The sequence below is a fragment of the Amborella trichopoda genome, chromosome 4 (genome assembly GCF_054954075.1).
Source record: "Amborella trichopoda isolate Santa Cruz 75 chromosome 4, AtrichopodaSantaCruz75HAP2 v2.0, whole genome shotgun sequence".
Classification (NCBI taxonomy): Eukaryota; Viridiplantae; Streptophyta; class Magnoliopsida; order Amborellales; family Amborellaceae; genus Amborella; species Amborella trichopoda.
Genome location: NC_142339.1, coordinates 14103079 through 14175167, shown reverse-complemented (window position 1 = coordinate 14175167; position 72089 = coordinate 14103079). Strand labels below are relative to the sequence as shown.

General features: G+C 33.3%; 3 protein-coding genes across 3 annotated transcripts; all 3 read right to left on the bottom strand.

Annotated features, from left to right (window-relative positions):
• Positions 1-19272: 19272 nt before the first annotated feature.
• On the bottom strand, positions 19273-19647 carry LOC148782318 (uncharacterized). Its single transcript, XM_088864613.1, has one exon. It carries the CDS (start codon positions 19645-19647, stop codon positions 19273-19275), a length of 375 nt encoding a protein of 124 aa, XP_088720739.1.
• Positions 19648-41813: 22166 nt separating this feature from the next.
• Positions 41814-42680, bottom strand: LOC110007975 (serine/threonine-protein kinase MPS1). The gene is made up of 2 exons (XM_020672582.2): positions 42474-42680; positions 41814-42302 (listed from the first exon to the last, which is right to left on the bottom strand). The coding sequence occupies exons 1-2, from the start codon at positions 42660-42662 to the stop codon at positions 41814-41816; spliced, it is 678 nt and encodes a 225-aa protein (XP_020528241.1). The 5' UTR covers positions 42663-42680.
• A 25996-nt stretch (positions 42681-68676) lies between these two features.
• LOC148782317 (nucleolar GTP-binding protein 1-like) lies at positions 68677-69225 on the bottom strand. Its single transcript, XM_088864612.1, has one exon. It carries the CDS (start codon positions 69223-69225, stop codon positions 68677-68679), a length of 549 nt encoding a protein of 182 aa, XP_088720738.1.
• Between the last annotated feature and the right edge of the window lie 2864 nt (positions 69226-72089).

The window sequence follows — 72089 nt, the reverse complement described above, 5'->3', positions numbered from 1 at the left end:
TCATTGCACGGTCACAATTGTCTGGTAGTGTTTTAAGTTTTACTTCTTTTTAAAAAGAAAGGATATAAACTTTGAAGCGTGTGTTCATAAAAAATAAATGAATCTACGAAAAATATCAAAAACATATGAAATAAGTTGACCAAAATACCCTTGAAAGGTTTTCAGGGTATTTTTGTCAATTTTATTTTTACGATGTTTTTTTTTATATTTTAATTTGATGAGTCTCACTCATATGTATGCAAGTTTCAAATTTCAGGTCATTCCAATTTGTAGAAAAAAAATGAAAAATGAAATACTACCGGACAATCCTAATCGTGCAATGAACTTTGGACGGTTATGAGGATAGGCAAAATCATTGTTTAATTTTTCCAATAGGAATTTAAAAGATATTAAAAAAAATATTTGAAATGTACATACACCATAGATATATAGGGAAATTTATTAAAATAATATTTCAAAAAATATAATGTATATATCATATATGTGTGTATATGCATATATATAAAAAGACCATGTATTTTTTTTACATGAAGGTCACAATCATTCCTATTCATTAGATGTCAAATTGGATGGCTGACTACAAAAATACCATTTATCTTTTGTACATGGAGGTTACAACTATTCCTACTTATTAGATGGCAAATTGGATGGCTTGGAGGTGAGTTAAGATATTTTTTCTTTGGAACTTTATATTTATTCAATGATACTCTTACAACCACCCATTTTAATATTTAAGGGACAAGAATGATTGTGACCTCCATATACAAAAGATAAATAGTCTAACAATCCGACATTTTAAATATGTGTGTGTATGCGCATATGTTTGGGCAAGTTGACCTCGATTCGTTACAGTTGAAGGTAGACACACTTCAACAAATATTGCAAGCTTGGGAGCAAAAATCTAAGAATTTTGCTGCACTTATTCAAGAGTAAAAGAATATTTTTCCATTTAAATTCATGAAGTTTTCTTGAAACCCTAAACATCAAAATGGAAACAATTTAAAATTATTATTATTTTTTTTTTTTTTTAAACTTAAACCATGATGGAAATGATCTCATTCTTGAAATGATAACCAATATACTCCCAAGAAAGATACTTGGAAACAGATCCACAGATCCAATGGACAGTAAATTATTGCTGCCAACCAAGTTTGGATAAGCATGATATATTATTCCTCTTAGTGTCTCGCAACTATGCATAGCATTAAAAATTCAGGTTTCTCCTATAAATATGGCAAAGCAATCCTGCTAAAGCAAAATACTGCAGCTTGAAGAGAAGAAGGAAAGGAAATAGAGAATTCAAATGTCCTTGCCATTCTCGTGAGCATCCTGCCCGTAACTGCGACCATTGCTCAAGCGAGGGTTAACCTAACCTACCCCAAATGCTTTCAGCTTTCGAGGTTAATGGTATCCAAGTTGGGGATGAAGGTGAATTTCTATGTTATTTTTTATCTATCAAAAAATAATAATTATTAATAAAATTATATATATACATATATATATAGAGAGAGATATATGGAAAAGTCTTCCTAACGTCTATAGGTGAAAATGAATAGTGATTTCGCCTACCCTCATCATTGTCCAGGTTTCATCGCTTGGTCACGATTGTCTGGTAGTGTTTTATTTTTTATTTTTTTTCTATAAATCAAAATGACTTGAGAATTGGACGATATGTACATCCTACTGAGGCGCATATAATAAAAATATAAAAAAATTTATCCGTGAAATATAAAATATTTGTTTTATATTTTTCGAAGATTTCTCTATTTTTTATGAATACATGTTCCAAATTTCAAGTCATTTTAATTTGTAGAAAAGAAAATGAAAAATGAAGCACTACTAAACATTCGTGACCGCACGATGAACTTTGGACGGTGATGGGGGCAGGCGAAATCACTGTTCATTTTCGCCTATAGGAATTGCGTAGTGTTTTCCTATATATATATATATATATATATATATATATATATATATATATATATATATATATATATATATATATATATATATATATGTGTGTGTGTGTGTGTGTGTGAGAGAGAGAGAGAGAGAGAGAGAGAGAGAGAGAGAGAAAGAAAGAGTGTATGTGCATACGCTCGTGTAGTAGTTATCAGGCTTAGACAGAATCTACAGTCATGAGGGTCATCGCTATGGAGTCCATGGTTGATTGAGTTTAAACCACTATTTGATTCTCTCACTGACATGTCTGTCCCATAGTTATCGGGAGCGGGAGCATCATTTCGACGGCTGCCAAAAGCTCCAGCAATGGCTACCCAAAACTCCGGAACTTGTTCACTCAAAGCTCCAAAGCTCGGTAAACAAGTTCCGGTGAGGGTAAAAGTAGCGGATCGAGATCTCGTATGAACAATGAGTGTGTTCCCATTATATCAGGTTCTAGATCCTTATTTAAGGAGTACGCGTCCCATGTCAAATGGGATCATGTTCCCATATTCATTAGGATCGCGCTCCCATCAAAAACAGGATCGCACCGCCATCTAAGAATGCACGTGTTCCTATTTAGAAAACACCAAGCTCCATTCAAGGAATGATCTCATTTCGTGCATGATTAGTCTGCGCTCCCATCGCAGCACTACACTTTTATGAAAGTTTTGCTTAACAAATAATTATTTTATTTTAAAAGTTAATTTTATTTTAAAAAGTTCTTTTAGGAATCTCTGAGAACATAGGGATCAAGTTCCAGGAACATAGGAATTGTGCTCCTAAAAAAAATTCTGGGAGCGATGTTCTATTTTATTAAGGAGCGAGATCTACAATTTTAATGAACATATTCCGTGCGATAGTGGGATCGAAGTCCTTTGTCCATGGATGGAGAATCCTATAAATAGGAGCCTAAAAATTTTAAAACGAGTTCCAGTCTAGCTCCCGATCATAAAAGGCCGTAGCTTTGTTCCGGAGCGGGAGCACCACCCTTGTTCAGCACTCCCGGTAACTAAGGGTCTCCATCACCATCGAATGAATGGTTGGACAATGATAACATTCCCATCCATGGATTATTCATGGTCACAAGCATTGAATTGCGCTTGCAAAATATATCGTGTGGAGGAGGGAGATGAATTTGAGCTATTTTTCTGTTGCAGATTTGCTAGGAGGTGATCTCTGCTGTAAGGACGCTACTTTTACAGTTATTCCTGGTATGTTTTGTGATTAAAAATATAAAAAATACTATCAATCGAGTAAATCTATAAACACATAAAAATCTTTAAAATAGGGGATACATTATTTTTAAAATTTGAATATTTTTTTTTATTTCATAGCCGCACATCTCAAAGTCAAGATGATCAATGATCAATGGAGGGCTCACCAACGTCCTAACAGTTACTTCTTGAGGTACACCTGACTTCAATAGCATAATGTTGTAACCATATATAAGATATTTTCATTTAAATTTAGGGAATCTGTACTTATCATTGATAAAAAAAGGTAAATTTGATAAATAAAAGCGATCAGAATTCCAGCTAGATTTTCGGCTATTTTGGTATTTCTATCTTCCAAGTTATTTTTTTTCCCCTGATTTTTTTCTACAACTATGTGGTTGTGTGAAATATAGATGCCGTATATTTGAACTTAGTAAAGTAGAAATTTATCAAAATGCCTACGAGAGATGAAATTAAAATCATGTGGTTTTTTACTTGTATAAACATAAATCAAAAGATATAGATACTAAAGTATTCAACTTTCACAGATAATTTTCATATAACTGAGAGAGAGAGAGGTGTCATATGGTTGGATCCATAGTTAGCAAGTTGGGAAATAGTAAAATAGAAGACCTAAACATCATAATACATCAGTTTTATTTTATATATACGGAGGAAAAAACAGGTAAAAAAAAGGGATCACAAAAAAATAAAGTAAGTTATAGAATTGTGAATATTTCATATTTGGTTTGATATAATTAAAAAATTGTATCTCTAACAAGCGCTGTAATTTCGTCAATCTTATTATCTCTTTAACATAACAAATCCCCGACAACTCTCGATCTGGCCAATAAAGAGAGAAGAAAATCTCTCTCTCTCAATCAAAAGGGGAGACACCTCTTTCTCTCTCTCAAGAACGTGGAGTTATCTCCCTCTCTCTTCAAACGCTAATTTATGTTTATCTTGTCCTAAATCAAATCATAAAGAAAAGAACCTTCTCACTCTTTTATCTCATCAACTAAACCAAATCTACATATAACAAGAGAAGAAAGAGGAAACCCCTCCCTCTCTTTTGTCAAGATATAGACGCGGGTGCTCCCCCACCTCACCCCTCCCTCTCTTTTGTCAAGATATAGACGCAGGTGCTCCCCCGCCTCACCCCTCCCTCTCTGTTGGCAAGATATAGACGCAGGTGCTCCCCCACCTCTTATTACTTTCTTCCTTTTTTAAGTTTAAGACAATCCTTTCTTTGGTTCTTCTATCGTATCAATCCCATCTCTCCTTGTTTTTTTTTTTTCCTTTTTTTACAACGCATTAGAAACCTCTCTCATTATTTCAACTTTATTTAATTCTCTCTCTCCTATTTCAAAATCAACTTCCTCTCCCTTCTCTCTTCTCAACTTTATTCACTTCTCAACTTTATTCAGTTTCTCTCCACAGTTTCAGCTTTAACTGTATAAACTTTATTCCTACTTGCCTCTCATTTCTCTTTGTTTCTCTATTTCATTTCCATCTCTAGTCTCCCTTAGGACCGTGGTTACTTTGCTCCATCGAATAAAGATCAACTCGAGAAGATTCTCTTAATCGTAAATTATTATCAACAAATTTGAAATCTGAGTTTTCTTGAATCGCACCATTTAAAAATTAAATATTCTCAAAATCATACCATCTAAAATTGGATTGTCTTTATTCAATCTTGAGATATTTGTTTTTTTTTTAAGTACATAGAGGGTGTAATTATGAAACTTTTTTTTTTTTGTTAAAGATAATCTATAGTTTAAAAGGTTATACTTCCAAAATTTAGGGCTAGATGAGGTTTTACCCAAAGGAGTAAATTAAGTATTTATGTACAAAAAAGGTATTTGCTAAATAAAAGTGTATTTTGGAGAAAAAATTGAAAAAAAACTTTGGTTGGGGGGTAACTAGTATAGCATGTTTAATCTTAGGGGTTATTTGTAATTTTCCCAAATTGATCTTTGACCAGAGTAGAACTCAACTATTGTCCTGAAAGAGCGGAGTATACGTCCTCAAGATTATGTAGGAAAGAGTTAAAGGCGGAGGAATGTCCGAGGCTGCCATCCTCTTTATCCTAACAAACTCTTCGTGCGTGTACGAATCCCATAAAAAATGCCTCGCTCGTGCCTCTTATTTCAAACTTTCTCTCTCTCTCTCTTTCTTAACTCTTCCTCTCTCTCTCTCTCTCTCTCAAATCTTCCTCCCTCTTTCTTGGTTCTCTGCTCTCTCTTTCCCTCTCAACTCTCGTCCTTTACTTTTCCTTTCAGCTCCACCCTTATTTTCCTTTTTCTGCCTCTCTTCTTTTCCAATAAAATGGGGCAAAACCTTGGAAACTCTAATCTGCCATGGAAATGGGTAACAGAAAAACACCCTCGAACGGTGAAGACTCGACCTAATACAAAGCGGGCTGAAAAGTTGGTTGAACCACATCATAAAATCCCCGGATCAACTGTTAAAACGGCAGGAGGAGCTGTAGAGCGCTAAAGCTTGCAATGGTCTCAAAGGCTCAGAAGTTCCAATAAAGATAGAAAGATGAAAACCTATGGACTTTTACCCAAAATTGAGATTCATCTTTCCAAAAAAGAGATTGAGGATGACCTTTTGGCTATGGGAGCAAAGCTGCCTCTCAGGCCCAAGCAGAGACCTGCAGCTGCCAAGAAATACATAAAGGTCAATTTTTTTGCATTTCTCTCTGAAACAGGTTAGTCTTTTTGGCATCTTTTGTAAAGCATTCTTTTGTTGGTTTGCAGGATATCTGTATTGGCAACGATTTGCGTCTCTCCTGCCAGATATTTGGTTAAAGAAGCAAACAGTGTCCAAAAAGACAAGGATGATGATGATTAAACTTTTCTTTTTTTTTCATCTCCTGTAAAGCATTCTTTTGTTGGTTTTGCACGATATCTGTATTGGCAACGATTTGCGTCATATTTCTCGTGCCAGATATTTGGTTAAAGAAGCAAACAGTGCCCAAGAAGACAAGGGTGATGATGATTAAACTTTTCTTTTTTTTCATCTTCTTTCTAAGATTCTTTATTTGTTTAATTTATTTTTTTTGTTCTGTTCTTACAATTTTGTGCAAAGTATTGATTTTATTCTTTGACAATTTACGGTCCTCATTTTTTGTTTTTTTGGTTATTGATTGTTACAATGTACCTTCTTCCTCTTGTCAGTAAATATTTGTTTGGATTATTAATGTGAAATCTGAGATTTTTGTTTGAATTTGAGAATACTTCTTTATTTAATGTATAGAACAATAAAAATTATGGATTCAAATAGAAATGAATTTAGGAATCTTTGGATTACTGAAATACAAAAATACAACGAAAATATGTTTTTTTTTTTCTTTTTTTCTTTTGGAGGCAACTAATGAACATATTTTCAAATCAATCTCCAGATTGAAAGTTCCCCTTCTCTCTGTCGACCTTCTGTCTCAAAAAGGAAATACTTGATAAGGGTACTCCAAACTCAAAAGAAATTAGGATTTGTAAATCGGATTTAGTATTCATCAAGATTTTTCAAAAGCTCCAAACTTTTCTGAAGTTCTGAAAGATTCCTTGATCCGGGGAAGCATATTGCATTGGCTCTATCCGCAGTTCCTTTAATAATTTTCGTTGCTCTGAATTGAATATGACTCCCTCTCTGTGTCTCTCACATGTCCTTAAGCTGAGTCAAGAGCATTACATTATTCATGGTAGCCTTCATCCTTGTTAGGGGTTTAAGATTTTCCATAATGCAAATTTGATTCGTTGCGGCTTTATTTCCAAAAAGCCCAGGTGAAGATATATTTCCGCAAGCCTGGTTAAAGTTTCAATAGGGTCGAGTCAATTTTAGTAGCGAAATTTACGTTCTGATATAATTGAATGGTCTTTGAATAGGTCGTTATTACTTGAAAGGATAGATCATTAATTTTATTTGCTATCAAGTTTCTCCTAGTCTGAACCGCTTGGTAACCCCGATACTATTCATTTTTTTCTATGGGACCGATTGTAAGTTAACTAAGTGATCTGGTGTTAGAATCATCGGACAACATTATGTTATGGCATTTTTTATGAAAATCAAGCGGTTTGATTGCTCTCACATCATACCTCATTCTATTGAATTTTGTAATTAACTAAGCGGCCCGATATTAAAACTATCGGACTGCATTCTGCTTTGACATTTATCATGAAAATTAAGCACTCTGATGGTTCTAACATCGGACTCCATTCTATTGAGTTTTCTAAGTTAACTACATGGCCGAATGTTAGAACCATCAGACTTTATTCTGTTTGATATTTTTGATGAAAATTAAGTGGTCTGATGGATCTAACATCGAACCACATTCTGTTATATTTTGTAGGTTAACCAAGCTGTCAGATGTTAGAACCATCCGACCGCAATCTGTTGAATTTTTTATGAAAATCAAGCGGTCCGATGTTTTAAAAATCGAATCGAGAGAAAACTTGGTAAAAAGAAAAAAAATTCAGGGATTTGTCCTTCAGGATAATAACGACCTATTTTTAGGTCACTCCGTTATATTGATATAAAAACCCGATCCAAACGTTAATTTCCCAGGTCACTAATAGTTTAAGCGGATTTTGCATGTGAAACCTTATCGTACAACATAATCTCATGCAAGAAAAAGCCAGTGCTTAGTGACTATCAGGTGAAATATAAACACGTGTCTAGTTGGTGTGGAAATATTCCCTAGGGAAAATTTTCATGGCACATGTTTGGTAGGGAAAGAAAAGCATATGAAACCCCCTATGGTAAAATATTTTAATAAAAAATAGTCCACTTTGCAAGAAAACAAAACCGTATTTCTTGAGTTTTATATTCACACGTGAATCTATTATTTATATATATATATATATATATAAATATATATATATATATATAAATATATATATATATATATATAAATATATATATATATATATATAAATTGGATATTCTAAACTTCACAACCTTTGTAATTACAAAGGTTCAAGATAGTGAGAATTGTGAGGATTTATTAATTTTGTTATTTATTTTTTAAAAGAAATTACTTTTGTGGTGTAAATTTGTAAATATTACTACAAGACAAAAAGTTTTTTTGTCATCTTCAAAAGAGGTAAAATTGAAATTTTAACTAAAGGACAAGGGCACTCTACAAATAAAGTTCAGGATACTAACTTCCAAAATGCCATCATGCTTTTTTGAAAATTTCAAATTTCCTCTTACTTAATAGTATAGATACCTATTTAAATAATTTTTAATGGAAAAATAATGATTGTTTTGATAAATACACCCATCACAATCCCTTCTAACTTGAACATTCATATTTTGCGGGGTTGTTAACTCTATATATATATATATATATATATATATATATATATATATATATATATATATGAAAAAGTTCTTGTATACCCATGTTTGTACTGCTACAGTAAACGCTCAATCTAGGCCGATTTGACGGTCATGATTATTTGCAAGTATTTGAATTTTAATTTTTTTTATACAAATCAGAATGATTTAAAATGCGAAGCATGTGTACATCTTAGTGAGACGCATCTAATAAAAATATAAAAACAATAATTCGTAAATTTTTTTTTACCAAAATACCCTTGAAACATTTTGGAGGTATTTTGGTCCATTTATTTCATGTCAAATATTATTTTTATATTTTTCGAAGATTCATCTATATTTTATGAACACATTTTTTAAATTTCGAATCATTTTGATTTGTATAAAAAAATGAAAAATGAAACACTACTGGACATCTGTGATGGTCTCATCAGCCCATATTCAATCAGAGGAGTTCGGCGTTTATGTAGCAGTATACAAATCGGTGTACCGTAGCATCTTCCATATATATATATATATATATATATATATATATATATATATATATATATATATATATATATATATAGCATCCCTCATCACCGTCCAAATTTATTGCACGATCACGAATATTCAGTAGTATTTTTTTTTTCTTTTTTTTTTTTTACAAATCGGAATGATCTGAAATTTGAAGCGTGTGTACATCTTAATGAGGCTCAAGTAATAAAAATAGAAAAATAATAGTTCGTAATACAAAATTGAACAAAATGTATTTTGGTCAATACTTTTTATGTAAAATATTTTTTTTATATTTTTCTTAGATTCGCCTATTTTGATGAAGACACGTTCCAAATTTCAGGTAATTCCGATTTGTAGGAAAAAATAAAAAAAGAAACACAACCGGACAATCGCCACCCTGCGATGAACTTTAGACGGTGATGAAGGTAGGCGAAATCACTGTTCATTTTTTCCTATAGGCGTTTTGTAGTATCTTCCATATATATAAATATATATATATATATATATCATATTAGGGTGCTCACACTATAAAATAATTTATCATTGTACTCAACAAAATTGGACACTTATATACTATTGCTTTGTACATGGTGCCTTTTTTGGTTAGGGTATTAAATGCTACTACTGCAAATTTTGGAGATAAAATATCTTATTATTGAGATAAAATATCTTAAAATTTGAGAGAGAGAGAGAGAAACTATATCGAATTTTAGAGAGAGTACGTAGAAACGTTTTAGAGAGAGAAACAAGCTCAAATTTGTTTTAAAGCAAAAACATATTACATTTTAAGCTTTAAAGAGAAAGTACTAGAAATTTCTTGGAGAGAGAAACTATCTCAAATTTTTAGATAGTAACTATAGCAAATTTTAAATTTTAGTGCGAGAAACTATCTTAAATTTTTCCAGAAAGTGAAACTATCACGAATTTTATGTTTTATAAAGAGAGTACCTGAAAATTCTTAAAAAGAGAAACTATCTAATATTTTGAGTTTTATAGAGAAAAAGTACTTGAAAATTTTTAGATCGAGAAACTATCTGAAATTTAATTCTTAGAGAGAAAAACTATAGAAAATTTTAAGTATTAGAGAGACAAAGCACCAAAATGTTTTAGAGAAAAACTATTTCAAAATTTTTTATAGAGAGAAACTTTATCAAAATTTGTAAAGAGATAAACACTCTCAAATTTTAAGTTTTAGACGGAAAAATTATTCAAATATTTTAGAGAGAGAAACTATATCAAATTTTTTAAAGTGAAACTAATTCAAAAGTTTTAGAAAGAGAAACTATCTTAAAATTTTAGATAGAAAAACTCTTATCATATTTTATAGAGAGAAACTATCTCAAATTTTAAGCCTTATAATTTGCAACTACCTAAAAATTGTTAGAGAGAGAACATATCTCAAAAACTTGTATGTCAAACTCTTTACAGAGAGAAGCTATATCAAAATTTAAGTGTTAGAGAGAGAGTATTTGAAAATTCTTAGAGAGATAAACAATCTCAAAATTTTCAGAGGGAGAAACTATCTAAAAACTTAAATGTTAGATAGTGCAAGTATATTAAAATTTTCGAGAGATAAACTATGTCAAATTTTATGGAGAGAAACTAAGACATTTTTTTTAAGAGAGTAACTATACCAAACCTTTTGGAGAGAAAAACTATATCAAAATTTTAAATTTAAAAGAGAGTTATCTTAAAATTTTGGAGAGAAACTATTTCATATTAGGAAGAGAAACTACTTGAAAATTTTTAAATAGAAATTATTTCAAAAAATTTAGAGAGAGGAACTATCTCAAAAATTTTAGAGAGAGAAACTATCTCAAATTTAATGAAAAAATGATATTATAATGAATAATGCTATCAAAAGCATTTAGCGAAAAAAGTAAAAAATGTAAAAAAAAAAAAAAGAAAAAAAAAAAGAAAAAAAAAAAGAAGAAAGAAAAACTGAAAATATTATGCATCTTTTTTTTTTTTGAGGAAAAAAACATTTAAAGAGAGAAATTATATAAAATTTAAAGTTTTAGAGAGAGAGAGAGCTTATAAAAATTTTAGAGATTAGAAACTATATGAAATTTTTGATAGAGAAACAATCAAAAAAAAATTAGAGAGAGAAAGTATCTCAAATTTTAAGTTTTAGAGAGATAAAATATCATAAAATTTAGAGAGAGAAACTATATTAAAATTTAGATACAGAAAGTACTTGAAATATTTAGAGAGAGAAACTATTTAAAAAAATTAGATAGAGAAACTATCTCAAATTTTAAGTTTTAGAGAGAGTATACTAAAATTTTAGAGAGAGGAACTATTTGAAAATTTTAGAGAGATAAACTATCTCAAAATTTATGTTTTAGAGGGAAAATATCGTAAAACTTTAGAGAGAAACTATATCAAATTTAGAAAGAAAAAGTACCTAAATTTTTTAGAGAGATAATTATTTGAAAAGTTTTAGATAGAAAAACTATCTCAAACTTTAAGTTTTAGAGAGAAAAAGTATATTAAAATTTTAGAGAGAAACTACTTGAAAATTTTCGAGAGAGAAAGCATCTTAAAATTTTAGAGAAAGTAACTATATCAAATTTTAGAGTGAGAAAGTACCTAAAATGTTTTAGAGAGAGAAACTAGATACGATCCAAACTGGGTATTAACATTTCCATGAAATCTCAACTTCAGAAAATCTCAATTTTAGGATCGACTTTTCACATGATTGAAAATTCTAAGTTTCCAAACGAACCCTAAATTGAATGGTGGAGAGCCCTCCAATTAAACATGAAAGGAATAGACCTACAATGTACTCCTACGAGGGCATGCTATGCACACCCTTTCTAAAGTGCCAAAATGTTTTGTGATGTCATAAATCATTGTGTACATTTTATTTTGCCTGGATGTTTGGGACAGTTTTTAGTATGTAATTGAGAGGATACTTGTTGCCAGTGGTTTAAAAAATTGATCAGTGCCTCGGATTGGGTACGCATAAAGCCCATCCGAATTTGGATCGGGAATCAGCCAAATCAGTCAGATTAAACCTTAAAACAAATTCAAAAAAATTATAAAAATTCTATAAATGTTGTTTTTTAGGAATCCAATAAGAAATGGGGGTACTACATTATTAGCTTTTATTTTTTTCATGAATATGTGAATATTGAGAGGTCAATTCCTTGTATGAACTTATGTTAACCATTAAATTTGCATCACATAAAAGAATAATCATAGAATTATTATGGATAAAGTATATAATCATACACGGACTACAATAAAGAATTGATTAAATCGATGAAAAACGGACCACTAAAATTTCGAATTGGAGGAAAACCCTAATTCTCTAAAAAAAAAAACAAAATTATTACAACCTAACTCATTATACTCCAAAATTATTACAACCTAACTAACTATAATCCAAAATTATTACAACCTAATTGAATATAATGTTATATATTGAAACTGTTGGTTTACATTTTATAATTATTTTATTATATAAATAATAACAAATCTAAAATATCTTACAATATCATCTAATTTAAAATGTATTATTGACAATTGTAAGAAAAATAATAATTATATGATTTATAATACAAATAAATTAATAAATAAAATAAAATATTTGGTCATCAATGTAGAAATTATCAGAATGCATAGCAATTTTCAAAATAATACTTTAATTTTTCACAAAATTTAAATTTTTAGGTTTCTAGGATAAATTTAGTGGAAAAGATTGTTAGTAGAGAGAGAGAGAGAGGTTTCAAATGGGCTCATTGTGTGAACCCTATAATTGAATTAATATTCCTAAATTTATGTTAAAGATCACCATGTTATAAAAATTAAAAATAATAATTTGACAATATATTCCTAGGTTGTATTAAGAAATACTTGTTGTATTAAGAAATACCTTTCATTTTTTTTGACAAAAAATACTTGTTGTATTTTTTTTTTTTTACAAGAAAAATATGATACTTGTTGTATTACCTTTCATTTTATTTTTTGAAAAGAAAAATAAGAAGATGTTGTATTACCATTTTTTTTGCTTGTTGCATTACTTTTTTTTTTTTTTTGATAAGAAAAATAAGAAATTGATGCTGCCAAGGTACCTTTTATTTTTTTCTACTTTTTATTTTATTTTTTGACAAGAAATACTTGTTATATTACCTTTTATTTTATTTTTTGTGACAAGAAAAATAAGAAGATTTTTTATTACCTTTTTTGTTTTTTTTTTTACACGAAATACTTGCTGTATTACTTTTTTTTTTTTTTGTTCTTCTTTTTTTTTATGACATTATTTTCTTCCTTTTATTGTTTTTTGAAGACAAAAATAAAACTCTTTTTTTCCCTTTACTTTTTTTTAGGATATTATTTTCTTCCTTTTATTTTTTTTTTAAGATAAACATAAAATGCTGGATAACGGCATAAGTGATAACCTACTGCACAACATCACCGATTGTTGATTTACTTTCTATAATAATGGTATATATTGAATTAATGTCTCAACGTTATATCACTTTCTATAATAATGATATATATTGAATTAATGTCTCAACGTTATATCACCATGTTCGAATCCCACATCGAAAATGTAAAAGAAGTTTGAGGAAATAAATACCTTCTCAATACCTTAATCATTCGCATATTCAGAAAAGGGGGCAGCATAACCTAACACGAGATTAACGTGTCATACTTCGTTCTATGACGTGGATTTACTGTTCAGGACTGGCGATGGGGTCACCGATTCCCGTGTCTCAAGTTTTAAATCAATGATTTAAACTAAAAGCACTTTCTACAATGGAAACCTCCATGATGGCTCCACAATCAATTTCCAACACCAAAAATAAAATTTGAAACTAAAAAAAAGGAAAAAAGTTTATATAAGGATGCAGCCTTATAATGTAGAACTACGGATGCACCTCAAAATCCATCGGAAAAGGTAGTTTTAATATTGAAAAGCCCTTTCATTGATCATCTTGACATCGAGATGTGTGACTATGAAAAATAAAAAGATTTTAAGTCACAGAAATAGTGCATTTTACAACATATTATCTACACCGTCCATTTCAAGATTTCCATAGGTTTATAGATCTTCTTGATTTTAACCATTTTTTAAATTGAAACTTTTATTATTAGATATAAAAATAGATTTTGAGATAATCCTAAGAACATTTACATCAAAATTATATACCATGATAAAATTTGAAGGTGCATCTTACCTCTACAGCTACGAATGCATCCCTATGCCAACTGCACCAAAAAAAAAATGGTATAGATCTTGCTGATCCTTAAATACTTACTTTCAGGCAAAGTAGACAGTTTAGACAATTTGTTACAATATACACTATTTTTAAATCGTGAAGTTCTAATTTCTTTTTACAACCCTAATGTTCAAGCCGAGATGATCATGGTAAAGGTTTTCCAATGCCTCAATTACAATTTTCAATGAGTTATGAGGCGATGCTTTACTTATTTTGATTTGGCTGTAGCTCTATCAAAACATTTTCCTTTTGAGTCAGCAAGCAACACCGTACATGATATTTCTATGTCACAAATATAGTTAATAATTGACTCCCAAACAACACATTAAATAATTTCCATTTCTCTGAAATGATTGACAGGGCTACATCCTAGTTAGCGGTTTAAGATTTCCCACAATGCGATTTGATTCGCTGTGGCATTAGTTCCAAAGGTATCCAGGTGAAGGTCTACCTCCATAGTCCTGGTTAAAGTTCAAACAGGGTCTTGTCAGTGTTAGTAATAGTTTAACATGGATTTTGCATGTAAAATCTTCTGGTACAATGTAATCCCGTGCAAAAACAAAACTTGTGCTTAGTGACTATCATGTTTTGTGTCATGTGTTGTGGTGATATATGAAAGATAAGAAATATACTCCAAATTGACTTTGCCTTCTGTGAGATCAAGGTTAAGAAAAATGGTGATATGGATCAGAATCGGTTGATCCGAATCGGGAACTAGTCAGGTTGTCTCAGTTCCCGAAAAATTTTGGATAGGTTCCTTCTATAAACCGACCGGTTTTGGAAAATTCTTTGACATTACCATAACCAACTGGTTCTATTAGAAAACCAGTCAGAACCAGCAGCCCATTTATTTTAATTCTTTTTTCAAAAATTTTAAATTTTTTATTTGGTATATTGTGTCAAAAGCGATAGTTCTTTGTGTGACTTGCTATATTTTCATTAATGGAGTAAACCTGAATATATACAACGTATACAACCGAGAAGAATGGGAGAAGTTACAACCAAGAAGAGAGAGAGAAGTTACAATCAAGAAGGGAGGGAGAAGTTAGTGAAGGAAGTTAAAGAGAAAAGAGGGAGAAGTTACAACCGAGAAGAGAGGGAGAAGTTAGTGAAGGAAGTTAAGAGAAGATATAAGGTTGATGTGGCATAAGGTTGATGTGGCATGGTAACTATAATACTCCACCTCAAGTTGGTATGTGAGGGTCAAAAACACCCAAATTGTGTTGTAGATAATCAAATTTGTCTTTGCCTAGGGCCTTGGTGAAAATGTCAGCTTGCCGATTATTCATTCGGATATACTTTGTTGAAATGATTCCTGCCTGCAATTTTTCTCGAAAAACATGGCAATCTAGTTCAATGTGCTTGGTATGTTCGTGGAAGACTGGATTGGAAGCTATGTGTGGAGCAGCTCGATTATCGCAACACAAGTGCATAGATTGAGAATGAATGAAGCCGAGGTCATGGAGAAGATGTTTAAGCCAGACCAGTTCACATATGGTGGTGGCCATAGCCATGTATTCAGCCTCGGCAAAGGAACGAGATACCGTAGATTGCTTTTTTGTACGTCAGGAAATGGGGATATTGCCAAGGAAGGTACAATAAACAGTTACAGACCGACGGGTGGTAGGGCAGCTAGTCCAATCTGAATCTGAATTCCCTGATAGTTGAAGGTTGTTAGACGATGGCAGAAGGATACCTTTTCCCGGGCTAGACTTGAGATAGCGAAGAAATCGAAGTGCAGCATCCATGTGTGGTTGACGTGGTTTTTGCATGAATTGATGGAGGACATTCACCGAGAATGTTATTTCAGGTATAGTGATTGTCAAGTATATGAGGTGCCCAACGAGTCGTCTGTAAGGGCTGGGATCAGATAAAAGAGTTTCATAATCAATGTGGAGTTTGAGGTTTAGTGCCAAGAAGTCCGGCTTCTTCAAGAATGTCTAGAGTATAATTTCTTTGGGACAGAAAAATGCCTTTGTTGGATCTAGGTACTTTGATGCCCGGGAAGTATTTCAAGATACCAAGATCCTTGATTTTGAAGCTGTTGGGTAAAACTCTTTTATGATCTCAATAGTGGAGTTGTCGTTGCCAATGAGTATAATGTCATCGACATATACTATAATAATGATGATCTTGTGCTGATTTTTTAGAGTGAACATATGTTGTAGACTATTGAAAACTAGCTTGGAGCAGTGTAGTGGAGAACTTGAAGAACTAGTTACGGGAAGCTTATTTGAGGCCCTATAGGGATTTTTAAAATTTGCAAACAAGGTGTTCTCCATGCTCCCCCTTTCGAGGAAATCCTGGTGGAAGTTGCATGTAGACCTCTTCTACCAGGTCTCCATGTAAGAAGGCATTGTTCACATCTATATGAAAGAGGGGCCAGCTTTGTACTGCATCAATGGAGAGAAGACAACGAATAATAACTAACTTGGCTACACGACCAAATGTTTCGCGATAATCAATTCCCTCAGTTTGTGTGTATCATTTGGCAACTAGGCGAGCCTTATATCTCTCGATGCTGCCATCAACATGATACTTGATTTTATCTGCCCACTTGCACCCAATGGCATGCTCACCGGGTGGTAGAGGGGTAACATCCCAAGTTTGATTGGCTTCTAGTGCTATTATTTATGTAGTCCTAGCATCCCTCCAACAAGCATGTTTAGAAGTAGAGGTGAAAGAACTAGGTTCTTGGTTAGAAGAGAGGGTACCAAGAAAAGCTCTATGGATGGGAGAAATTTTTTAATAGGAAATGTAATTGGTAAGGGGATGAATTTTACCTGAGTGAAGACCTGCAAAAGTAGAGTGAGTGGTCTCTAGTGAAGAGGTGACTTGGGCACACTTGTAGTCAGCGAGCCATCCAGGAGGACGAAAATTGCGAGAGGAGCGGAGTGGTGGTTGTGTAGATGATGAGCTGTGATTGGCAAATAAGTGTGATGAGGTGTTGAGTGGTGGAGCGGGCAAAGGAAAACTCAACACAACTTGTTCGGGGTATGGGTGGGGTGGATTGATCCTCGGTGAGTGGTGGATTGAGGGAAATGGCACGAGGAGAGGGTGAAGTTGGCTCATGGTGGATATCATGAATGATAAGTAGAGGAATGGGTGGGCTAGGATATTTAGATTGTATGATAGAAGATGCAGAGAGAAATGGAAACTGGGATTCATGGAATGTGACACCTCGATGGACAAAGAAGGTCTTGTCTTCCATGTCATAGAGTTTATACCTTTTGTCCATATGGGTAACCAACAAGCACACATTTTCTAGCACGAGATGCAAATTTATCGGTGGTCTTGGTATGAGCAAAGCATAAACAACCAAAACCACATAACTGGTTGTAGGTGGGTTTGGAATGGAATAAGGTTTCATGGGGGGATTTTCCATGGAGAATGGGAGAAGGCAAACGATTAATGAGGTAAGAGGCTGTTAAAACACAGTCACCTCAAAAGCGAGGGGTAAACCATCTTGGAACCGTAAAGCACAGGTTTTCTCAAGCAAATGGCGGTGTTTGCATTCAACCACTCCATTCTGTTGGGTTGTGTTGACACAACAACGTTGGTGAATGATGCCTTTGACATTGAGGTATGCTTGCATTTGAGAGGAAATAAACTCAGACCCATTATCTGAGCGGATGGTTTTGACGGTGGGGGTGAATTGATTTCAACCATGGCGCAAAAATGTTTGAGATAGGAAAATATCTCGCTTTTAAACTTCATTAAAAAGTTCCAAGTACATCTTTGTAATCTACAATAGTTAAAAAATATCGTGCACCAGTGTGTGTTGGTGTAGAATAGGGTCCCAATATGTCGTAATGAATCAATTGAAAAGGAAATGAACTGTCATTAGAACTAAGTGGAAAACAATTTCGAGTTTTCTTGGCTACAGGGCAAATGTCACTAGGAGTACATTTGTTTGCTGAAATCGAAAGAGAAAGTTTAGACGTTAACTTCTGCAGTCGTTGGTTGGAAGGGTGTCCCAATTGGTTGTGCCAGAGCTAGAAAGATGTCGCATGATTGCAGGAGTTTGTTATTACTAGATCCTTGTAGAAATAGAGCCCATCGCGTTCTTCACCCAGCCTAATCACCCTCTTCGTATTGAGGTCCTGAAAAACACAAACTTTAAGAAAAAATATGGTAGCATAATTGTGAGTTTGGGTCAGTTTACTGATAGAAAGTAAATTCAAATTGAAGGAGGGTATGCACAGCACATCATGTAGTTGAAGAGAGGGAGAGAGGGAACAATGTCCTTTGTAGGAGACAATAACAATATCTCCATTGGGTAAATGAACGGATTGGGTGAATGTACCGGTTGTGTGCCGGAGGAAGGATTCATGGAGGAGGTCATGTGGTCCGATAATCAATGATCCATGAGGATGACTGAGAATTTAAACTGGCACAATTGAAAGCTATACCTGCCAAATTTGCTGAAGACAAGTTCTTGTCAATGTTCAACAAGGACATCAACAGTGAGTGTTGCTCAAGGGACAGGTGCACAACAATGGATTTTTTGCCGACAGCAAGATTCTCTTTGTTGGAGTGCACGTTGGAGTTGGATGCAACAACATTTGAATGGCCAATTTGGGAGCCATTGAGTTTGCGGTACTCAGCCTTGGTGTGGCAAAAAAAACCACAGTGGTTGCAACGAGGTTGCTCACATCCACGAGTACCGTGCAGCTTGCGGCATTGGTCCTGCACATGACCAAAAATGCCATAGTGATCACAACATTGGGAAGCATGCCCTTTCAATTGGTTAGAGTTTTGCCTGTCGGTTCGTCCTCTGCCACGACCATAAGGGTCATTGGAGGAGGCTGCCATGGCAGACGTGGATTTAGGGACCTTTGTCTCTCATCTTGCAATATAAGAGCGTAAGTTTTGCTAATGACATGCAGAGGATCCGTGGTGAGAATGTTGTTTGTGGTCATTAGAGAAAGAATCATTCAGTCCCATCAAGAACTGAATGACTCTTTCATTTTGTTTCAGTTGGGATATCTCTTTGGCAGCACCACAAGAGCATTTTGGGAGAGAAAAAAGCGAGTCTAACTCATCTAACCCTTGAGGGTAGTGTAATATGACAAGACAAATAGATGGTCCTCTACAAGATTAGAAATATCTCGTGAAATGCGATAAATTTGGGCTACTTTGCCTTGAGAGAAACGTTTCTGAAGATCTTCCCACACTTCTTGTGTTGTCTCAAAGTATATGATGTTGTTGGTAAGATCCTTGCAGACTCCATTCCAAAGCCAGAAAAGTACTACACTGTTGCAGTGTTTCCATGATGAGAAATTAGCATCATCATCAGCCGGTTTGGTGATGGTCCCATTGATGAAACCAAGTTTGTACTTGGCATCAAGCAATGTGCTCATAGCACGCTTCCAAAATGGATAGTTGTCATCATTGAGGAGTTGAGAGATAAGGACCATACCCGGATTATCCTAGTGGTGGAGGAAAACGGGAGAAGAGTAGTCTGATACTTCTCCAGATGATTTGATGAAATCGTTTGCCATTAGAGCAGAAAAAGAAATGACTGAGATGGATGAAAAAAAAAGATGAAAATGTTCAATTTCTCTTTGATACCATGTCAAAAGCGATAGTTCTTTGTGTTCTTTGTGTGACTTGCTATATTTTCATTAATGGAGTAAATCATAATATACACAGTGCATACAACCGAGAAGAGAGGGAGAAGTTACAACCGAGAAGAGAGGGAGAAGTTAGTGAAGGAAGTTAAAAAGAGAGAAGTTACAACCAAGAAAAGAGGGAGAAGTTACAACCAAGAAGAGAGGGAGAAATTAGTGAAGGAAGTTAAGAGAATATATAAAATTGACGTGGCATGATAACTGTAATATATTCACTCGTCAGGATATGTGATCCACCAGAAAAGACCCATTTTATGGATGGGTGGCAAAAACGAGTTCTTAAACGTTGTGTGAGATAGAGCAAGTACAAGGAGGTTATCATGTGAATAAACGCACTACAAAATAATATGTACATAGGTACAAAATACTATGTACACAGGATATTATGTATCTAGACATGTAGTGAGACCCATTTTAAATAATATGTCGTATGATCAAACTCCGCAACATAGGTTTAAAAGAAAAAATGTGACAGTCAAAACTAGGATCTAAAAGAAATCAAATAAGACGTTTTGGAAATTATATTAAAAATGTGCAAATCAAAATTAATATGGATACCTGGAAATTCATTTCCAGAAATGTTTTTATGTGGAGATGGCACATTACTAGGTTTGGACTTGATCTTTGGGACATAAAGTATTTCCGCCAACAATTATGGTAACGCACGTTACGGAGACACTTACTTTATAAGATATAATTAATTCTACCACAACACCTCCATGAATCAGAGAGATAAAGTACTATAAAATTTTTAAGAAAAAAAATATATCTAATTTTAGGGAGAGAACTACTTAAAAATTTTTAGAGAAAGAACCTATCTCAAAATTTTGATTGAGAGGAAGTATTTTAAAATTTAAGTTTTAGTGAGAGAAAATATCCTGAAAATTTAAAGAGAGAAACTATACCAAATTTTAGACGGAGAACTATATAACAATTTTTAGAGAGAGAAACCATCTCAAAATTTTTGGAGAGAGAAACCACTTTAAAGTTTAAGGTTTAGATATAAAGTACATTATATTTTTAGAGAGATAAACTATCACAAATTTTAATCTTTAGTGAGAGAAACTATCTTAAAACTTTTTGAGGGAGAAACTATCTCAAATTTTAAGTTTTACAATGAAAAAATACCTAAAAATTCATAGAGAGAAATTGTCTCAAATTTTAAGTTTTATATAGAGAAAGTACTTAAAAGTTTTTAGATAGATAAACTATCTCAAAAACTTTAGAAAGAAATTATCTCAAATTTTTAAATCTTAGAGAGAAACTATACTAAATTTTTTGTTTCAAAGATAGAAAGTACTTAAAATTCTTTAGAGAGAAAAACTATCTTCAGAGTGAAAAACTACCTCAAAAATTTTAGAGAGAGAAACTATCTCAAAATTTAAGTCTTAGAGAGAGAAAATGAACTAAATTAAAAGTTTTAGAGAGAGAAAGCACCTGAAACTTTTTAGACAGAAAAAATATAGAAAAGTTTTTAAAGAGAGAAACTATCTTAGATTTTAAGTTTTAGATTGGGAAACTCTCTCAAAATTTTTAGAGAAAGAAACCATATCAAATTTTACGCTTTGGAGAGAGAGAGTACTCAAAAAATTTTAGAAAGAGAAACTATCTGAATTTTGTTTAGAGAAAAACTATCCCAAATTTTAAATTTTGGATAAAGAAAGTACCAGAAAATATTTAGAGAGAGAAACTATCTCAAATTTTTCAAAGAGATAAATTATCTCAAATTTTAAGTCTTAGAGAGAGATTACCTCAAAAAGTTTAGAGAGAAAAACTATCTCAAAATTTTTAAAGAGATAAACTATCTCAAATTTTAAGTTTTAGAAATCTAAAAAGGTTTAAAGAAAGAAACTACTTCAGAAAAATTTATAAAATTTTGAGTTTTAGAGAGAGAAAGTAACTTTAAATTTTAGATAGAAGAACTCTATCAAATATTATATAGAGAAACTATCTCAAATTTTGAGTCTTTGCGAGCACGTGCCTTAAAATTTTTAGAGAGAGAAAATATCTCAAAAAAGTTTTTAAAATTTTTAGGGAAACTAAATTTTTAGAGAGTACTTGAAAATTTTTAGAGACAAAAATTATCAAAAAGTTTTAGAGGGAGAACTATCTTACATTTTGAATTTTAGAGAGAGAAAGCGTATTAAACTTTTAGAGAGAAAAGCTTGTGTAGGAAAAATACGACAGTTCAAATGGGAAACACCCGGTTATATCAGAACTGGCAACTACCCATTTTCGGTTCAAATGGGAACCACCCGGTTATATCAGAACTGGCTACTACCCATTTTCGGTTTCAACTGGTTTTGGTGAACTAGCTGAGGAATTTTTAATAAAATCCCAAAAAAAATGGAATTTCTTTGTAATGCATTGTTATTTTTTTTTTCATTTTGGTAAACATTGGAAATTGTTTTGGCCATTTTTACTTATTTTTATATTTTCCCATTTTTAAAAATTTTTCAAAAAACCTCTCTTGCACAAATCAATTCTTTAAATCATTTTTATTAATTTTCAACTTTATTTTGATATGTTTTGTTTAAGAAAAAAGTTTATATAAGGATGGAACCTTATAATGTAGAACTACGGAATTGGTTACTACCCAGTTTCAGTTTCAGTTGCTTTTGGTGAACTAGCTGGGAATATTTTTAAAAAATTACATAAAACCCCAAAAAAAATGAAATTTCTTGGTAATGCATTTTTAATTTTTTTTTTCATTTTGGCAAACATTGGCAATTGTTTTGGCCATTATTACTTATTTTTATATTTTCCTATTGTAAAAAATTTTCAAAAAAACTATTGTGCACAAATCAATTCTTTAAATCATTTTATTAATTTTCAACTTTATTTTGACATGCATTGTTTAAGGAAAAACTTTATATAAGGATGCAACCTTATAATGTAGAACAACGGATGCACCTCAAAATCCATCAGAAAAGGTAGTTTTAATGTTGAAACCCCCTTTGATTGATCATCTCGACATCGAGATGTATGACCAGGAAAAATAAAAAGATTTTAGGTCTCAGAAATAGTGCATTTTACAACATATTATCTACACCGTTCATTTTCAAGATTTTCGTATATTTGTATATCTACTTGTTTTAAACTATTTTTGAAATTTAAAAACTTATAATTAGATATAAAAATAGATTTTGAGATAATCCTAAGAACATTTTACATTAAAATTATATACGATGATAAAATTTGAAGGTACACCTTACCTCTACAGCTACGGATGCTTCTGTATGCTTAAATATGTTATATATGACAATACATAACATATTTATATATTGTTATATATATATATATATATATATATATATATATATATATATATATATATATATATATATATATATATATATATATATATATATATATATATATATATATATATATATATATATATATATATATATATATACATATGTTGAGAGTTCCACTCTTTTCAAAAATTCATAGAATCCATAGATAAGTGATTTCTGTATCCATGGGATCACAGAATATAATGGTATCATCAGCATATTGTAAATATGATACTATAAGACCATTATTACCAATATTAACACCTGATATGATCATTTGCCCTGTCAATCTATTAAGCATGACAATAAAGCTCTCAGCTACCAAAGTATATAAAAAAGGTGAAAGAGGGTCCCCTTGTCTCAATCCTCTTGATGCTTTGAAAAAACCAGTTGCTTTTGCCATTAACAAAAACTAAAAAATGGGTAGAAAACAGGCAACTGTCAATCCACAATCTCCATCTTGAACGAAAACTCATTTTAGCCATGATACTTTGTAGGACCCCCCAATCAACCTTGTCATGTGCCTTCCCAAAGTCTAGCTTGCAAATAAGGCCTGGTTTGTCATCCTTGATATCCGCAATGACATATTTCTTTGGGATTAAAGCAATAAAAGTAGAATTCATTGCAATATTAATTTTACCCATCCAATAAAATTCTTCAAATAATGGAAGAATATCGTCTTTCAAAATATCCCAAAAAAATTGAAAAAACGCCACTGGGTATCCATCTGGGCCAGAAGCTTTATCTCTGCCTAGGCCAAAAACTACATCTCTTATTTCTTGCACTTCAAATTTTCTCTCCGACCATTGAGCTTGTTCTAACGGCAACCTATTGAAAGGTAGATCTTGAATAGAGTGTTGAACTTGCGCTATCAGCTTCGTAAGACTTCTTGAAATAATCAACCAGGGTCCTTTTAATCTCTGATATGTTGTCAAAGTCTACTCCTTCAATACGGAGGCCTTGAATTGAGTTACCCATTTTTCTTGCATAAGCAATAGCATGGAATAATATTGCGTTTTTATCGCCCTCCTTGAGCCATTTTACAAAATAGGATCTTGTAAATTATGATTGGACCAGGTATAGTTAGCCCCAATAGAAGAAAGATCAATCAATTCATGGCGTTGTAAAAAACCTTCAAATAATCTCATACAGGAAGACATAGAAGGAGGAGATGAAGAATTACTTGGCCATTTAATAATATTAAAGTCACCACAAACCAACCAAGGCACATTTAAATTTAACTGAATATTTGTTAGTTCCTCAAAAAAAACAGATCTATCAGCAGCTCTGTTAGGCCGTATCTGCGAACACTGCTCAAGCAAGGGTTAACCTACCCCAAATGCTTTGAGCTTGGGGTTAATGGTGTCCAAGTTGGGGACGAAGGGGAATTTTTATGTTATTGTTTATATATATGCAGTAAGAATCAGGCTTAGAGTGAATCTACTCATGAGGGTCATCGCTACGGAATCCATGGTTGACTCAGTTTAAACCACTATTTGACATATCTCTCCCATAGTTACCGGGAGAGGGAGCGTCGGATCGACGGTTGCCCAAAGCTCCGGAGCTCGGTGAACGAGTTCCGGGGATGGTCAAGTAGCGGATTGAGATCCCGTATGAACTTGGAGGGTGTTCTCAATACATCGGGTTCGGGTACGTTTTCCATGTCAAATGGGATCGTGTTCCCATGTTCATTAGGATCGTGATCCCATCTAAAACAAGATTGCATGGGTATGCGTTCTATGTCAAATGGGATCGTGTTCTCGTATTCATTAGGATCACGCTCCCATCTAAAACAAGATCGCGCCCCATATTTGACCGTGTTCATATTTGGAAAAGATCGAGCTCCATTCAAGGAAGCATTGCGTTCAGCGCATGATTAGTCAAATTTTGACTTAAAATATAATTATTTTATTTTAAAAGCTAATTTTATTTAAAAAATTTCTTTTAGGAAGCTCCAAGTACATAGGGATGGAGTTCCGAGAACAAAGGAATTGCGCCCCTACAATAAATTATGGAAGCACGGTTCTAATTTATTCAGGAACGAGATCTACAATTTTAATGAACGTGTTCTACACGACAGTGGGATCGAGATCCTTTGCGCATGGAATGGAGATTCCTATAAAAAGGAGCCATGTGACAGTGGGATCGAGATCCTTTGTGCATGGGATGGAGAATCCTATAAATACGAGCCAGCTCCTGAAACATTTAAAACGAGTTCCAATCGAGGTCTCGGTCAAAAAAGGCTGGAGCTAATTCCAGAGCGGGAGCGCCACCCTAGTTCAATGCTCCCGGTAACTAAGGGTCTCCATCACCATCTAATCAATGGGTGGACAATGATAACACTCCCATCCATGGATTGTCCATGTTCACAAGCATCGAATTACGCTTGCAAGAAATATTGTCTAAAGGAGGGAGATGAATTTCAGCTATTTTCCTGTTTCAGACTTGCTAGGAGGTGATCTCTGCTGCAAGGATGCTACTTATGCAGTTGTTCCAGATAAGCTTTGTGTTTTAAAATATAAAGAATAAAAATACAAAAAAGACTACAGATTGAGTAAATCTATAAACATATACAAATATTCAAAATAAATCGTCTAAATAATTTGTTACAAGATACACCATTTTTAGAACTTGAAATTCATTTTTTTATTTCGTGTCTGCACATCTCAAAGTCGAGATGATCAATTGAGGACCTCTCCAACGTTGTAACAATCACTTGTTGAGGTACACTTTCAGCAGCATAATGCTGTGACCTTAGATATTTTCATTTAAAATTAGGGAATCTATACTTACCATTGATAAAAAAAAAAGGTTAATTGGATAATTAAAAATGATCAAAATGCCAGCAATATTTCCGGGTATTTTGGTATTTCTTTCGTCCAAGTTACTTTTGTTTTCCTCATTTTTTCTACAACCATGTGATTGTGTGAAATATAGATGCCGTAGATTGATCTTAGTCAATGCATAAATTTATCAAAATACCTATGAGAGACGAACTCAAAATATGTGGGTTTTTACTGTATTCAACTCTCACAGATAATTTTCATATAATTGAGAGAGAGAGAGAGAGAGCGAGAGAGAGAGATGTGTCTTATGGTTGGATCCATAGTTAGGAAGTTGGGGAATAATAAAATAAGGTAAGTTATGGAATTGTGAATTTTTCAGATTTGGTTTATAAAACAAAACAAACCATAGATTTATTGAGAGCATAAAATGAAACAACAACACTACTAAATACAAGAATGAATTAGCAAATAACAAGAAATGTGAACCAGGTATAACATTATTTTTCAAAGAAAAAAATACGGCCTACAATATAGGATTGTGGTTAATTAAGAGAAAACACGAAGATCCAAATATTTAAAGGGATTGTATACACTGAGACCATTTACTTTTGGTACAAGGAGGTACCAACATATAGTTTAGAACTTCCGTATACAACATAGAGTTTAATTCTTACCAAGGTCCCAAGTCGATATTTAAAACTAAATAAATAAATTTCTGCAAAAGTAAGAGGTCTACAATGTGACCAATGTTAAATACATGGCCCAAAAAAAAGATGGAGAAGGCAATCCTAACTGGGAGTAAATGTAAGACCTGTATTTACGAGACTACACTTATTTAGTAGAGGCATCAAAATTAAGTTGCAAGAAATAAAATTTTCAGAAAAAAAAAAGAACATTATTTTTTTAAAAAATAAAGGATCTCGATCCCATTGTCGCACGGAAAGTGTTTCTTAAAATTGTAGATCTTGTTCCTGAATAAATTAGAACCCCGCTCCCATAAGTTATTTTAGGAGTGCAATCCCTATGTTTCTGAAACTCCATCCCTACGTTCTGACAGCTTCCTAAACAAAAATTTTTAAATAAATTAACTTTTAAAATAAAATAATTATATTTTAAGCCAAATTTTTATAAAAGTGGAGTTTTGCAATGGTAGCGTGGACTAATCATGTACGGAACGCGATCCTTCCTTGAATGGAGCTTGATCCTTCCGAAATAGGAACACGATCATTCTTAGATGGGGGCGCGATCATGTTTTCAATGGTAGCGCGATCTAATGAATATGGAACACGATCCCATTTGATATGAAACACATACCTATGAAATAAGGATCTTGAACCCGATGTATTGAGAAAGCTTTGGGCAGTCGTCAATCCGACGCTCCTGCTATCGATAACTATGGGAGAGACATGACAGTGATAAACGAAAATCAAATAGTTGTTTAAACTCAATCAACCATGGATTCCATTACGATGACCCTCACGACTGTAGCTTAGATTCTCTCTAAGCTTGATGATTAATGCATATATATATTTTTTATAGATAAAAAATAACACAAAAATTTACCGGCATCCCCAACTTGGATAACATTGACACCGAATGCTGAAAGCATTTGGGGTAGGTTAGGTTAAGCCTTGCTTGAGCAATGGTCGCAGTTACGAGCAGGATGCGACGAGAATGGCAAGGACCTTTGAATTCTCCATTTCCTTTCCTGCTCTTTAGCAGGATTGCCTTGCCATATTTATAGGAGAAACCTGAATTTTTAACGCTATGCATAGTTTTCATGCTTATCCAAACTTGGTTGGCAACAATAATTTACTGTCCATTTGATCTGTGGATATGTTTCCAAGTATCTTTCTTGGGATCAAGAATGAGATCACTTCCATCATGGTTTAAGTTAAAAAATAAATAAAAAAATATAAAAATTTAAATTGTTTCTAAGTTAATATTTAGGGTTTCAAGAAAACTTCATGAATTTAAATGGAAAAATATTCTTTTACTCTTGCCAGATATTTGGTTAAAAAATTTAAATTTAAATTGGGAATGATTTGCCTCATATTCCTCTTGCCAGATATTTGGTTAAAGAAGCAAACTGTGTCGAAGAAGATAAGGATGATGATGATCAACAGAGTTTTTGTTTTTTTTTTGCTATCTTCTTTCTAAGTTTATTTGTTTAATTAATTTGTTTGTTCTGTTCTTACAATTTCGAGTAAAGTAAGTATTGATTTTATTCTTTGACGATTTACAGTCTTCCTTTTCTTTTCTTAGTTAGTGATCCTTACAGTGTATATTCTTCCTCTTGTCAGTAACTATTTGTTTGGATTATTAATATGAAATCAGATATTTTTGTTTGAATTTCACAATATTTTTAATTTAATGTATGAAAAAATAAAATTTTGGATTCAAATAGAAGTGAATTTAGGAATCTTTGAATTAATTAATTTTTGTTCCTAAACAAAAATACAATGAAAATATGTTTTTTTTTTTTTTTTGGTAGGGGGGACCAAGTCCCCTTCTCTGTCTACCCATCTCCCTCGATAATTTGCAGTTCTTAGCTTTTATGATTAAAATTTACGTTTCCAATTTTTAATATGCATTTCTTAGCTTTTACAATTATTAATAATTTGCAGTTCTTAGGTTTTACCATCAAAATCCTCATTTTATAGCTTTTACAATTAGTTAATTGCAGTTCTTAGTTTTTACAATTAACATTTGCATCTCTTAGCATTTGTAATTAAAAAAGTAGAGCTTTTACAATTAAAAAAGTGCAGCGGTGGTCCACCTAGGCCGTAGTGGCTCCATCTTGCGGCCTGCAAGGTTGGATTTAAGACTTTTTATAAAGGTGTTTGCTCCTACATTTCTTCGATGTAGGATCTCTCGAACATGCCATTGCGTTAGGTGAATAGAATAATCTTAGGCTGTTAGTTCATTGGAATTAAAAAGAAAAAAATAATATTAGCTCATAAGATACTAGAAAGCAAAAACTAATACTAATACTAGTATATTGAATATTTTAAAAGAAAAAAAAAAGGTAGTTTCAAAAGAAAAAAATAACACTAGCTCATACCACTTCAGAATCTATTTTCAAGTTATTTTATCAATTTTTCCATATTACAAGTATGAATTTATTTATTATTTTTCTAATTTTCTTAAAACATGATTTCAAATTTATGTTTTTAAATTCTATATTTTGACCATACTAATTAATACACAATAGATTTATTTATTTTTTAATGTCATACCCTTGTTTTCTCTCTATTAAATCAAAAGATCCAAAACTCTTATACACTTTCTCTTTTTCACTATAAATTTGAGTTAGAAAGATCCATTCTATTGCAATGAGTTGCATTTTAAAATTCATTTTGACTGTAAAATAAATATAATGGATGACAAATACTAAACATGTTCTCGTACTTATGTATTTTCAATAAAATAATAAAAAACTATTATGTAATACCACTATTTTATTCAATACCTAAAAATAGATTTTTAAGAAATTTTAGTTACTTTTTAAATTTTTTAATGCCGAATATTGTTGATCCGGCTGATTCTTCGATCAGGATCGCCGATCCGCTAACCCGACCTGTTATTGGGATGGACGATCTGAGTCACCGATCTATTTTTTTCAAAACTTGGTGTGGACCTTAATAGCATTTATTCTATTAAGAATTGTATACTATGAGACCATTTGTTTAGTTACAACGATGCCACAACTACTTTTAGTCATCAGAGGTCTGGTTTGAGATATATTATGAAGTTTGAAAAAATTCTTTTTGAATTTTGAGTCTAGTCAATGACACTGTTACAACCACCTGATTTGAAATCTGTTGGACAATAGTGACTGTGATTTCCTTGTTCCAAAAGTAAATGTTGTCTTTGTAAACTTTTTATATTATATAATTAGGCTCTTGCATAAAACACTAAACAAAAATCATCAACATCAAACTCTGTTTTTCTTAACTTGAGAGTGATAATACGAAGTCATACAATTTACTTTTAGAAAAAAAGAAAAGAGTGACTTTAAAAACTTTAATCTAATTATAAAAAACATGGAGGATGTCCAATCAATTTTAAATCGATATTGGCTCTCTATTTCGTAATTTTATTAGAATCCAGTTACTAAACTACATACAGGTTTACCTGACAATCCCCTCAAATTTTTTTATTTTATTTTTTTCCCAAAATTACAATAGTGCATGTTCTATATCAAGTTTTCATATCACCAACCGTAAACCTTGATCCTCCTATTTAGACAGATATTCTTTGGGATGATATCACTTATAGAGACTTCGCTCACAGATATTATTTACTACCAGAGTTCTCTTAGTAAAGCTGAAATTTATTTCCAAACTACCATGAAAATGAAAATATGAGTGAGTCTTGGAAATTTATTTAGGGATTGTATACAATGAGACCTTTTACCTTTCGTACAAAGATAATCATCCAATATGAAGTCTAATAGCTTGGGTATATCATAAAGTTCGAGAAAATTTCTTTTGAACTTTGCGAATGGTCAATGAAATAAATTCTGCCACCCAATTTCACATCCAATGAGCAAGATTAATTGTAACAACCTTGTACCAAAGATAAATATTCTCATTATATACTTTCACATTTATTTAATACCTAAGACTATAAGAATACTAAAACTATATTACTGAAGCTTACACTTTCGACATGGCTATATTTGATCGACATGTGGTTTCAAAAAGGAACTCCTACTTTTCGTATGCCCTCTATACTCCTCCAATACCTAACTTGTTTTTTATTTTTTAGTTCAGTTGCTTTTTTAATTTAACGAAAAAAAATTAGCTGGAATGCTTGAAAGGCTTTTATAGCAAGAAAAATAAAAATTTATCAAGAAATATGTTATTCCAAAGTCTTTTCGTATGCATGTGATTCCAAACCAAAGGCATCAAAGAGGTTTGGTAAGTTTATATGTCCTACATACTTATAAATTTAAACTATATGTTACTAGGATTTCTAAGCATGATATTTTGCTAAAGAAATTTTTTTTTTTTGTGAAGATAGTTAAAAACAATCTTCAAATTAGCAATCTCCAACATTATTTATGGGGTGAACTACTTCATTAAAAGTTTATGTACCCTAAATCCACCTTAAGAATATATGTTTTTATTCTTGCGATATGTATCCACCTCTTAACTGTGACTTAGTAATAAATAATTACATAAATAACAAATGGATTACATTGTTTGCATGCAGTAAATCAATTTAAATAAGTATGGTAGAAAGCATATTTTTAGGTCACATGCCCTACATCTTCTCTATAGATGGTGTCCTCCTTAATTCTTGTGACATGTGGCCACCCTTTAAATATGACTTAGTAATGTAGTAGAAATACATACATAGATGATAGAAGATGTTATACTCCCACAAGAATCTACTGTCCATTTATTCCCTTGGGTTAAACCCCACCTAGCCCTAATTTTTGGGGACGTAACCTTTTCGACCCTAACAAAAAAAGATTTCCTAATTAAATCCTCTATGTACTTAAAAAAATAATATTTTGAATAGAGACTATAAAATTTTTAGATAATGTGATTTAAGTGTTAGAAAACTCGAGATTGAATACAGACTATCCAAGTTTTAGATGGTGTCGTTTGAGTATTAGAAAACGTAAATTTCAAATTTGTTCTTTTGATAATTGTCTAGATAATAAGTGGTTATCAAAAAAAGATAATATCTTTAAATCCCATGTTTTGGTATACGATTTCCCCATATACCCGGGTTTTAAAAACTTTTGGGCAACAGGTTTTTTTCTAAAAAATATATCTTCTAATCCCCTGGACCCAATATACCAATTGATTGCTTGTTTTTTGCCCAAATAAAAACTAAAAAACACCTCTATCTATCTACTAAACTCTATACAACATCTTTATTTTAGTAGAAATGTAGAGGTGTGTTTTTAAGTTTTGTTTGGGTAAAAACGTGCAGCAAGCAAGGGTAAATTGGGTCAGACATATAGAGATGCCCTTTTAGTTTTTGTTTGGGAAAGAAAATAGTAGTCAAAAAAGGTAAATTGGGTCAGAATATACAATTTTTAAACAATTTATACCACCATAAAGTTTTTAAAACCCTCAATCTATGACGAAATGATATTACCAAAAAAGAGTATAGAGAGATATTTTCCTCAAAAAATATTAGGAAATTTATAAATAACCCCCAAGACTAGACTTTCTACGCATGTTACCCCCCACCAAACTTTTTTTCATCACTTTTTACCCTAAAATATACTTTCTTAACAAATATCCCCAACACAAAAAATAAAAAAAAATTAAACTACCCTCCGTTATTTTTACACACGCCTCTTTCTCTTTTTTCCCATGAAAAGGTAGTCCGGCATATTCTCAGGGCAGTTCGACAGTGTAATATTAGTCTGGTAAATAATAGTGGCGGTCCGACAATAAAGTGGCGGTCCGACGCTGACAAAGAACAGTTTGGTAATAAGCCCATGCAGTTTGGAAATGCTAAATAGCGGTTTGGCAATACTAAATAGCGGTTTGGCAACAAGCCTATGCGGTCCAGCAACAGGCTCAAAGTGTGGTCCGACATTATCAAAGAGCGGTTCGCATTTTTTTTAGTTTAACGGCAGCCCATTTAAGCCCACATTAATGTCCAACCAAAATTAAATTTTTATGTACGACAAAGGGTATTTTCATAAAAAAAAGTGTACCTTTTTTTACTTGGGGGTATATGCTAGAAAAATGAATTTTGGGGAAAAAAAAGAAAAAAAAAACTTTGGTTGGGTTAACTAGCATAGAATGTCTAGTCTTGAGGGTTATTTGTAATTTTTCTAAAAATCTTCCCAAGTTCATATTAGAACTCAACTGTGGGCGGAGTATACGTACTCAAATTAGGTAGGAAAGAGTTATAGGCGGAGGAATGTCTGAGGCTGCCAACCTCATTATACTAACAAACTCTTGGGTCGTTTGGATACCTGGAAATATATTGTCTATGAAATATATTATTGGCATAATACATTAGTGCATAATATATTACATGCAAATTGATTGTTACTGTTTGAGTAGTATTTAAATGCAACCTGGGAAATACATTGTTGTTACTTGACATGGTTTAATATGGAATTGCCTACATTGCACCTCAAATTTGCTATTCCATTGCTCTTATTAGACGTACCAATTTAATATGGAATTGTATACAAAAAGAACATTTATCTATTGTACACACAATCTTGTCCTTTAAATTTCAAAATGGGTGGTGGTACTAGTTTCATTGCATAAATACAAAATTTCAAAAAAAAAAATCATTTCATGACTCACCTCAACCCATCCAATTTGACATCTAATATTTGAGAATGATTGTGACCTCCATTCACAAAAGATAAATGGTTTCTTTGTAGACATTCCTATTTAATATTGAAATGCATATGTATAAATAGCATGACTATACCATGCTTGTCATACCTCAAAGAATAATAACTTATTAGTGTGAATTAATATGGGTCATAAACATTGAATGAACTATTTTAGTCACAATCTTTCAATAACATTAATTTGTAGTTTAAATAGTAAATGGTAATGTATTTTAAAAAAAATTATTCTAAAATGGTAAAGTATTTTAAAAAAATTTATTGTAAAATGGTAAAGTATTTTAAAAATTAGATTGAGAAATTCGATGAGGTGAATTTGCAACTAATTTATCATTTCTTTATCAGTATCTAAACTCTAATCCCAAAAAATACATTATTTTCCAAAAAAAGTTAATCATTATAATTTAAATAAAATATAATGCATCCCTTGTTTATCTTGATCTAAACCGTAATAAAAAAATCCTTTTCTTTTTTTTCAAAATATTTAATAATCGTTATAATTTATGTGCACGCTCCCTTGTAGAGAGAGATGGAGAAGGGAGGCTGAAAGGGAGAGACAACTAACTATATCATAAGCTCATACATAAAACATTTGGTTTTCATGAACGAAGACAGATGAAGAAAGAGAAAAGTTGAAAAAAGGAGGGAGAGGAAAGAGAGTAGATTCGAACAAAATGATGGGATAAGAGAAATTGATATCATGATTTAAAAATAGCCTTCAATCCGGAAAAGAGGAACTTGAGAGAGGGGAGTTTAAGAGAGAAGCGGAAGTGGTAGGCTTATCAAGTTGAGAGGAAAAAGGGGAGCTTGAGAGGGAGAAGTGCTTGAGAGTGAGGTAAGCAGTAAACTTGGTTGAGAAGAAAAATGGAGCTTGAGAGGGAGAAGAGGATGTACTCACAAGAAAGGGAAAATGATTTTTTAGATAGCGACCAGTAGATTATCCGCGATTTTCTAGATAGCGACTAGTAGATTACCTGTCATGCATGTAAAAGATTTCCCAACCCTCTCGCGTGTAATAAAAATCATAATATTAAAGAATGATTGTGCAATTTATTTTCAGTTCTTTATTAATAAATGTACCCAAACAGTATAAATTACTGGTACCTCTTATTTAAAATTTTGTAAACTCTTCCGCTAAGCTCTCTGCACTTCCTCTCTCTCTCAGATCTTCCTCCCTCTTTTTTGGTTTTCTACTCTCTCTCCCTTTCAACTCGCATTCTTTACTCTCCCTCTCAGCTCCATCCTTATTTTCCTTTTTCTTCCTCTCTTTTTTCCCAATAAAATGGGGCAAAACTCTGGAAACTCTAATCTGCCATGGAAATGGGTAACAGAAAAACGCCCTCGAACAGTGAAGATTGGACCCATTATAAAGCAGATTGAAAAGTTGGTTGAACCGCATCATTAAATCCCTGAAAACCTTGTTAAAACGGCAGGAGAAGATGTAGAGCACGAAAGCTTGCATGGTTTCAAAGGTTCAGAAGTTCCAATAAAGATAGAAGGCTGAAAACCAATGGATTTTGGCCCAAAATTGAGATTCAGCATTCCAAAAAGATAATTGAGGATGACCTTTTGGCTATGGGAGCCAAGCTGCCTCTCAAGCCCATGAAGAGACCCGCAGCTGCCAAGAAATACATAAGGGTTAGATTTTTTGCATCTCTCTCTCTCTGAAATACATTGTCTTTTTGGCATCTCTTGTAAAGCATTCTTTTGTTGATTTTGCAGGATATCTGTATTAGGAACGATTTGCTCATATTTCTCCTGCCCGATATTTGAAGCAAACAGTGTCCAAGAAGACAAAGACAAGGATGATGATGATTAAATTTTTGTTTTTTTATCATCTTCTTTCTAAGATTCTTTATTTATTTAATTAATTGTTTTGTCCTGTTCTTACAATTTTGAGCAATCATGAGTATTGATTTTATTCTTTGACAATTTACTGTCTTCATTTTCCTTTTTTTTGGTTATTGATTGTTACAAATGTACATTCTTCCTCTTGTCAGTAAATATTTGTTTGGATTATTAATGTGAAATGTAGATTTTTGTTTGAATTTGACAATACTTTTTTATTTAATATGTAGAAGAGTAAAAATTATGCATTCAAATAGCAGTGAATTTAGGAATCTTTGGATTACTGAAATACAAAAATACAATGAAAATATGTTTTTTTTTATCTTTTTATCTTTGGATTACTGAAATACAAAAATACAATGAAAACATATTTTCAAATCAATCTGAATATCAGATTGAAAGTTCCCCTTCTCTCTCTACCCATCTCCGTCCCTCTGTCGACCTAACCGTTTCTGTCCCAAAAAGGATACTCCAAACTCAAAAAGAAATTAGGATTTGTAAATCCGATTTCGTATTCATCAAGAGTTTTCAACAACTCCAAACTTTTCTGAAGTTCCGACAGATTCCGTGATCCGTGGAAACATATTGCATTGGCTCTGTCGTAGTTCCTTTTATAATTTCCATTGCTCTGAGGGTAGAAAAATTTTATTTTATTAGTTTTTTTTTTTGGTTCCTTTTCTCTTAAAAAAACACTAATTTTGAGCTCTTTAACCCATAATGGATCAGGGTCCGAAGTCAATATCACATATAGAACTCGTTTAAACAATTTCTAAAAGCCATATCATTTAAAACAAAAAAAATCTGATGAATAAAAATGATATCACCTTTGAAGTGAAACCGACCATCTAAGATGGTGGTTTTGCTGTTTGTTCCAATGTGCAAATTGGTCCCATCAGGACCACTAAAACTTTTCCGCCATGACTTTAAGCAGCTTGAGCAGCTCTTAATCACACATTCTTGTATTTGATATTACTGGGTTTCTTCCACTAAATATTTTTCCAAGAAGAATGTGATTGTCAAGACATTCTCTGATAACTAAGAACAATTATGCGATTGCCACAAAATTCACTCTTTTGCTTCCATTTTTTGTCCGTAAATAAAATTGGTTTCCAAATTCACCATCCTTATTGAGTTGTGATAATTTTCGACGAGTAAAAGCATTAATAAATGTATAATAGAATTGTTAGTTAGATTGAAACTAATTTCAACTTATATATGATAATATTATTTTTAATCTTGTAATATGGAAATATTTTTTAAGTTTTTTAAACTATTTTGTTGCAATATTATATTATTAAATTATAGTTAATAATTATACTGACATCTATACAAGAAAATATCGTCTCAATATTCACCTATTTTTATAAAGTAATGAACGTACATAATGCACCACTCCTAATTACGTTTAGAAACTAAAAGAACACTATTTTTAGATATTTATAGTGATTTTTGGAAAAACTTCGAGACAAAAATTGTCGATTCTACCAATTCTCTGATCCGATCCACTGATTCTCCGATCCGATCCACCGATTCTCCGATCCGAAATGGGTATGGGTGAGGGAGAATCGATTCACAGATCTGATTTTTTTAAACCTTGTCTTAATCACGCATTCTTGTATTTGATATTACTAGGGTTCCACCATAAATATTTCTCCAAGAAGAACGTGATTGTCAAAATGTTCTTTGCTAACTGAGAATAATAATTTAGTGATTTACCCACAGACCATAAAATTTATTCTAAAATACAAAATGCTCCACTTATACACAAAAATTACAAAGAATGTCGGTCAACTTGTATTTTTTTTTTTTCAAAATCACTGTTCGGTCCGAGGATAGAATCCTTGATTAAAATTTCAAAAAAACAAAAAAATTTCCAATTTTTTTGTTAGTAGGGTAGTGCCTGACTGTCAAAAAAACTATAAAATAAAATAAAATAAAATAAAAAAACTTATAATAATTTAATCCAATGGACCACAAGAGTAAACTTATCCAAGATTGCCACCAAATTCACTATTTTGCATCCAAGGCAGAAGAAATTGGTTCCCAAACTCACCATTGTTATTGAGAAAAGAAAGAAAAGAATCCATATATTCTTATCCAAATCATGAAAAGAAAAATCTAGACACCTAAATCATGAGAAGGAGCATCTGGACTTAATAAAAGAAGAAAAAATTATGGCAAAATCTAGAGGAGACAATCTTATATTACTAGAGCAATTATGAATCTTCATCTCCGGTAAAGAAAAAAAAAAAAAAGAGAAAAATAAAATCATTAATATCTTCATCTTGTTCATGCAGAAAGTTACTTAGAGCACAAACTATATCGGCAAATTGGACACGATTGATTGCACTCGAGCCACTTGCATATGCAGTCTTCATGATATTGATGCAAACACGGCATTTCCCTTATATTACTGGCACCATTGCTCAACTCGGACATGCATATAACACATACATCTTCTTTTGTGTCCTTCGCTTCTACTAGCTTAAAGGACTCCACCAAAGAGGTCTGAGGTTGAAGAGAATTCTCGAGCTTATTTTGAATTTCAGATACAAAGTTATCCAAAATCTCCGGTTCTAAGTCACCCGCTTCATCATTCACCCTCAATAAATTAGTGAAAGTCAATTTTCTTGTGGCCCATTGGGATTAGCACGAAGTGCTTTTGCTGCACCAAACATGTAGGCTGCTGTGATCTTACCTAGGCTAGGTATCACCGGGTCTACTTGCTTGAGTTTTTCATCCATAAGGGAGATGACATCTTCTAAGGTTGTCGCCATGTTTTGTGCAGTAGAAACCATGAAACATCTTCTTTCCTTCATTCCAACTCTTAATCTAACGATGAGTTTTATAAGTAGGTGGTGAGTATTTTCGCGGGGTGGGTAGCAGGTGAGAGTGAGTTTTAGTCTTACATCGGTCCAAGCCGGTGTGCTTTGGTTGGGCAGAAGAGTTAAGAAAGAGGAAGACATGGCTACCACAATGAACAAGACAGAAACAACTCGAGATGGGAGATAGAAATAGAGAAAAAGACAGAAACAACTAGAGATGGGAGATGAAATAGCGAAACAGAGAGAGATGAGAGCCAAAGTACGAATAAAGTTGATACGGTTAAAGCTGAAACTTCAGAGAGAGAATTGAATAAAGTTGAGAAGAGAGAACAAGGGAGAGGAACGTGATTTTGAAACAGGAGAGAGAGAATTAAATAAAGTTGAAATAATGAGAGAGGTTTCTAATGCGTTGTTAAAGAGGAAGAGAGAAAAATAAGGAGAGATGGGATTGATAAGATAGAAGAAACAAAGAAAGACAAGGATTGTCTTAAACTTGAAAAAGGAAGAAAATAATAAGAGAAGGGGGAGCACCTGCGTGTTATATTGACAAAAGAGAGGGAGGAGTTTCCTTTTCTTCTTTCCGGATAGGTAGATTTGGTTTGGTTGATGAGATAAGAGAGAGAGGGTTCCTTCTTTTCTTAATTTGTTTTACATGATAAGGACAAGATAAACATAAATTTGGTTTAGTTGATGAGATAAGAGAGAGAGGGTTCCTTTCTTTCTTGGTTTGATTTACATGATAAAGACAAGATAAACATAAATTAGCGTTTAAAGAGAGAGAGGGAGATAATTCCTTGTTCTTGAGAGAGAGAAAGAGGTGTCTCCACTTTTGATGGAGAGAGAGAGATTTTCTTCTCTCTTTATTGGCCAGATCGAGAGCTGCGGGGGTTTTGTAATGTTAAAGAGGTAATAAGATAGACTATATTACAACGTTTTGGAGAAAGAGTATCATTTTAAAGGAGAGATAAAGAAATAGATCAAGATAGGGATTTGGGACACGTAGGAAAACCAATTTAAGATTGAACTATTGCTAAATCAAGATTTAGACAAGTCTTAATTACTTTCGGAAAGTTGATTTCTAATGGCCGACGCCGTTCTCGATATTGGATTTTTTTTATATTTTAAAAATGGAAAATTGTTTCATAGAGTTGTAGCCCTATCAAAATAAATAAAGCCTCACCTCATAATGCACAAAAAATTCCAATTCATGCATTGGAAAACTTTACATGGATCATCACGACTTGAACGTATTAGTTGTCAAAAAAATTATGATTTTCAACTCCAAAAATATGTATATTGTAAGAAATTATCTAAACCGTCCATTTCACCCTAAAATTGAGTATTTATGGATCCGCATGATTTGTACCATTTCTTGAGTTTCAAATTTTATTATCGGTGATGAAAATTGATTTGGATCCACCATGGAGATTTCCAATGCCAAAAGTGCTTTTAAAATGAGTATTTGAGGTGAGCCTTTATTTTGTTGTTATAAAACCTACGCCGTATAGAAACTTTATCCTTTAAATTTTGTTTATTGGGACTAGAAAAAGTTTCTTAAGTTTTCTCACTAAAATAAACTCTAAGCTTTTTAATCTTTATTTTTAAAACCAATTATAACACTTTCTTAATTATTAAAATTTTTATTGTCTATTCTTTCAATTAAAAATAAGGCTAAGGAATTCTTTAACCTATTAACTAAGGCTAACTTCTTAAATTTCTCTCAATTACCTTAATTTTTTTACCTTTGTAATATGGTACTATTTTTAATTTTTCAATTACAAATTTTATTATATATGAAAAATAATTTTCATCGGTTTAAATTGTTTTTAATAATATGATCTTGTGCCTGTGCATTGCAAAGACCATGAATGTACTTTTTTTAATGCGTAATTCTTGTCTAGCGCTTTCCCAAGGAGGATCGCCTTTCTATGGCTCGGCTTTAGATCATATTGTGCCTACAGTTGGCCTCGCGGGATCAAATTGAACATTTGGTCCGACATGCAAGACGCCTAGTTAGAGGGATTTTTATGACAGAAATTTTCAAGTCATTTTACGTCACCTTATGACCAAATATATTGAAAAGACATAAATTGTTTTGAGCTCTTAAAACCTAATATTGTTTTATATATATTTTTTTATTTTTATGAAAAAGTATACAAAGAGACCTTTAACTTTTAATGTAAAATGCATAATATATTATTAGTCCTTAAATTTGAAAATAAAAAAATTTATTCTTTTTTAATTTCCATTTTATCGTTTCCACACCAATAAAATTTTACAATTATATGATATGAGATCATTTATCTTTATTACAAGGTACATCTAGCCATTAGACAGCTTAGGGTGTGACAAAGTTCAAAAGAGTTTTATTTGAACTCTGAGTCTAGTCAATGAGATACAAGTACCTGATTTGAAATGTGACGGACAAAATTGTTTGTAATTGTACTAAGAGTTTTTAATTTTTTATCTAAAATCCATGTAGTAGATGTAAAAGAAGAAATGGAATAATAAATCTCAAATTTGGCGCATAAATTCTTGTGGACCCTACAAAGAAGCCTATTAAACAAAATTTGGAAAAGCCCCAGAAAATTCTTTTTCTTGAACTCATCGACCAAAGGCCTTCTAGTTCATGAGTTGTTGGATTAAAGCCTTCAAGAACTTATAATTCATTTTAATATTTTTATTTCTTAAAAACGAAGCAATCTACAGAATTTGAGATCAAAAGAAGTCCACACAATTCACCAAGCTAAAAATACTCTTGTTTTCTTTCCAAGAGTGGCGAGTTTGTATTTAAAATGTTTTCTCTCCTCTTAAAGTTTGGGAAACGTTCTATACTTCCCCGACAATGTAGAAGATCTGTACTTCCCCTACCATCCAGCCGTCCAATTTTGATCAAGTGAGACACTCACCATTTGATCTTAGATCTGATGCCTCAGAGTATTTTATTTTTAATCTTTTTATAAAAATTGTATGAATATGAAATTTGGTAGTGTCATCTTCTCATTGGCATGTACCAACAAAAAAAATTAAATTTAATTTTTCGATAAAATATACTGACTAAAATACCCCTTAAAAATTTCAGGGGTATTTTTTTTATTGTATTTTACTGCGAATATTTTTTTACAAGTGCTAGAATGATAGAGGATTAGACACCCAAAATTTGGTATCAAAATATTTTATAAAAAATTAAAAATAAAATAGTGTTGTGATTGGCGCAATCTTAGCCCTCCATTCAGAATGGATGGTTAGATAAGAAGAAGTATATAAGTTCATGTTGTAAGGGAAGCATAGAAAGCTTGCCCCGTAAATATTTAAATTTTTTTCTCTTTTAGTTTTCTTAGAGGAGCACAATATTCTTATCTCTCATGCAGAATGTTTTTTCTCATTATTTTGAAATATTGGGGTCCATTTTAAAATGTCATATGCTTATTTTAAATAAAATTTACTTTTTTAATGTGGGATTGTCTACAAAGAGACGATTTATCTTTTTTAGATGGAAGTCACAATCATTGTAATGTTCTCAAAAAATTGGACTGTTTCTATTCAATCTTGAGACTTTTTTTTTATATATATGTTTATAGGGCGCAATTAGGAAAAAAAAATTTAGTGAGGTTAATCTATATGTTAAAAAGGTTATATCCCCAAAAATTTGAGGTCCTAAAATTTATCCAAGGTGGGGTTTTACCGGGAGTCCCGAACGACTAGAATATATTTGGATTATGTTGGACTAATTTTCTTGTTGCTATCGATATTTTTAAAAGATAATGTGATACTTAATTTTTAGATTTTCCAAGTATATGTTTTTTAGCCTAAATCCTCATACGAAAGTGATATTTTTAGTGAATTCTTAAATTTCTCTCAATTGCTTTGAGCTTCCATCAACATTTAAAATGAGCTTCTGCAGTTGGGTACAAAGTTTAACAATTTGTGGGACAGATTCGTGATCTTGGGCAATCTGCATAATAAGTTTACATTGTTTGTCTTGTGAAGAAGGGATATGGGGTGGTACTGGAGGAGAGAGAAAAGGATGCTTAAGCAGCTGTGGGATCCTCCACCTCTCACTGCGCTCACACGTAAGCCACTTTTTCATGAGGTCAAGCAACCAAGGGTTTGACACAGGGCCATAACAGATCTTATGGTTCCTGTCGGTTATTACCTTGAATTTGGCCCAAAAGGTCTTATAGTCTGCAAATGGAGTTTTCCCATAGACCATTTGATATAAAATACAGCCCAGGGACCATATATCAGATGCACGCTCACATTTGATGGTGTTTCCTTTGGAGTCTTGTTCGTTGCACATGAAAGCCTCCGGGGACATGTAATTTAGGGTGCCCACCTACAATGTCAATGTCAAATGATCAAAGGCTTGAGTCCTTGGGTTTCGAAAGACTTCATATAATGAGAGAAAGAACAAAAGAAGCTCCAAACAAGAAGTCCAACAACATTTACTCCCAAGAATGCCATGCTAAAAGAGACGAAACGTGAGAGAGAAAGAGACACAGAAAACCTGTGAATCCCGCTGAATGTGAGTGGTATCGCTTTGTATTGCATTGGCTATGCCAAAGTCGATCAACTTCAACGAACCCTTGACGAGAAGGAAATTTGCAGGTTTCAAGTCAGAGTGCACGATACGCTCCTCATGTATTGTGTTCACAGCCTTAAGAATTTGTGCAAGAACAGTACCATTTGGTTTCATAAGGCCACAAGTCTGGTTTTAAGTTACACAACCAACAAAAAATAGACTCGATTTGCAAATTAAACAAAAGGAAAAGCATATATATTATGTAACCATCCCCTCTATGTAAAAAGATATAAAACCTGATGTCTGTAGGTGGTAAATGGTTTTTAGATGCCATAAACACCGAATTTGAGCAGACACTACCATTCCCCATCTTTTTAATGATAATTGATATTACATTTATTAAAGGAAGGGCTTACTATGTGACCCCACCCACATATATGGTTTATGTGACCCCTGGTCTCAGCCATCAGATCTGAGTGGATGGCTGAGATGGTTTGAGTCACAATGTCGCAAGCTAGCACTTAAACATCAGATCTTGATCAAACAGCTCACGGTGTTTTATTTTTTATTTTTACATTTTATTCTACAAATAATTTTGAAGCCAAATTTGGGGCATGCATAGATCTAACAAGGGCGCACATGATAAAATATTAAAAAAATATTTCCCATGATTAAAAATTACTAGAATACCCCTGAAAATTGTAGGGGCATTTTTGCTATTTATTTTTATATAAAATATTTTTTTTTTTACTTTTTCTAGGTTCACCCTAATTTTTTTATGGGATGCCCAAAATTTCATCAAAAAATGTTTTGTAGAAAAAAAATGAAAAATAAAACAGTGTTTGACTTGACATTATGATAGGAACAATCGTAGCCGTTCGATTTAGATCGAATTGCCAAGAAGTGGCGTCGCATATAACTTATATGTTGTTGGGGTCACAGAAACATTTTCCCTTATTAAAAGCTATAAAAATTCACCAGCCTATCATTAATTGATTCAATCCAGCACTTCTTTTAAGTTTTGAACAGGATTGTTCAGAAGACAGCTGGTTTACGCCAATTCAAACTAACTCAACCACTTGTCCATTCTTAATATCTTTGAGGTCCGAGGTCACAATCCCAGAACCAGTGTGTTCTCAATCAACCAGCCAAACTGACATGCTTAACGGTTCAGTGGGCCACATAATCAAAGTCTAATAAGGATTGGATGAATACAACTCTACTGAACCTGTAATTTCAGTTTTAGTAACACTGATTTCGATCTACGGCTTTTGGGAAAAGCACTAGTTTGGTTCATCATTTATCAATTAACCCACCAACAAACCAAAACTTCGAAGAATAATCCAAAGAAGATATTTAACTGTCATCAAAGTGGACTGGTTGACCAAAAAACAATAATACAAAATCATGGAATATTTGGTGCCTGAAAATTTGAAAACCATGAAACTGTATTTTTTTTTTGAAAACCATGAAACTGTATTTTTTTAGTGCATTTGACTCTTGTGTGTGTGTGTACTGTAGATGTACATGTAACGGGAAACAGGCACAACAGAAAAATGTGCCAGCGGGATTGAGATTATACAAATTACAATGCTGTGAGATTTATGGAAAAAAAGAATAGGGGTGGCAAGAGGGGATAGATAAAGTGGAAGATAAAGAGGGAATTGAAGGGCAGGCGTTTCTGGCAAGCATCGGTTAGTGGGCAACACTACAAGGTTTTGCCTTGCAGCTCCTAGTTTTGCTAGTGAGTATGGTTCAAAATTGGCTTCTCTCTAGGGTGTTTGAAGGCCATCTATAGGGGGCTGATTGAATAATAGTTGGTCACAGTTGAGGTCTAGGCTCCAAGCGCAAGGGGGTTTTTTGCAGGCCTAATCAATGAAATTTTGGAAATCTCATTCCGCCAAGAGGTTGAGGCCCCAAACAGTATTCAAAAGTTTGGCCTTCCCATAAGGCCTTTGCTTCAGCCATCACTGAGGTAGCCACCTCGATCAAGCATGAGAAGGAGAGCAAGTTGTTTCCCAAGTGGTCTCTAAACAAACCTCCTATCCCAGCTGTGCCAGCGTTACCCAGGGAGCAATTCAAGGTTGAATTTGATGGTATCTAACCATGCAGGAATCTATATGTTCGATCTAGAGATAGACACGGGCATGTAGGACAAGTAATGCTTTCAATTCAGTAGGAAGTCCCCAGTGCCCAGTCCGAAACTCTTTGATATTCCTGGCCCAACAGATAGTTAAAACCAAGACATTATCCTCCATACACTCTTACTCTTACTGATGGTTTCCCAAATAGTTGAAGGGACTGGAAGAGAATTGGAAGTGATATCAGGATCAGGAGCGGTGGGATAGTGAAAGACTAGAACATCCCCATGGTTGGGAGCAATGTCCATACAATTCATAGCTTAGGGATCACGATCCCAGCCTTTCGAGGATCCTGATCCAGATATTTTTAGATCTCAATTCCAAGCTTTCAAGGATCTTGCTTCGAAGCTTAAAGAGTACATATAATCTAAAAGTATACATACTCGTTAAAGTAGGGATCTCTTTGTTCATAAACCCAAGCAATGTAGTTATATTAAAGGATAAAAGTATGGCTTCATTACTAGCTGGCCCAAAAAACATCATTTTGATCGTTATCTTAGTCTTCAAGGTCGAGAATGAGATCCCTAATAGTGGGGATCAAGATTCCTAACAGAGGAAATCGAGATCCCAAAATTAAAAAATCGAAATACTTTGAAGATGTTAGGGATCTCGAGTTTCCAAAATTAAAAAATCAAGATACTTTGAAGATCCCTTTCTTGAAACATGGGAGCACGATCGCAGCAACTGTTGTTTGCCCACAAAGATCCAGGAGCCTCGTTCGAGCCTGACCACCCATAGGATAGCCAGGCTAGAAGATCTCCAAAGGAGGAGACTTGAGGTTGGGAAGGGAGTTGAATAGTAGGCCTGGAACAGTTGCTCAATGTAGTATGGCCAAACCCAGTTCCAGCCGAAGCATTGAAGAGTGGCTGGGCAGATATGCTAAGTGACATTGTGGGAGCAGGTGGTCTGCTATCTCCTCAGCCTTTGAGCACATCAAGCATCTTTTAGGTACTTGCACACCCTTCCTTTGAAGTTGGTTCTCTGTGAGAATCTCAAGGGAGATAGGCAACCAGGTTGACGCCTGAATTTTGGGGGAGCAGACCTAAACCTGGCCGACTTGAGACCACTAAGGCAGTTGGTTGTTGACATTAGAGTGCAGCAGGAGATCACATGGGAAACTCCCAACTCAGTGATGTAGGAAAAATTGAGGGAACAATAAAATTAGCAAGAAACAAGTCAAACACAAGTAATTTTACAGAAACCCTAAGGCTTTCTCCCACCAAGTGCTCAAGCCTTAGGCTTCTTTTACAAGACAGTCTTTCTTTTTTTAAAGAGAAATACATGAATGACTCTACAGCCCATCCATGCCTTTATTTATATCAAAGACTTATTATTTTAGAAAATATATGTCCATACAATTAACTTTTGATCAAAAAGTTCTAACAATTAACTTAAATATAAACTACACTCCATAACTTTAATTAAAATATCTAAAAAGCCTCTAACTGATCCAACATTGAAATAAATAAAAAAAACTACAAAACCCATAGAATTCCTAAAAACTAACAAACCCTAGAAATAAACCCTAAAACTAAAATTTAAGTATACATCTCTTAAAATTGAATAGAAATTAAAAATAAATAATTTTGCCCTCCATCATTCTCCTCTGGTTGGAAAAAACTCATCATGAAGTTTTGAAATGTGCTAAGATGAATTTAACATCAAAACTACATCTTCAACCTGCTTCTTTTTTGTTGGCTCATATACTATTTGTGGTAAAAATAATTCCTTAAGAAATGGATCCTAATATGTAGGTTGAGGAATCAGGGCTACAATTTGCATATTCTAAATCGAGCATGCTTTCACCTCTTCAATATTGATGAGTGCTCCACCTCTTCAATACTAATGAGATCTTCAACAGCCATGATTTGGATCAGTCCTCTTGTTGCCTTCTCTCCATATTCTTCACCCTCTTCCAAAATATCTTCACCATCATCTTGATCCTTATCATAGATGGGATCTCCTAAAAAATCTTGTTGTTCATCTGAGTATATGTCGAAGATTGCTAGTGAATTCCAATCAACAAATTGTTGACATTCGATGCAATCTGTGTCAAAATAAAAAATATCATCCTTCAAATCGAAAACCCTAGAGTGATGTTCCCCACATCTAGGTCTTCTGTCACTATCTCATTACCCAACTCCAAACGCGGAGCACGAAAATGAAAAGGCTTGTACTCGTGATCCTCTTGGGTGATGACTGTCTTGCCCATTATTGAGGCTCGTGTACTGCTACGCCAACTGCTGTACTTGCCTTTCAAGTTCCTCAATTCTGTCATCTATGGAGTCACATAGCAGATCTACGAAAATCCCCCTTCTACGACCCCTTCTCGCTACCATGGGTTCACTGAAATCACAAACCCTATCCAAATCATACAATGAGTACCAGTTCGCCAAATGCATTGGTTCGGAAGGAGCAACAAACCCATAAGCTCAACCAACTCCTCATCTTGGAGATTACGTTTAAAGCTTGGCCTCCAAGCATGTTGGTCCGCAACGACCTAAAATGAGCGACTCATCATATTTTCGTGATTGCTGGTTATAGCATCGTTGTTTAAATGCCTGAGATTACGAATTCATTTTAGGAATCGGAACTGCGAAATAGCAGCTGGCTAGAAGATTCTTGTTTTCGGAATCAACGTACAAGGGGACTTGTGGGAAATGAAATTCCTACATTACAGAAATCAAGATTCGACCGAAATGGAATAGAAATCCCTACATATATGGGATTAAGTTTCCGATCTCTTCAGAATCAAGTTTCTAACCTATTCGAAATCGACCATATGCAATCGATATTCCTTCATATACATAATAGAGATTATGACATCTTTAAAATTGAGTTTCTGATGCATTTGGAATCGAGATTCATATCAATTTGGAATCGGGTTTCAATCCACCGGGCCATCGAGATTTGTAACTTTTTCAACCCCCTTAGTGTCAAGATCCCTACATCAACGGCATCTCATGCCTCAACAACTTAGAACCTCATCAAGCAATGAAGATCAGAAGTCTCTAAGACTTGAAGAATGGTTTCTTAGATTTGAAGTCAATGTACAGACTATTGAGCATCAGACACAGAATCAGAATTAAGGTCAATTAATAGACACTCCTGGTCCACTTAGGGAAATTTCCTATAAAAGATACAAATATCGCCTCCTATATTTTTAAAATGTGATTTGATTTCATTATTATAGTTCACAATGGGATTTTATTTGTGCCATGGTGTTGTTTATGTTGCAGTATGTGCCTTTAATACTAAGGGTGAAGATGTGCAGTATTCAATTTTTAATATTACAAAGCCCAAGTTCTCTTTTCTTAGATTTGAAGTCAATGTATTGACTATTGAGCCTCAAACACAAAATCAAAACTAAGCTTAATTAATAGACACTCCTAGTCCACTTAGGGAAATTGTCTATAAAAGATACAAATATCATCTCGTCTATTTTTAAAATGTGATTTGATTTCATTATTATAGTTCAAAATGGGATTATATTTATGCCATGGTGTTGCTTATATTGCAGTACGTGCCTTCGATACTGGCGGTGAAGATGAGAAGTATTCAACTTTTAATATTGCAAAGCCCAAGTTCTCTTAATTTTAATACTCCAACACCCAAGTAATACTTGCCTTTGTTGCCTACAAAAGATATTGGAATGATGCTTTTTAATAACTTAACTCCAAACATTTGCATTGCGTATGAAAGTTGATTTATGGATCAATAATTCGACAATGTGTTCATCGAATTATTATTTAGAGAATATGAACTACAAGAAACAATCATCTCCAAACCGATTTCCAAATTACTTAAATCAAAATCCATAAATATTTGAACTAATCCATAAGTCACAGCCTTGTGCATCTAAAATATTAGTATTTGATTTGTGGTATTACAATTCTAAGAAAATCAAATCAAGATTCTATGAGGATGGAAGCAAGATTCAATGTTCGATTAATTTGTGGTTTCTTGCATCTACAAATTGCAATATTTGGTGTTCAAGAATCTGGATTCGAAAAGAATTGAATCAACTATCATTATAAGTGGAATCCAAATTCAACAATATAGAATCAAGATTCATCAATTAAGGAATCGGCAATTAGTAAATATTAGAAACGAGATTCTCTAAGTGTTGGAATCAAGATTCCTAACTGCACAAAAACGAATTTTGTGAAGATTTCTTGTCAGAGTCACCGAATCCAAATAGGAATCGCGACCTTAGGTGAGAGTTTCTGGATTCTATGGGCTATAGAGAAGAGTCTGGAGAAGGGGGAGTCTAAAGTTGACTCCCCAACATAGAGATCCTTCTAGAATTTGATTATATCACCCCATGTTCAATTTGAGAATATTTTGATGCTTCTAGTGAAATTTTTGAGCTAGGCTCAAATTTGATTGTTTAGAACCTCGGCTCTATATAAAATTTTTCCTTTAATATACACTCTTTTTATTCTATTGACCGACTATAGAAAAGCAAAATTCTAAAACAAATCTAAAAAGTGCTTTTTGAGCTTTTTAGTGAAATGCTTAGATGTAGGATATGCAATGATTTTTTACTTTGCTAAAGTTTTAGATTGCTTTATTATCACTAGATAAACAATATTAAAGAAGAAAAAATTGATTTTGAATTTGAATTTGTAGGTCTAGATCATGAAACTCATCAAATGGATAGTGGAGATTCATTCTGAGAAGGAACTCATTTTCCTAGGGTGTATATTGATCTTTTTAATTTTGGTATTGATTATTGGATCATGATAGTGTGTGTGACAATTTGGGGTTATAAAAATGCCACTAACATGGTTTTCTAGAAGTATGGTTTAATTATACTATAATAACACAGTGACATGAAATTATTATTAGAAGGGTTACACACACACACACACATACACACACACACACACACATACACACACACACACACACACATACACACAGACATCATTTGTCTTTAGTATAAGGTGGTCACAAAAATTTTGATCATTGGATGTGAAATTGGGTGGTTGTAATTAATCCATCAAAAAACATTTTCTCAAAGTATGTAATACACCCAAACTATCATATTTCACATCAGATGGTTATAACTTCTGAGTAATTGTATCCTCCTTAGAGGTGATATTAAGGTTATAAGCTATTAGATTTCATTAGAGCTACTATTCTGTGGCAGATTTACAACGTAACGAAATATCTTTTGATGGGGCTTCTTTAAGTATTGATGGTGTTAAAGATCGTATCGTAATATCTTTTGATGGGGCTTCTCTAAGTATTGATGGTGTTAAAGATCGTATCATAAAATCTTTATGGGACTGGTTGTCTTTCACTCCAGAAGGTCGGGGTGTTCTTCAGACTGACATTTTTTGTCAATTTGATAAACATAGTTTTCTCGTTCTCCTCTTTGGGGCGTCCTCATTGGACTTAGAAGTTACTTTTGGAAAGTTTTCTCAAACTCATTTTTTATTGTAGCTCTTTAGGTAATCGAGACCCTGCTGGTATTGGTGATCTTCTTCGTAATCATGAGGGGTTAGTTTTATTCTCTTGCCTGTCCTTGTGGCTCCACCACGGCTAATGAAGCTGAAATGAGTTCCCAATTACATGGACTGAAAAATTATTGATGATAGGGGCTTCTCTAGAGACATTTTTATCGAAAGAGATTCTTCGAATTTTGTTAAATGGTATAGGTAGGAGTAGAGGATCTCTTGGTCCTTACATGACCTCTGAGTCAAAATCCGGGATGCTTGTGCTATGCCTAGCCTACGGGTCTCTTATTGCCATACCTATCGTGAGGCTAATGATGTAGCAGATGGTCTCGCTATGCTTGGAGTTCATCTTCCTTCTATGCTTATCTCTTCTGATTTGATACCTTCATTGTAATATCATGATTTTTAAGCATCTATTTAATATGAGCTCATAACATTCATCAAAAAAATAAAATAATTGTGACCTTCTTGTATTAAAGATAAATGGTCCCATCGTATACAATCCATGAGTGAAGTTCAAAATAGTCATTAGTGAAGTTCCAATCCATGAGTGAAGTTCAAAATAGTCATTAGTGAAGTTCCATAAGTATTCACTCGTGTTATCATCATCTTGACCCTGGCAAACATGTTTGAAAAAAAAATGCTTGAAAGGATATAAAATATCAACAAATGGCAACAATTCAGTTAGATGCATCGTCAAATCAGATCATTTCAAGAGCTTTATTTTATTAAGGTCTTCATTTGGTCTCTTAAGACAATTCCTTGTGGTAAGAGAAATACTGTCAAGATGGTTAATGGAGTGTGAGAAATTACATGGGACCCGGGAGTATGCAACAACTATCCCATGCATATGTGTTTGTATGAGAAAAAAAAAAAACCCTACAAAATTGCAACCATTTTGAAAGGGTGGTTTCTATAGGGTTTCAACGTCCAACCACCAATTTTATCATAATACGTGATTTTGGTGTAAAAGATTCTTAGGATATCTCAAAATCTATTTCAATATGTAATCATAAAATTTTAAATTTCAAAAATAGTTAAAATCAAGTAGATCTATAAATATATCAAAATCTTGAAAAGGAAATTTTTAAATAATGTGTTACAAGATGCACTATTTCTGGGACTCAAAATCCCATACATCTCGATATCGAGATGATTAATTAGAGAGTTTTTTTCAATATTAAAACAAACTTTCCCGACGGATTTTTTAGGTGCATCTTTAATTCTACATTTTAAAGTACCTACCATATATAAAAAATTTCCTTTTAAAAAATAAAGGCGTGTTGAAACCCAAATTTATACAAAAACATATCGATTTCATCCAGATGATCTATACAATATAAAAATAGAGTTTTGATTTCTAATTTATTATATTATATTTTTCTTGTAATTAGGGATGTCCCCTCAACTTATTGGAGGGCACCTAGAACAAATAAAAAATAAAACATTTCTAATAAAATTAAATGACCAAAAGCCCTTGCAACTGTCAAGGGCATTCTTATTTCATTGCTAGTACTGCTTTTTAGCTATTATCATCACGCTCGCCCATATTCAATGTCTGCAGACCCTAAATTATGCTCAAAATTAATTTATACAAAATAATAAAAATAAAAAACTATGAGCCATTGGATCAAGGTCTTATGCTCAAAAGCCAACTTGTGATTGTAACTCAACTCATCCCAATCGTCTACACAAATTGGATGCCTGAGAGCTGAGGTCCCATATGCTTTATATGAGGGTGACACTATCTATAAAATTTTCTTTAAAAAAAATGAAAAATTTATGTGCATATCTTATATAATTTACAGTAATTAATCCGTTATTGCTTGCATACCCATTTTCACACTTTTTTCAAAATAACTAAATTGCCCGCATTTCACCTATACAATATCAGAAATTATGCATACTCTTAAATTATTTCTGTTCCGATCATAGAAATCCGACATCTGGAAATTTGAAATTTAGGTTTTTCCTATTTTTTAATATATGAAATATTGGAGGTGGATAACACAACAACTTTCCCAATTTTACACAATATACGTTTTTGAATATATGAAATCTTGGAGGTGGATGACACAACAACTTTCCCAATTATACACATTTTACGTTTTTCCTATTTTCGGATTGAAAATCCAAAGTTTCACTAATATATGAAACATTGGAGGTGGATGACACAACTTTCCCAATTTTACACAATATTCTCCGGATTTTTTTAAATTTTTTTTTTTGATATTCATAATCTGAAAATCTGATATTTTGGTTTTACCTATTTTCAGATATCGAAAATCCAAAGATTTAGATTTTGAATCCAAAATATTGCTAATCGATTATACACATTTTTTTTTTTGGAATTTTAAAGGTAAAATTTTTTTACATAAATTTTGGGTTTTTGAATTCTGATTTCTAAAATTAAAAATACAACCAGACTTGAAGAATGTTTAATTTTAGATCCCCAAGATCTGAATTATGACTACTTGGTGATTTTAAAGAATTTGTGAAAACGGATATGAACTTAATAGCAGAATAATTAGTTTTTTTTCTTCCCTATTATATTGCACACTTATTTTTATCAAATTTAGCTTTGAAAAGATACTCCTAAGGCTTTAATCCCAGAGAATGTGAATGAGAGAGCATGAAAGCATGAGAGGAGCTATAGTAGGGGTGGCAATGGGTCAGGTCGGGTCTGTGTCAACCTGGACCCTGCCTGAACCTGTCTCAAACCGCATCTAGGATTTTGGATGCAAACCCAACCCAGTTTGGGTGTTGGCCTAGAACCTAGCAAACTATTTTAAAAGATATTAAAAAATATCTCCATAGACCATATTTTCAACTTTCATTTCTTCTTGAACCCAAAATTTCAAAACCTATCTTCTAACCCCTCAAATAACTTTACCTTTTCTTGTTCTAACTTTTAGCCCAAACAAATTATTAAAGACATCTTTTTTCTAACTCTCTCTCCTCACGTGTTTCAATCTCTCGCCTGACATGTTTCTCTCTCTAGAGTGGTCATGTTCAGAATTCTCTCTCTTCTTCTTACCCACCTTCTCTCTAGCTTCTCTCTTGTTCTTACTCTCGGCCTGCAATGGGTCACCAGAATTTATTATCGAGGTATTGTGGCTAACCAAGCCCTTTCTTGATAGTTCTAGTGAGCTCCAAAAGCCTATCGGCCATAGTCGAATTCCCATGATCGACATGAGAAACGATTGAGAAGTTCATGATTCTTTCAGACGGGAACAAGCTCAAATCAATGACAATTTCTCTACTAGAATGGTTACTTTACCAAAGTAAAGTAAGTCCCACCGGCCTATGCTCTTTGGTCCCATTAGGCAAGCAGATGGTTCTTCAACGGCAACCATAGGCTTGCTTTGTCAACGACAGAGTGTGTACTCTTGCACATTCCTCAGACAAAGATAGGCTCCTTTACTCTAAAGCTTGGCTGACAACGGAACAATCTTCTAGCGAGATCAACATGCTAAAATGCATGTTCCTGAGGTCAGAGCACCCCACCAAACTACATTTGCCCTATGGTTGCCCAGCTGCTGCAGCTTGTTAATTTTTCAGGGTTTGCAACATGAAAAGAGAAAAAAAAATGGCAGCCAAAGCTCAAATGATAAAAAAAATTTCATTCCAAAGAAAGGCCAAGTTACAAAAAGATAGAGATTCATAAATACAAAAAGCCTCCAAATAAATAAAATCGATGATAATAGATCATTGAGTCTAGCTTGAAAGCTCGCTTTTGGCATGCTCAAGCTGACGCAATTCTTCAGCAGTAACCGGAGTTCTCATCGGCAGCTCCAAGTCCGGCCAATCTAGCTTTGATGATTTTCTTGAGGTGGGTTTCAAGGGGTTTCTGTTATGTGTTATGATTCAGTTGGGATTTTCTCTTTAGGTAAGGGAGGAGGGGAAGTGGGAGGAGGTGGTGGTGATTTTAGGAGGGGTAGGGGAAGTGGGAGGTGACATGGCAGAGGACAGGAAAGAGTGCACGGAGTAGCTGACAGGGCTGGCAATGTGGCTCCTGTATGTGCAGGGGGAGGCGGCGGCGCCCACCAAGGACTGCTGCAGGGTGCTGAAGCAGGTGGTGGAGAAGAGTGAAAAGTGCTTATGCATCCTTATCAAATACTCCACTGACCCAACCACCGCATCAAGAACAACACCTCGCTCACTGCCAAGCTACCCTACTCTTGTAGCGCCTCCGTCAATAAACTCCACTGCCCAGTTTAAGCTCTAACCTCTCTCTCTCTAACCTCTTTCGGGTTTCAATGGTGGTTGTGGTGGTCGTTTTAGAAGGGGAGATAGACAGAGAGAGAGGTTTGGTAGGTTAATCGGGGGAGAGAGAAAGGGAATCATGACAAGAGAGAGAGGGGTTTAGAAACAATGACTTTTTTTAGGTTGTTTGGGACAAAACAATTAATAAAAAATTAATAAAATATGCTTAGGGGTTTAGAAGATATAAAAGAGTGAATTTCTATGTAGTAAGATATGATTTGAAACCTTAGGTCAATAGAGAAATGGAAGTTGAAAATGATGTCTATAGAGATATTTTCCCTTTCTAATATATATACACCATAGATACATAGGAAAATTTATTAAAATATATATTTCAAAAAATATAATATATATATCATATATGTGTGTATATACATATATATAAAAAGGCCATTTATCTTTTGTATATGGAGGTCACAATCATTCCTATTCATCAGATGTCAAATTGATGGCCGACTACAAAAAGATCATTTATCTTTTATACATGGAGGTTACAACCATTCCTACTCATTAGATGGCAAATTGGATGGCTTGGCGGTGAGTTAAGATTTTTTTTGTTTGGAACTTTATATGTATTCAATGACACTCTTACAACCACCCAATTTGAAATTTAAGGGACAAGAACGATTGTGACCTCCATGTACAGAAGATAAATAGTCTAACAATCAAATATTTTAAATATGTGTGTGTATATGCATATGTTTGCGTAGGTTGCCCTCGATTTGTTATAGTTGAAGATAAACACACTTCAACAAATATTGCAATCTTGGGAGCAAAAATTTAAGAATTTTGTTGCTCTTACTCGAGAGTAAAAGAATATTTTTCCATTTAAATTCAAGAAGTTTTCTTGAAACCCTAAACATTAAATTGGAAACAATGTTAATCTATTTTTATTTTTGTTAAACTTAAACCATGATGGAAATGATCTCATTCTTGAAATGATAACCAATATACTCCCAAGAAAGATACTTGGAAACAGATCCACAGATCCAATGGACAGTAAATTATTGCTGCCAACCACGTTTGGATAAGCATGATATATTATTCCTCTTAGTGTCTCTCAACTATGCATAGCATTAAAAATTCAGGTTTCTCCGATAAATATGGCAAAGCAATCCTGCTAAAGCAAAATACAGCAGCTTGAAGAGAAGAGCAGGAAAGGAAATGGAGAATTCAAATGTCCATGCTATTCACGTGAACATCCTGACCGTTTCTTTGAACAATTCTCAAGCAAGGACCTACCCCAAATGCTTTCAGCTTTCGGGGTTAATGGTATCCGAGTTGGGGATGAAGGTGAATTTTTATGTTACTTATTATCTATTAAAATATATATATATATATATATATATATATATATATATATATATATATATATATATATATGAGTAATGATCCTATAGGACCCTCCTCCACCCATGTGTGTAGGACCCTAAATGATTACCATTAAAGTTGGCAAGGATCTTTAAAAAAATTATCACATGGGTGTGAGACTTGATTTTTCTAGATATTTGGGCCAAAAACTCCAGCAACGGCCAAAGCTCCGGAGCTCGTTCACTAAAAGCTCCAGCAACAGTAAAAGCTCCGGAGCTCGTTCACCCAAAGATCCAAAGCTTGGTGAACGAGTTTCGGTGAGGGTAAAAGTAGCGGATCGAGAACCCGTATGAACATGGAGCATGTTCCCAATACATCGGGTTCTAGATCCTTATTTATTGAGTATGTGTTCAATGTCAAATGGGATCGTGTTTCTATATTCATTAGGATCACGCTCCCATTGAAAACAGGATCGCGCCCCCATCTAAGAATGCACGTGTTCCTATTTGGAAAGATCGAGCTCCATTCAAGGAAGGATCGCATTTCGTGCATGAATAGTTCGCACTCCCATCGCAACACTCCACTTTTTATGAAAATTTGGCTTAAAACATAATTATTTTATTTTAAAAGTTAATTTTCATTACAAAAATTTCTTTTAGGAAGCTCTAAGAACATAGGGATCAAGTTCCGAGAACATGGGAATTGCGCTGCTAAAACAAATTCCGGGAGAGCTGTTCTATTTTATTCAAGGACGAGATTTACAATTTTAATGAACATGTTCCGTGCAATCGTGGGATCGAGATCCTTTGTGCATGGATGGAGAATCCTATAAATAGAAGCATGCGTGAAAACTTTAAAATGAGTTCCAGTCGAGGTCCCGGTCATAAAAGGCCGGAGCAGCATTCCGGAGCAAGAACGTCACCATAGTTCAGTGCTCCCAGTAACTAAGGGTCTCTATCACCTTCGAATCAATGGTTGGACAATGATAACACTCCCATCCATGGATTATTCACGGTCACAAGTATTGAATTATGCTTTCAAAATATATTGTGTAAAGGAGGGAGATGAATTTGAGCTATTTTTATGTTTCAGACTTGCTAGGAGGTGATCTGTGCTGCAAGGACGCTCCTTGTGCAAGTGTTCCTGGTATGTTTTGTGTTTAAAAATATAAAAAATACTACCAATCGAGTAAATCTATAAATACATAAAAATCTTTAAAATAGGAGATACGCTATTTTTAGAACTTGAAATTTATTTTTTGGTTTTGTATCCGCACATCTCAAAGTCGAGATGATTAATGGAGGGCTCTCCAACATTGTAACAGTTACTTCTTGAGGTGCACCTTACTTCAATAGCATAATGTTGCGACCTTATATAGATATTTTCATTTAAATTTAGGAAATCTATACTTATCATTGATAAAAATGGATAATTGGATATTAAAAATGATCAAAATGCCAGCAAGATTTCTGGGTATATGGTATTTCTTTCTTCCAAGTTGCTTTTTTTTTTTTTTTTTTTAGTTTTTTTAAACATTTTTTCTACAACTATGTGATTGTTTGAAATATAGATCCCGTAGATTTGAACTTAGTTCAGTGCATAAAGAGAAATTTATCAAAATGCCTACGAGAGATGAACTTAAAATCATGTGGGTTTTTACTTGTATAAACTTAAATCAAAAGATATAGATATATAGTATTCAACTATTACAGATAATTTTCATATAATTGAGAGAGAGAGACGTGTCCTATGGTTGGATCCATAGATAGCAAGTTGGGGAATAATAAAATATTAGAAGACCAAAACATCGTAATAAATCAGTTTTATTTCATAAAGACGGAGGAAAAAATCGGGTAAAAAAAAGGGATCACAAAAAATTAAGGCAAGTTGTAGAATTGTGAATATTTCGGATTTGGTGTAATATAATTAAAAAATTGAATGCATAAAGATGACACAGTATATGATTATGATTTCTAGCTATTATATAGATATGTTACAGCCATCAAATTATATTAAACAATAATTTTATAGCATTACTAGTGTCATTCGTGTAATACTTGACAATTTGTTTTGAAACTTTCAATAAAGGGTGCGGTTTGTATAGAGCCTAGGCTCTAAACAATCAAATTAGAGGCTACCTTCAAATAGTATCGAAAAATGTGGTTTCAATGTTGAAAATCTTTGTGATAGCCTTAAAATATATATTTTCACATTTATTTATAAAATTTAAAGCTTCAAAAGTTTTGTAGATCGACATATCTATGAAAACTTGAAAAGCTTGAAAATTGACATTCTAAAAATGAGTTACAAAATATACTATTTCCAAAACTTGCCGTACATTTTTTTTCTCATGTCCATACATCTTGATGTTGAGATGATCAATTTGAAGATATTTAGGCATCAAAACAACCTCTTCTAGAGATATATTTTAGGTAGGCTCAAATTTGATTGTTTAGCCTCGGCTCTATATAAACTTTTCCCTTCAATAAATCCAGCAACAATGCTTACTCTCTTCTCATAGAACGAAACATACCATAGATTTATTGGGAGCATAAAATGAAACAACAACAAAACTAAATACAAGAAGGAATTAGCAAATAACAAGAAATGTGAACCAAAGTATAACATTATTTTACAAAAGTAAAAAAAATTACCGCCCACAATATAAGATTGTGGTTAATTAAAATGTAACAAAAATATCAACATATTTAATGGGATTCTATACAATTCAGACCATTTACTTTTAGTACAAGGAGGTCACAACATATAGTTTAGAACTTTCACGCACAACATAGAGTTCAATTCTTACCAAGGTCGTAAGTCAATATTAAAAAATAAATAAATAAATTGCTACAAAAGTGAGAGGTCTACAATGTGACCAATGTTGCTGCAAAGTTAAATACCCGATCTCAAAAAAAAAGATTGAGAAGGTAATCCTAACTGGGAGTAAATGTAAGACCTGTATTTATGAGACCATACTCATTTAGTAGAGGCATCAAAATTACATTTCAAGAAGAAAAATTTTCAAAATAAAAAATAAAGAACAAAAATAAGGAATTTTAATTTTTTTAAAAAATAAAGGATCTCGATCCCACTGTCTCATGCACAAAGGATCTTTATCCCACTGTCGCACGGAACACGTTCTGTAAAATTGTAGATCTCTTTCATGAATAAATTAGAACCCCGCTCCCAAAATTTACTTTAAAAGTGCAATCGCTATGTTCCTAGAACTCCAACCCTACATTTTATTTTCCTAAATAAAATTAACTTTTAAAATAAAATAATTTTATTTTAAGCCAAATTTTCATAAAAGTAGAGTTATGCAATGGTAGCACGGACTAAAACTTGATCCTTTCTAAATAGGAACGTGGTCATTCTTAGATGGGGGCGATCCTGTTTTCAATGGGAGTGCGATCCTAATGAATATGGGAGCATGATCCCATTTGATATGGAACGCGTACCATTAAATAAGGAACTAGAACCTGATGTATTGGGAACATGCTCTCTGTTCATACGGGATCTCAATCTACTACTTTTACCCTTACAAGATCTCATTCCCGAGCTCCGGAGCTTTGGGCAGTTGTCGATCTGAAGCTCTCGCTCTCAAAAACTATGGGAGAGACATGACAATGAGAAACGAGAATCAAATAGTAGTTTAAGCTCAATCAACCATGGATTCCATAGAGATGACCCTCACGAGTGTAGATTCTCTCTAAGCCTGATGATTAATGCATATATGTATATATTTTTGATAGATAAAAAATAACATAAAAATTCACCTTCATCCCTAACTTGGATACCATTAAAGGAGAAAGCATTTGGGGTAGGTTAGGTTAAACCTTGCTTGAGCAATGCTCGCAGTTACGGGCAGTATGCGACGAGAAAGGCAAGGACGTTTGAATTCTCCATTTCCTTTCCTTTTCTACTCTTCGCTTCAAGCTGTTGTATTCAGTTTGCCTTACTGCTTTAGCAGGAATACCTTGCCATATTTATAGGAAAAACCTGAATTTTTAATGCTACGCATAGTTTTCATGCTTATCCAAACTTGGTTGGTATCAATAATTTGGTTATCCAAACTTGGTTGGCATCAATAATTTACTATCCATTTGATCTGTGGATATGTTTCCAAGTATCTTTCTTGGGATTATATTAGTTATGATTTCAAGAATGAGATTCCATCGTGCTTTATGTTAAAAATAAAAATTAAAAAATTTAAATTGTTTAATGTTTAGGGTTTCAAGAAAACTTCATGAATTTAAATGGAAAAATATTCTTTTACTCTTGTCAGATATTTGGTTAAAGAATTCAAATTTAAATTGGGAACGATTTGCCTCGTAACTCCTTTTCATGCCGAACTCTAGGAACAAAAATACAATGAAAATAAGTTTTTTTTTTTTTTTCTTTTTTTTTTTGGGGCAAATAATGAACGTATTTTCAAATCAATTTGAAAATATCAGACTGAAAGTTCCAGTTCTCGCTCTACCGATCTCCCTCTATAATTTGCAGTTCTTAGTTTTTATAATTAAACATTACATTTCCAATTTTTTAATTTGCATTTCTTAGCTTTTACAATTATTAATAATTTGCAATTCTTAGGGTTGAGGGTGAAATGGATGGTTTAGATAATTTTTTACAATATACATATTTTTTGGGTTGAAAATCATAATTTTTTTTTTGACAACTAATTTGTTCAAATGGTGATGATCCATGTAAAAGTTTTCCAATGCTTGAATTGTAATTTTTGGTGAATTATGAGGTGAGGCTTTACTTATTTTGATAGGGCTACAGCCCAATCAAACCATTTTCTATTTTTAAAACATAAGAAAAATCCAATATCGAGAACAGCAAGAAATAAATAGCCCATTAAAAATCAACTTTCAGAAAGTAATTAGGACTTGTATAAATCTTGATTTAGAGATAGTTCAATCTTAAATCTGTTTTCCTACTTGTCGCTAATCCCTATCGTGTATCTTATCATCTCTTTAACATTACAAATCCCCGGCAGCTATCGGTCAAAAGTGGAGACACCTCTTTCTCTATCTCAACAACGAGGAATTATCTCCCTCTTTCTTGAAACGCTAATTAATATTTGAAGAGAGAAAGAAAGGAACCCTCTCACTCCTTTATCTCATCAACTAAACGAAATCTACATATCAGGAAAGAAGAAAAGGAAACCGCTCCCTCCCTTTTGTCAAGATATAGACGCAGCTTCTCGTCTTATTACTTTCTTCCTTTTTAAGACAATCTTTGTCTTTTTTTTATTCTTCTATCTTTTTAATCCCATCTCTCCTTGTTTTTCTCTCTTCCTTTTTAAGGACGCATTAGAAACCTCTCTCATTATTTCAACTTTATTTAATTCTGTCTCTCCTGTTTCAAAATCACCTTCCTCACCCTTGTTCTCTCTTCTCAACTTTATTCAGTTCTCTCTGCCCAGTTTCAGCTTTAACTGTATCAACTTTATTCTTACTCTCTACTTCTCTATTTCATCTCCCATCTCTAGTTGTTTTTGTCTTCTTCATTGCAGTAGCCATGCCTTCCTCTTTCTTAACTCTTCTGCCTAACCACGGCACAACCGCTTTGACCTATGTAAGACTAAAACTCATTCTCACCTGCTACCCACCCCACAGAAACACTCACCACCTACTTATAAAACTCATCATTAGACTAAGAGTTGGAATGAAGGAAAGAAAATGTTTCATGGTTTCTACTGCTTAAAACATGCCGACAACCTTAGAAGATATCATCTTCCTCATGCACAAAGAACTCAAGCATGTAGACCTGGTGATACCTAGCCTAGGTAAGATCGCAGCAGCCTACATGTTTGGTGCAGCCGAGGCGCTTCGTGCTAATCCCAATGGGCCCCAAGAAAAATAGAGTTTCACTATTTGGTTGAGGGTGAATGATGAAGCGGGTGACTTAGAATTGGAGATTTTGGAGATCTTCGTATCTGAAATTCAAAATAAGCTCGAGAATTCTCTTCGATCTTGGGTCTCTTTGGTGGACTCCTTTAAGCTAATAGAAGTGATAGAGACAAAGGAAGATGTATGTGCTGTATGCATGTCCGAGTTAAACAATGGTGCTAGTAATGTAAGGGAAATGCCTTGTTTGCATCAATATCATGAAGACTACATAGGCAAGTGGCTCGAGTGCAATCAATTGTGTCCAATTTGCCGACATGGTTTGTGCTCAGAGTAACATTGTCCATGGACAAGATGAAGATATCAGTAATTTTATTTTTCTCATTTTTTTTTTTTACTGTTGGAGATGAAGATTCCTAATTACTTTAGTAATATAAGATTGACTCCTCTAGTTTTGGAACCAATTTCATCTACCTTGTATGCAAATTAGTGAATTTGGTAGCCGATATTTCTTTCTTTCTTTTCTCAATAATATTTCTCCTGCCCGATATTTGGTTAAAGAAGCAAATTGTGTCCAAGAAGACAAGGATGATGATCAATGAAAACTTTTTTTTTGTTGTCATCTTTTTTCTAAGATTCTTTATTTGTTTAATTAATTTTTTGTTCTATTCTTATAATTTTGAGCAACCGTAAGTATTGATTTATTCTTTGACAATTTATTGTCTTCATTTTTCTTTTTAGTTTTTTTGGTTATTGATTGTTACAATGTACATTGTTCCTCTTGTCAGTAAATATTTGTTTGGATTACTAATGTGAAATCTGAGATTTTTGTTTGAATTTGACAATACTTCTTTATTTAATGTATAGAAGAGAAAAAATTATGGATTCAAATAGAAGTGAATTTAGGAATCTTTGGATTACTGAAATACAAAAAGATAATGAAAATAAGTTTTTTTTTTTTTTTCTGTTTTTCTTTCGGGGGCGAGTAATGAACATATTTTCAAATCAATTTGAAAATATCAGATTGAAAGTTCCCCTTCTCTCTCTACCCATCTACCTCTCTCTGTCGACCTAACCGTTTCTGTCTCAAAAAGGAAATACTTGATAAGGGTACTCCAAACTCAAAAGAAATTAGGACTTGTAAATCGGAAACAACTCAAAACTTTCTGAAGTTCCGAAAGATTCCGTGATCCGCGGAAGCAAATTGTATTGGCTCTATCCGCAGTTCCTTTAATAAATTCCGTTGCTCTAAATTGATTATGACTCTTTCTCTCACAAATGTCCTTAAGCCGAGGCAAGAACATTAGGTTATCCATGGTAGCCTTCATCCTTGTTAGGGGTTTAAGATTTTTCATAATGCAATTTGATTCGTTGCGGCATTATTTCTGAAAAACCCGAGGTGAAGATATATTTCTACAAGCCTCGTTAAAGTTCAAATAGGGTCCAATCAATTTTAGTAGGGAAATTTACGTACCATTATAACAGATTGTTCCCTAAATAGACCGTTATTACCCCGTAAGGATAGATCTTTAATTTTATTTATTTATTTATTTATTATCAAGTTTTTTTTAGTCTGATTTTTCAAACATCGGACCGTTTGGTAATCCTGATACTTTTTATTTTTTGTCATGGGACCGATTGTAAGTTAACTAAGTGATCTGGTGTTCGATTCATCAGGCAATATTTTGTTATGACATTTTTTATGAAAATCAAGCGGTTTGATTGCTCTCACATCATATCTCATTCTATTGAATTTCGTAATTAACTAAGTGGTCTGATGTTAGAACCATCGAACTGCATTCTGCTTTGACATTTTTCATGAAAATTAAGCACTCCGATGGTTATAACATCGAACTCGACTCTGTTGAATTTTCTTAGTTAACTAAATGGTTCGATGTTAGAATCATCAGACTGCATTCTGTTTGATATTTTTTTTGAAAATCAAGTGGTTTGATGGCTCTAACATCGGACCATATTCTGTTACATTTTGTAGGTTAACCAAGCGGTCTGATGTTAGAACCATCCGACCGCATTTTGTTGAATTTTTTATGAAAATCAAGCGGTATGATACTTGAAAAATCGGACCGATGGCAAACTTGGCAAAAAAAAAATAAAAAATTCATGTATTTGTCCTTGAAGACAGTAACAACCTATTTTTGAGTCATCCCGTTACAACAATGTAAAAACCCGATCTATACATAAATTTCCCATGTTAGTAATAGTTTAACAAGATTTTGCATATGAAACCTTTTGGTATAATACATCTCATGCAAAAAAATGCTACTACTTAGTGACTATCACGTGAAATATAAACACGTATCTAGATGGTGTGGAAAAATTCTCTAGTGAATATTTTCATGGTAAAATTGCCTTCCACGTCTGGGAAGGGAAAAAGACATGAAAACACCTATGGTAAAATATTTTAATATAAAATAGTCCACTTTGCAAGAAAGCAAAACTGCATTTTTTGAGTATTATATTCACACGCGAATCCATTATTTATGATTTATAATTAATATATATATATATATATATATATATATTATGTTAGAGTGCTCACATTATGAATTAATTTATCATTGTACTCAACAAAATTGGACACTTATATACCATTGCTTTGTACATGGAGCTTTTTTTAGTAAGGAAATTAAATGCCAATAAGATAAAATATCTAAAAATTTTAGAGAGAGAAACTATATCAAACTTTAGAGAAAGTAACTAGAAACGTTTTAGAGATAGAAACGAGCCCAAAATTGTTTTAAGAAAAATCATATTAAATCTTAAGCTTTAAAGAGAAAGTACTTGAAATTTCTTAGAGAGAGGAACTCGGCCGTTGGGCTCATTTTTTCCTGTAAGCTAGTGGGCTCACCCAAGCTTTTTTCTATATATATATATATATATATTGATCAATTTATTTCATGTAAAATATTTAAAATTTAAACACTACCGGACATCGGTGATCGTCAGATCAGCGTAGATTCAATCTAGGCCATTAGGCTCATTTTTTCCTGTGAACTAATGGGCTCAACCTAGCATCTTATATGGGCCATTAGGTTCATTTTTTCCTGTGAGCGAATGGGCTCAACCTAACATCTTATATATATATATATATATATATATATATAGGGAAAATATCCTATCAGCCCAATGGCATACTTCTATAGTTAGCGCCGATGGCCCAGATTGAATTTGGGCCGATCTGATGATCATGGATGTCCGGTAGTGTTTGAATTTTATTTTATTTTTTATAAATTAGAATCATCTAACGTGTGTACATAAAAATTAGGTGAATCTTCGGAAAAACAAAAAAAAAAAATTTGCATGAAATAAATTGACCAAAATACCCCTATAAAAATTTGGAGGTATTTTGGTCAATTTTATTTTGGATTATTATTTTTTATATTTTTATTAGGTGCGCCTTGATGAGAAGAATATACACCTAAAATTTCAAGTGATTTGGATTTATAGAAAAAAAAATTAAAATTCAAAAATTGAAAAGACGTCGTGACCGGCAGATCAACCTAGATTCAATCAGGGCCATTGGCGTTTGCTATAGCGGTCAGCTAGTGGACGTACTATATATATATATATATATATATATATATATATATATATATATATATATATATATATATAAACATTTACCTTTGGTATAAGGATGACATAATTATTTATAACAATTACCTGTGAAATCTGATGGCTTGGGTGTGTCACAAAGTTTGAGAAATTTTCTTTTGAACTTTGAGCCTAGTCAATAGAGTAAATGTCGCTACCTAATTTCACTCCAAAGTTTAAAATTAATTATGACCTCCATATACCAAATATAAATGATCTCATTGTATATTTTCCCTATATATACATATGAAAATGTATAAAAAGATACCATTTATTTTCAGTATAAAGAAGTTACAGTTACCCTAGTCCATCAGATTTTAAATTGGGTAATTGTACATATGTCATTGACTAAACTCAAAGTTTAAAACAAAAATTTTCAAACTTCGTGATACACCCATGCCTTTCGATTGGACATCCATCGCTAGGAGGGATTTCAACTTCCTTCTATCAATGGTAAATAGCTGGGAGTAACTTCGTGCAATAGTTCTATTATAATGCAAGGAAAGAGTCCTTAAAAACTAAGTTAGGGCAAGTTGTTTGACTCCAATTTTTTTGATCCCAATTATTATAGTCCACCCATTTAGTGAGATGTTTAGATTTAGGACGTGCAATGATTTTTTTTCCTTTTGCAAATTTGTAGATAGCTTGATTATCATTAGATAAACAATTTTTTTTTAAAAAAAATTGATTTTGAATTTATAGGTCTAGATCATAAAACTCTAAAAGTGTAGATACTAAAAAAAAGCCTATAGGCAAAAATGAACAGTGATTTTGATTCTGCCTACCTCATCACCGTCCAAAGTTCATCGCACGGTCACAATTGTCCAGTAGTGTTTTATTTTTTATTTCTTTTATACAAATCAAAAGGATTTGAAATTTAGAACATGCATTCACAAAATATAGATGAATCTATAAAAAATATCAAAAAAAATATTTTACATGAAATTAATTGACCAAAATACCCCCAAACTTTCAGGGGTATTTTGATCAATTATTTTATGAATTATTTTTTTTATATTTTTATTAGGTGTGACTCACTAATATGTACACACGTTCCAAATTTCAGATCATTCTGATATGTAGAAAAAAAATTAAAAATGAAACACTATCGGACAACTGTGATTGTGCAATGAGGGTAGATGACATCACTATCCATTATATATACAGGAAAACTTTACCCAATGCCTATAGGTGAAAATGAATAGTGATTTCACCTACTCTCATCACTATTAAACTTCATCAGATGGTCACAGTTACCCTGTAGTGTTTTATTTTTAATTTATTTTCTACAAATCCAAATTATTTGAAATTTGAAGCGTGTGTACACATTTGTAAGACACGCAAAAAAAAATTCATAAATATAAGTTGACCAAAATACCCCAAAAATTTATGGGGGTATTTTGGTCAATATATTTTACGAATTATTAATTTTTCATATTTTTATTAGGTGTGTCTCACTAAGATTTACACACGCTCCAAATTTCAGATCTTTCCTATTAGTAAAAAAAAAATGAAAATTGAAGCACTAGTGGACAATTGTGACCATGCGATGAAGTTTGGATGGTAATGAGGGTAGGCGGAATCAATGTTCATTTTGCCTATAGGGGTTTTGTAGTATCTTCCACATATATATATATATATATATATATTAAATTTTATTAATCTCAAATTTTGTGTGTGACAAGGCTGAAACAAATATAAAAATAATTCAAATAATTCAAATAACCAAATTATCCCTATGACTATTTGTTGATTTGTTCAATTCGTACCATTTTTTATTTTAAATTTCATAATTAGATGTAAAATAGATTTTCTAGTCATTTAAATTCCTAACATGAAAATTATGTTTTTCGACAAGGCTTGGAGTTGCGCCTTAAATGAAGTGTTTCATTGAAACCTTATATAAACCGCACTCAAATTTAAATTAATAGCCCTTCCAATTTAGCACCTGATCTTTGGCTTCAATGGACTTCTCATTTATTACGATAATGTGGGATCCGGATTTGACCGTATCTGAAGTTAGTGGATCCAAACTGGACCCGAACCCAATTGGAACTGAGTTGAAAATTTAAAAATATGTATTTAAATATTTTGTTAAAATATACATGAATTATTTAAATATCTAACAAAAAACATATTATTATATTTATTTAACAATTATAATATTATGCATTAAATATTACTTAAATAATTAATAACACTATTGTGTCCGGTCCTAGTATCGAGTCCACATGGACTCGGAACGTGACCCGAACAATGTTTAGGTCAACCTTTTGGATCCATACCCAGACCCAACCAGGTCCGATCGTCAGGTCCCAAGTCGGGTCCAAGTCCATTGCCACCCCTACCTTCTACCCTCTATCTCCCCCTCTAGGATAGAGGAGAATGTCAAGTCTGGTGTATCTTGTGACACATCATTTAGACCATCCATTTTTTTTGGGGGGGGCAAATAGTTCTTTCTGCATTTTCTTTTTACAAGGTCCCATCCTCAAGGAATTCAATCCTAAATTGGTGGAGCTACCCTCACCCAAATGCAGGACTCGATTTTAATCTTCTTACAATAAACCACTAGGGATGACGGGCACATCACAAAAATCAGATTAAGAAAACTAGCATTGAGTGAAGCATTAAAAACAACAATTACCAATCTGTTAAGGAATAAGACCCTCTAGGCCTCAACAATCAATTACCTCCCATATACAAATCCTTTGCAATCAAAATTTGTAAGAAAAAAAGACTGGTCCCATCTCTCTATACCTGTTTGAACACTGATTACAACTCCAGTTTACTCTGTGTCAGTGATATGCACTTTCTTGACTGTTATATGCCATGTGAACAGAGACACGGTGAGAGAGAACTTTTTTACAAAAACTAAAAGAAGAACAAATACTTAAATACATAATTTATTGTTTCTTGTCAAACATTAAACCAATTGTAACAAAAAACAGTACAATGTAACTGTGAAAGGATGTACACTAAAAGATCAGTCCTTAACAACTTGAATAAACAAGGGGTGGTTGGCTCCCAAAGGCACAATAATCAAACCTTTGCTTTTCTGTTGATCTAAAATCCCCTTGCACCTCTCTTTTCTCCTCTCCACCAATTTCATTAAAGCTTTTGAACACTCCTTCTTCAAAGTGGTGGAGCATCCTCAACTTCTTCTTATTGGGCTCTGCAAACTCATCCTCTTTCATTGTCATTGTTCCCATTTTGTTCTCCTCGCTCAATTCTCCTGCTATACACACTTCTTCTATTCTCTTCTTTCTCTTCTTATTCTTGAATCCCCTCATCCCCTGACTGAGGATTCTAAGTCCCTCTTCCACTTCCAACTCCTCCATCCTTTGAAAAATATCTCGATACAGTTTCCCTGTTAAAACCTCATCCATGATTTTCACATTTTCCCATCTTTTTTCTTCCACATTCCTCACATAACACTTCAATTTCATCCCCACATTCTGATATAAAACTCTCTCAGATTCCACATTCTTCACTGCCAGCGCACTCTCCTTCAACAAAGCGCTCATGGACAACATCAGAACAACGGGTTCCTCACACTGGAAAGGGTACATGAGGCCTCCCCCTCAATTTGCTTAAGCATATCCCAGTCTTCTCCAGTTATATTCGCCATAGGCCTCAAATCGATTTTCTTGCACACCAGTGAGATAGGCTTCCCGACTAAACAAGACCTCAACCTGCGGAAGAGTGAGACCTGTTGAGCAATGCCTTGGCAGCAGGCCCCCGACGCATCCAAGATGAAGATCACTACCGCTCTAAGACGAGTTATCGCCCCCAATATCCTCTCCCCCTCCTCCCCATCGAGCACGTGCTCTGAGACCTCAATCACTTGGTACTTGTAATCTGTGTAGCCTACCGAAACCACAGAAGAATTGACTTCAAAAGGTAGAGTACATGTAATAATCCTCTTTAAGAATGAGGTTTTCCTGGCTTTTGAGCAGCCAAAGACGAGGAGAGAGTTGAAACTAGGATTGATGCAAGGGAGGCAGGCCATGCACTGCCTAGGTTTCTCCACGTACTGCAAGGTGGGCTCCATATTTGTAGCCAGAGTGCACAATCGAGCCATTGTAGTGACCTTTAAAGGCTTGAACTGGCTGAGCTTGCGCGCTTCTTTTAATTGGCTACTGTATTCCTCAGATTTTCATGACTATTATTATGGCAGCTTCAAGTACAGTTAGATGTTTTTCATAAAATTTCTTGCTTCTCATGTTTTTTATGGGGTCTTCATCCTTCTCAGTATAGTCATTGTCACCATTGTCGGTGTTCTTTATCTTGTTGGGGAAGAGCTCGACATAGAAAGAGCAGAGTGTGTGTCCTCGGGGAAAATCATTGAAGATTGTTGAGAAGATGCAGAGGAGGCTCTCGCTAACATATGTGACCTTGCGCGCATAAACTCACGTACCCGAGGGATGGGGTAGTTCTCTGTGATGAGCGACGTGTTGTTTTTGGGGCTTTGTAGGGGAGAAGATGGTCTCGAGAAGTTGTTCACTAGAGGGCACTGTCAGTATCTTCTTCAAATTATAAATTGCCATGGTTTCTTTCTCTCTGCACTCAATGGGAGCACCTAAAAATCTCTCTTGCGTGGGTGATTCCTTTCCCTCTCACCTCAGTGGGAACACCTGAAAATATCATTAATGAGTAAAGCTCTAACACAAAAAGTAAGAGACGAAAGGAAACAAAAGGGAATAAACCAAAACAAGAATGAACATGGTGCAAGACATCTATGAAAGCAAGATGATCAAGAAACTAAAGATACATATGAAAGCAAAAAAACAATAAAGGATCGTTAGGTATGAATGAAACTTTGACAAGAAAATATTTACATATGCAAACAATATATAGGAAAAATTACTCTAAGCATGTTTTTTCCTGTTTGGTAAGTACAGAGACAAACAGGTCAAGAGAGAATATAACAAACTATAAATTTTGAAATAGTTTCTCTCAAAAGTTTTTGAAATAGTTTCTCTCTTAAATTTAAAATTCGATATTTTTTCTCTCTAGAAATTTTAAGGCAATTTCTCTCTCTAAAACATTAGTTTTGAGATGGTTTCTTTCTCTATAAAATTTTGAGAAAAAAATTCTCTCTAAATATTTGAAATTTGATTATTTCTCTAAAAACTTTGAGGTAATTTCTCTTGCCAAATTTTTGGGATAGTGTTTCTCTCTCAAAAAATTTAGGAGATAGTTTTTATCTAAAAACTTAAAAGTTTTTATCTAAAAACTTAAAATTTAAGTTAGTCTTTAACTAAAAATTTTGAGATAGTTTAGCTCCCTAAAAATTTGAAGTTTGAGATAGTTTCTCTCTTAAAAAAAGTTGCGATAGTTTTTCTCTCTAAAAAATTTAATATAGTTTCTCTCTCTAAATTTTTTGGATAACACTTCTTTCTCTCTCTAAAACTTTAAAAATTAGATTGTTTCTCTCTTTATAACTTTTAAAATAGTTTCGTACTATAAATATTTGAACTTTAAGATACTCCCCTCTAAAAGTCAATATTCAATCAACCATGCATGATATACACCAACCATGCGTTGTTGTTTTTGGAAAACCCTATTTTTTTCTTCGCATAAATACCATAAAATATGGAATTAAATAAATAAATAAATAACAATAAATAAATCAATAAATAACAATAACAAAAAAGAAAGAAAGAGTATCATGTAAAAAAAGTACACTTTTCTACGAAAATATTCTTACTCATACATAAAAATTCAATTTTTGCTCAACATGGACTTACATAGGTTGCCGAGCCGCTCTTTGACATTGTCGAACCCGTTAAACTAAAAAAAAGTGCCCTCTTTGATATAGACGGACCACACTTTGGGCCTATTGCTAGACCGCATAAGCCTATTCCGGGACCGCTATTTAGCAGTGCCAAACCGCATGGGCTTATTACCGGAAAGTGCCTGCTGCTAGACCGCATAGGCCTGTTGCCGGACCGCTATTTAGCTGTACCGAACCACATGGGCTTATTACCGGACCGTTCTTTATCAATGCCGGAGCGCCGCTAGTACTGTCGGACCGCCACTGTTATTTACCGGACGGACATTACACTGTCGGACCGGCCTAAGCAACGTCAGACCGACTTTTCGTGGGAAAATGGAGGGAGAGGCGTGGGTAAAAATAGAGGGTGATAGTTTAGACTTTTTTTATTTTTTGGATTGGGGAGTATTTGCTAAGAAAGTATATTTTGGGGTAAAAAGTGTGGAAAAAACATTTGGTTGGGGGTAACATGCATGGAAAGTCTAGTCTTGACGGTTATTTGTAAATTTACCAAGATTTTTTTTAAGGAAAATATCTCTCTATACTCTTTTCGGTAATATTATTTTGTCATAGACCAAAGGTTTTAAAAACTTCAAGGTGGTATAAATTTTTAAAAATTATATATTCTAACCTAATTTACCCTTTTTTACTACTCTTTTATTCTCCAAACAAAAACTAAAAAAACACCTTTATATGTCTAACCCAATTTACCCTTTCGTGCTGCACTTTTTTACCCAAACAAAAATTAAAAATACACCTCTACATTTCTACTAAAATAAAGACATCGCATAGATTTTAGTAGATAAATAGAGGTGTTTTTTTAGTTTTTATTTGGGCAAAAACAAGTGATCAATGGGTAAATTGGGTCCAAGAGATTTGAAGATATATTTTTTTGGAAAACCAATGTCGCTAGACAATTATTCTCAGAAGAACAAATTTTAAATTTGTGTTTTCTAATACTTAAACAACACCATCTAAACTTGGACAGTCTGTATTCAATCTTGAGTTTTCTAACACTTAAATCACACCATCTAAAATTGGATAGTCTCTATTCAAAATATTATTTTTACGTACATGGCAAGTGTAATTAGGAAATATTTTTTTGGTAGGGTCAAAAAGGTTACATCCACAAAAATTAGGGCTAGGTGGGGTTTAACCCAAGGGAGTAA

Bases quoted from the DNA above. Each gene is read 5' to 3' on its own strand.
- LOC148782318 (XM_088864613.1), bottom strand. From the start codon at position 19,647: ATGGTCCTTATCTCTCAACTCCTCAATGATGACAACTATCCATTTTGG.
- LOC148782317 (XM_088864612.1), bottom strand. From the start codon at position 69,225: ATGGCTCGATTGTGCACTCTGGCTACAAATATGGAGCCCACCTTGCAG.
- LOC110007975 (XM_020672582.2), bottom strand. From the start codon at position 42,662: ATGAAACCAAATGGTACTGTTCTTGCACAAATTCTTAAGGCTGTGAAC. The intron at 42,303-42,473 runs GTTTTCTGTGTC...TTGACATTGTAG, and splicing joins ACATTCAGCGGGATTCACAG to GTGGGCACCCTAAATTACAT.